The sequence below is a fragment of the Emydura macquarii genome, unplaced genomic scaffold, assembly GCF_026122565.2.
Source record: "Emydura macquarii macquarii isolate MOO-44397 ecotype Brisbane River unplaced genomic scaffold, CSIRO-AGI_Emac_v2 contig_3248, whole genome shotgun sequence".
In the NCBI taxonomy this organism is placed as follows: Eukaryota; Metazoa; Chordata; order Testudines; family Chelidae; genus Emydura; species Emydura macquarii.
The window spans coordinates 1-71,591 of record NW_027133385.1 but is presented as its reverse complement, the minus strand read 5'-3'; the positions used below and the strand labels follow the sequence as shown (position 1 = coordinate 71,591).

General features: G+C 48.3%; 1 protein-coding gene and 2 pseudogenes across 2 annotated transcripts; 2 read left to right on the top strand and 1 right to left on the bottom strand.

Moving 5' to 3' along the window:
* Nucleotides 1–12,494, bottom strand: part of LOC137142733 (squalene synthase-like) — a 13,678-nt pseudogene extending 1,184 nt beyond the window's left edge.
* Nucleotides 12,495–47,350: 34,856 nt separating this feature from the next.
* Nucleotides 47,351–48,668, top strand: LOC137142734 (endonuclease 8-like 2; annotated as a pseudogene).
* Nucleotides 48,669–49,753: 1,085 nt separating this feature from the next.
* On the top strand, nucleotides 49,754–63,552 carry LOC137142732 (squalene synthase-like). Of its 2 annotated transcripts, none has more exons than XM_067532183.1 (8): nucleotides 49,754–49,883; nucleotides 52,345–52,442; nucleotides 54,111–54,294; nucleotides 57,903–58,031; nucleotides 58,657–58,785; nucleotides 59,869–60,045; nucleotides 60,641–60,793; nucleotides 63,238–63,552. In XM_067532183.1, exons 1-8 carry the CDS (start codon nucleotides 49,782–49,784, stop codon nucleotides 63,457–63,459), a joined length of 1,194 nt encoding a protein of 397 aa, XP_067388284.1. In that variant the 5' UTR covers nucleotides 49,754–49,781; the 3' UTR covers nucleotides 63,460–63,552. The 2 variants fall into 2 exon arrangements, with proteins under 2 accessions (XP_067388284.1, XP_067388283.1); XM_067532182.1 differs by having other exon boundaries at nucleotides 58,594–58,785.
* The last annotated feature ends 8,039 nt before the right edge of the window (nucleotides 63,553–71,591 follow it).

Sequence of the window (71,591 nt, the reverse complement as noted above, 5' to 3'; positions counted from 1 at the left end):
TCCTTGATGTTCTGCAAAGATACGGAGTTATCAGACAGGCATAAAGAAATGGTGAAACTCCCCTTTAAGTTGACTCAGTAGGAAAAAAATCACAATATCTATACAGACAAATATATGGAATTTACACAAATTGTGGCATAATGCGACACCTGTATTATGCAGTTGTATAACATGGGTGTTGCATTAGGCTGCAGACTGTATACCATCTGAATGAAATCTGGGACAGTAACGAGCGAGGACGGAGAATTTAAAGCATCGGTGAAAACAGCCCGGCCCTAGACTTCACCACTTCAAGCTGTTTCATGCTGTGCTTGTTTCTAGATCTCCAGCAATTCTGGTCAAAACAAAATGAAAGTTACTGTGGGCACAGGGACAAAGGGTGCACTGGGCCATATTCCTGGGAGGCTGGGAGTTGGGCCCAGGCTTTGGACACAAATTGTCCTCCTCGGGACCCCCGACTTGGGCTAAAAAGGCCATGTACTACAGAAGCAATAATTATGTGCAAACCACAGCAATTTCCTAGCCTTGGTGTTAGAGAGGGGTACCATGGTAACGGGGTTATAATGCCCCCCCTTTGTATTCCCTCCCCTCACCATCTGAAGGAGGACGGTGATAAGAAGTGCTTTCTCACACAGCATGCCTGTTCGAGAAAGCTCAGGATATCTTCCCCCTTATTCTTCCCTTGCAGTTGGTTCGTTAAGGAGATTTATGGTCATTCCACTGTCAAGATACCCAAATTCACAGCAAAAATGCATATGCCACAGAGATTAAGTGGTAAATAACAAACAGGGGCAGGTATAATTCTATGCCTTCCTTAGCCATTAATATTCATTTTCTAACCATTGATATCACCAAACAGGGGTTTTATGGAGCGTTGTAGAAGGGTGTGTCTTTACATCTTATTTTAGATAAAAAGTTGTAAAACTGTGAACTCTGGGCTCACTTTGTTCGTTGTGAGACCAAGGGGGAATGAGTGGACTAGAAGCTGTAACCGAATAAATGCTCCTTATCACTCCACCCGGCTCAATCTCGGTCTCTTAAATCAACCCTGCAACAGTTACTAAACTGCTGAATCAGCTGGTTATAGTGGAAACCCAGCTTAGCCCTAACAGCAGAACACTGAGGATTAAAGAGGAAACCGTGACATCTGAATATTAGTCTTTGAAACCAAGCCACCAAACCTACCTCTCCCACATACTGGTACATTATTGCCTTGACAGCCTGCATGTTTGTGGCATCCATCATTAGAGTGACAACTTGTCCTTTCCGAATCTTCACCACACCCCTGAACACCTGTTTGTTATTGTAACAGGCAGCCAGTGTGGCAATGGCCATCACCTAGGGAGAAGGGACAGAAACAATGTTTACTCTGTGCTGTACGCAGTGCACGTGGCGTGAAAACCTGACCCCATTCCCAAATCGATGGCGAAGCACCCACTGGTTTCAGTAGGGCCAGGATTTCAGCCACAGTGTAAACAGCAGAATTCGACTTAAAGGAGAGGATATAGGAATGATTTCTAAAGAACCAGTGCTCACCATGGATGACTAAAGCAAAGACAAGGACGATACAGAGGACAGAAGGTTCCTCATATTTTCATCAACTATGTAGAATTGTTTTGGTTTGGAGAAAAAAGGGTCATTTTTATTTACATTCATCTGGCAGCAACTCCCTCCAACCCTTCAACCATGGACGTCAGTGGGAAGAGCATGTATATCCAGAACCATGGGCATTCCATTGGCGAAAGACATTTCTCAGGACAGGGCAAACATTCAAAATGCTTGCTAAGCTTCATGTTGAATTTCTGTACAGTTATTAAATCGTGCTAATACTAAACACTGTGCATACACCACAAAAGACATCCAGTTGCAATGGGGAGGATGAAGCAGTTAGAAGATCCTGTTTAAAACATCTGTAAAGGTTAACTTACCTGGGGAATCGCACAGAAGTGGAAGAGAGTTTTGTTTTTCATCTAGATAAGTATGTGAGGACATCAGGGATGTGGTATAAGGCATTTGTGATCAGTTCATTCAGACACTGGACAGCCGCGTCAATGCTCTCTGGCTTGGCGAGATCACAGAATTCCTTGGCGTACCTGCTCCAAACCTGGGAATGCCGACAATACATAGCAACACCACTCAGCATTTAGCACTTTTCTGACATTCATATTCAAAGGGGGCCTGTATCAAGCTATAAAAACAAAAATCTTATTACTGAACTTCACCTCTTTCTCATAATCACACCTTGTTGCAATCAGAAGGACCCTTGAAACACTCGAGTTTTCTCCGGGCCTCCAATTCCATTCAGCCCCATTACAGGTCCCCTCTCAATGAAGCACACTGGGATACAGAGATTAACTTCTAGAAGAGAGTCCTACCAAAGTAGTGAACTTCTAGACAGACACAAAATAAAGGCATGGGGATCTCAGTCTGCTGAGAAGAATTTGACCCAAGTGAGAGCTCTGAAGTTCAACATCCATGCCTCTGATTCAGTAATGTACTTATTGCAGTAGAGTTGTCATATACTGCCAATGGTGCTGGTGCATGGAGCCCAGCACTAGCATCCACGGTGTTCTTGGACAGTGGAGGTTTCTCTAAACCCTCTGCTGAACAGATGCATGACCAATGATAATAACCAGGGTCTCCTCGATCACAGCTTTGTTCTATGATCACAAGGAGACAACAACCACCACAGATGCTCAAGCATCTCATCTGAGTTTTGCTTTAATGACACATTAATGAGGTGTTTGGATGTTTGCCTGACATTGCTTTGTAGGACAGTTACTAGGATACAAGTTTATCATTGTTAGCAATGGAGTTTAGCCCTGGGATGGATGGACGGACGGACAGCCCCTCTCCCCCCTAATGTGACTACTCAGTCAGAGCATTGTCAGCGCTCTAGGAAAGAAGAGTTTGGCCTAACTCCAAACAAAGAGACTTGGGCATGTTTGTTTAAAAAAGCCCAGAGATCTTCAATATCTGAAGAACCGAAAATAAATTCAGTGAAATGAGTCTTGTAACAGGAAGTTCTGACTAAATTGCATCAAAGCAGTACTCGGATCTCCAGTCCTGTCCCTTTCAGACCAGCTGTCAGCATCACAGCACTAGCACTTCCTCATGAACCGTGCCTAGCTGAAGTTACGTAGCAAAGGGCTGGTTTCCTTTACCTCTCTAGGCCAGAATTGTCTTCCTTCCAGTTGGTCCACCAAATAATCACGGATGATGTGTGTTTTCTGAAGAAAGATGCCCATGGAATTTGCAAGCTCTGTGTCCTGTCCTATGATAGGGTCTTCAAGCTCCAGTACAGCAAACAGATGAGAAAGGCCAATGTACACCAGTCCAAAAACACAGTAACAATACTGCAAGGTTTGGGGAGAGGAGAGAAAAATTATTTCACACACACAGACACACACACACAAGTCAAAGGAACTACATCAAAGTTACACCTCTAGGTTATGGAATATGCCATTTGTTGTTCCTTTCCTCATTTTGATGACTATGTTAGTGGTATTTGGATTTGGTCTTTGAATGCACAGTGACAGGGACTGAGCATTCCCTGGCATGTCTCTTCATGCCCGTGCTTGACAGCCAACATCCCCACCCCAGGAATATGCTTCTGTCACATGGATTCTACCACTGCAGCACTGCTGCACTCAGGAGAAACAGTAAATGGGTAAGTCATAGCTGTTAACAGTTCAGGGATTCCATCTTCCAGATGAAAGACCCATCTAAGAGCAGCTGCCCCAGTGGCCTATTCTAGTTGAACAGCTCCAAGACTTGATTGTGAGCATTTACAGCCACTGTCATCCACGAGGGTCAATTACAACATACAGCAGCCAGTCAATGACTGGAAAAATTTACAAAGAGATCTCATCACTCAGATAACTTTACAGTCACGTGGAAGGATGCAGCCCAAGTAACAAGATTCAGAGTCGACACTATTCTTTTCTCACCTTGGGTTCCTGTGTGACTGAGTGAGCATCACCACGCCTGGAGGAGGAGAATTCTCATGGTAATGGCTGAAGGAAGTGCAGAATGCCGGGCATCTGGCAGGGACTGTGCATGTTGCTCTGAGCATGCTCTCTCCATGCTCACTCACAGATACACTCACCTTATCCCAGTCGTGCAGGGAATCAACCTTCTTTTGCAAGAACTCTGCCATTCCAGCTCCCATCGTGTGACACACGTCTGCAATCACATCCTGATACACCTTTGACAGGTTCCTGAACTCCAAGGAGATCTGTAGCAGAAATCACAAGGAAATATGCACAGTGCTGAAAGTGAAGCAAAATTTAGCATTTATTAATAACTAAGAGAATGATCAGTTACAGCTTAAAGGGGCCTTATCCTGCTCCCAGTGCAGGGTTTGGCAAAATTTCCCACTGGCTTCAATGGCAGCAGATTCAAGCCCCTCAGCAGTAAACACAGATTCAGCAAGTTCTTCAACAAAAATTCCTAGGATCTTCGGCCACAGCTCAGAGGCAGTTTGTATCTTCAGGAAGACACTAGGACCTCGGACAGCATCACTTGCAAGTTAGTGCATGACGGACTTACAAGAACACTCAGTGGGAAGAGTCCCACCATGTGAACAGCAGGTAAACTGACAGGAACAGTTACAAGAAGAGATTTCCAGCGTTCTTTTGAAGCTCAGCTCTCTGGCCGCCCGCAGCCCAGCTCCCCAGATGCAGCATGTGTGCGTTGCCACTGGATGCCTTTCTCCACGGCAAAGCAGCATGCTCACATCACTCCCATCCTCAAACTGCTCCCACACTGCTCCATTTAGTGCAAAACCTCGTTCACAGCTGCCCTCCTTGTTTTCAAATGAAGCCATGGACTTGGTCTCTATTTTCTAGACCCCCCCCTTCCTTTTCTCCATTCCCTGAATCCTCTATTCACCTAGCATCAGCCTCTATCACACAGTCCTCCTCATCTGACATCTGAAAGAACCCCCTTATACCGCTTTCCCCTTGGCCTATCTTTGGTACCATGTCTTTCTTTAGAATTGTAGTTTTGTTTTCATATGTCAGATTTAAAGCCAGAAAGGACCACTATGATCATCTGGTCTGACCTACCGCGTAACAAAGGCCAGAAAATTCCACCCACTGATTCCTGCATCCAGCCCCACAACTTCTAATAAGAGACACTGTAGTTCAACATCAACCTGTCTTGATTTAAAGGCTCCAAGGGATGGAGCATCCACCTCGTCCTGGGCAAACTGTTATTTACCCTATCAGCTAACAATTTGCATTTGACCTCCAGTTTGAACCTTGGGGACATCCACTTATGGCCATTGGATCTTGTTATGCCTTTGTCTGCTAGACTGAAGAGTCCTTAAGCATCTTCTTCATGGGAGGGTAATTCTAGACAGACCATGTTGCCTTTTAACCTTCCCTTTGAGAAACTGAATAGCTGGAGAGACTACAGTAGCTCAGTTGTGGATAGAACACAGGACTGGGACTCAGAAGACTTGTTGCTTTTTCTGCCTCTGCCACAGGCCCACATGAAATTATTACAAGCAAACTAGGAAAATATGGTTCACATGAAGTTACTATGAAATGGATGCACAAGTGATTGAAAGACCATACTCAAAGAATACTTATCAATGGTTCTGTCACACTGAGAGGACGTACCCTATCTTGGGTCTGGTGCCATTCAATATTTTCATTCATGACTTGGGTGATGGGGTGGAGAGTATGCATATAAAATTTGAGATGACACCAACCTGAGATGGGTTGCAAGCACTTTGGAGGACAGGATTAGAATTCAGAATGATCTTGATAAGTTGGAGAATGTGACTGAAATCAATCAGATAGAACGCAATAAAGACAAGTGTGAAGTACTACACTTTGGAAGCAGAAACATGCACAAATACAAAATGGGGGCGGGCAGCAGTGCTGGGCAAAAGGATTGAGGGTTACAATGGAGCACAGATAGAATATGAGTCAACAATGTGATGCAGCTCTGAAAAAGGCAAATGTCATTGTGGGGTATAGACAGGAGTGTTGTGTGTAAGACACAGGAAGTGATTGTTCTGCTGTATATAGAGTTGATGAGGGCTCAGGCAGAGCGTTGTTTCCAGTTGTGGGCACCACACTTTAGGCAAGATGTGAACAAATTGGAGAGAATCCACAGGAGAGCAACAAAAATGCTAAAAGGTTTGGAAAACATAACATAGGAGGGAAGGTTGAAAGAAGTGAACATGTGTAGACCTGGGAAGAAATGGACTAGAATGAGCTCCTCAAGACTATTGTTAAGTAAGGAAGATTCTCCAAAGCCTCCACCAAGGTAACAACCTCCATAAACTGGGCATCAGGAGGGCACAGAATAAGCTGCTATCATTCCCCATTCCTCCAGGGGGCACAGCATGCCAAACCTGAGATCTACTGACATGGAAAGCAAGGATTAACAAGTCTGTCATTTCACAGTATGAAGCAGATCTGCTTTTTCAAAACCCAAAGGAACATATAATGTTTAGAGCCAAGTTTTCAGAGGGTGACCCTCACTTGCACACATGCAAAGTTTATCAACATTTAATTCCCCCCAATTCGGAATGCAGTCACATGTGCAAAGGTGTAGACCCCTTAATCACCACAATTCTGCACAATTGCAGTGAAATGTACATACATGTAGGAGTGTGAATGGACATGATCTTGGGCCTCTGTTCTTTAAAAACACAGCACTCAAAGACACTTCCCAGCTTTGACAGAAATTCTGGGACAGCTGAGAGTTACCAATGAGTTGTTTTCTGCATCCCTCATTCATATATTGAGCAATGCAGACAAACAGCAAACAGAGGCCTGGTCTACACTTACCTTCCCATTCAGTGGCAGTTGACTTCGCAAATCCTCTTCTGTGTGGCGTCTTCACTGTGCTGTGCCACTTGAGGGGGTGGTTTTAACGTGTCGACTTCCGGATCGATTGAGTGGGTCTTCACTGGACCACTCAATCGATCTGGATAGATCGAGCTGACAGTGGCGAATTTGCTGCCATCAGTGAAGATGTACTCCCGTGATACTCCAGCAGGTGTTGCAGATGACCATGTCTTTGGTCATCTGGCAATTCCTATGTACCAAGTTGTGAAGAGGTTTGGAATGGATGTCTGTTAGTCAACATACGGGTTATATGAGAGTTTGAAACAAGGAAACTAACGGCTCACCGTTGGGAAGTCCTCAAGCACTTGTTTGTACTTATCCTTGCTCTCCAGGTACCTCCAGTCCGGCTGATACAAATAGGAATCGAAGTCATGCAACATTGGGAGTTTGGTTTCTAAACTGAGGGTCATATCATCTTCTACTGTGTCCACAGCTCGGAGAACCAGATATAAAATACATACAGCATGACTACAGAGGGAGAAAAGGATTCCATATTACACTGGATTATCTACTACTCAGACAGATAGTTAAAAATTATCACATGGCTTTTGTAAGAGACAGTCTCAAGTTAAACAGTCCAGCAGCACAGTGGGGGCTATCTAGTTTATTGCACTGAATGCAGCATGTGTGATTACCTGCCTTGTGGGCAGGTAGCATATGTGTGCATTTGTTGCAAAGAGCTCATGATCCGTAAAGACCGAGTACAGGCTCTTGGGACCAGAGAGGCTGATATGAAGTTGCTAAGGGAGACAGAGGGGTATGATCAATGAGACTTTCTGGGACACAGCAGAGCAGTCCCACACCATCTCTGACAGCATCTGTGCTGTTGGAGGGTGAAAGTCTTGGGAAAGGAGAACATCAAAGTGGAGTGCAGGAAAACAATCCCATAGTTGGGGCCCTCCTTCCAGATGATGTCATGGTATCTGCTCGCACTGAGGATGCCGATCGGGGAGGGAATCCCCCGTTGTTAAGGAGAGACAGGTAACAGTGATGGGGGATGCGATCATTAGACGTACCAATAGTTGTGTGACGGGGCATGCTTGCCCCGCACTGGTTCTCCAAGGTTTAACTCTAACTGGTGGCTGAGGAGGCCACATCCCCTCAACCCTGCTGGGCATGCTGCAGCTGGAGACTGGGTGTAAGAGGGAGCCGGGCACCTGAGCTGGGGCTGGCTGCTGAAGGGAGAGGACAGACTGCCAGCTCTCTCCAGGGGCTGCGACAGGCTCCGAACCCTGAGCTAATGCACATGGAGCCCCAGATGCAGTGGCAGGAGAAGCGATCCCTCTATATCCATTACTTCAGGAGGTGTCGCAAAGCTTCATAATTATTTGTATTATGGCAGCACACGGGAGTTCGAATCAGAATTGGGGCCCAACTATACTGGGCCTGTACAAACACAGACTGCCCAGAGAGCCTGTGACTGAGATAAGACCAGATGCAACAGGTGAGCAGAGAGACCAGAGAAGACGGGATGGGAGGCAATGGTAACAGCGAGGGTGACAAGGTCACAGACACCAGCTAGGGGCATAAATGGCAAATCCCAAAGTGTGTTTTTTTCAACCCACCCAGAAGAGATGAACCAATCTGTACAATAGTTAATGTTTATAGAGACACCGAAGGGGGAAAGATGAGTTTTTTGTTCAAGGCTCTGAACTAGAAAGCTGGATTCAGTTTTTGGCTTCACAACAGCCTTTTGGCATGACCTTGAACAAGTCACTTAAATCTCTGTCCCACCTCTGTAAAACAGGAGCAGTACATCCTTGCCTGACAGGAGCATTGTACAGTGCTTCGTTACTGATCACAGGGAGGAGAGACATAGAAGTACCACGGCAGAGCCTTCGATGCGAAGTACTGAACGTGGCAGGTACATTTTATTACTGTACAGTGGACGTTGTTTTGGGGATTCAATTAAATAAATGCTCTCTTAAAACACGTGGACTCCAGTATATACATAAGCCCCATCTGTCTGTATTCACCTGTTGTTTCTTGTCCTACACTTAGATTGTGAATTCTTTAGGGGAAGGACGGTCTTTTTATTCCATGTTTGTAAACCAACAATAATGGGGTCTTGGTCCATGACTGGGCTCGTAGGTGCAATGGTCATACAAATAATACTTAACCTGTACTGAAGATAACAGACTGTTGACATATAAACATACAGCACATCACAATAACAGTTGCAGTGTTTCTCACACAGGCTGTGATATGAATGTTTGTAAAGTGCTCCACAATTATTACCTGAAGGATGCTAGAGAACTGCAGGGAGTTTTTACACTAATTAGTAAGTTTTCAAGCAGCTCTGGTGAGCCATTTGCATGGAAGGTGCCGAATGCAAATGCATGACTGAGATCCAGACCCCAACACAATTGGGAACTCTGAAGAAATTTAGAGAAGACTCTAACTCCACAGCTAGGCCTCATCCCCAATGACCATATAAAAAGCCAGATCCTGAATCAGGACAGGTAACAGTCACTGATGTCAGGACAACCAACACCCAGCTACCAGCAGCCTGTGAGAACAAGCACCTACCTAGTGTGTGGCCAGTAATAGGTGGGCTGGCTGCGCTGATGTTTAACCCTCTCCTGGCCAAATCAGCTGGGGATGCTTCTGGACTCCGGCTGCTCAGAGATCCCTGCACCGGCCAGCTGGGTTAGGGACTCCTACCGTCATTGGTCCCGTCCGGCCTGGAAAGCTGCACCAGTGACCTAGTCGCCTTGGTGGGGCCGGCCCAGCTTCACCATGAGGCTGCCCAGTGACCCCATCTTCCATCCCAGCCTGTCAGTGACGGGCTCCCACTGCACGGACATGGCCTAATGAACCCCTGGTGCCCACAGCCCTGGCCAGTGGGCGGGCGCTCACCGCAGCTCCCCGTCCAGCACCTGGATGACGGCGGCGAAGCTCCGGCTGGTCTGGCTCAGGTACCTGTAGCAGGTCTGGAGGCTGTCGCTGAGCACATCCTGTGGGCAGAGCAGATGGCACACAGGCTGTTTCTAGCAGTTCTAGCATTAATCCCATGAACTAGCCCCCAACATGTCCCACCTGAACATCCTGCAGCCTCATGGATGTTAAATGCAATAGCACCTTCTCTCTGCTCTCCTGCTATTCAAGCCTTTATGAAATATAAGCCTACCAGCTAACACAGTATACCCTCAGATTGAAATCGAGCTAATTTTGTTTAAATTAATTTCAGGTACCAGACTTTCCTGGATTCTGCTCATTTATGATTTCACAATCACATTTTCATTCCTTTCCCCACATTTTTCAATGCCCTCATTTAATGTGGAAGGGCAGCACAAACAACCGGGATAAACTCATCCACTAAGGGGAAATGCTGAAACTGATTATACATACATTGTCATCTAGAAAGAGTAAAATTAAAAGGAGAGAGGGGACACTTTTTCCCTCTTTAATCTCTGTTATTGTAATCCTTATCATTTATAACAAAGGTAGGTAAAATTACTTTGATTGCAAGCAGGGACCAGTGTTTTGTTCTACGTCTGCACAGGGTCTAGCACAATGACATCCTGTCAATGACTGGGGGATCCTAGATGTTATGGCAATACAGATAATACAAGTAAAATATTTTCAGACAGGCATGATGTTTTAGGATAATGGTATCAGTTTAATATAGTTTACCAAATCAATGCAGAATTTTACAACACAAAAGCTTTCAGACCCAAAGTAGGCCTTTATATAAAGAAATCTGTCTCCTTGTATAATTTAGAAAGTCCACTCCCCATCTCATCCCAGCATGATAGGATAGGATAGTTACAACTAGGGGAGATAATCAGACCTCATTGGACAGAGACATGCAGTTTGTTTGTAAAGAGATAAACAACAAGGTAAATAACAGTTCAAATTAATTGCATAGAAGAACTAGTATAATGTGAAGATAATTAATTAAAATTGGCACTTATGATCCTACCCGCCTTCCAAAGAGTGACAGCTAACGGTCACAAGTGTGGGGACACAGAGGAAGGTCTAGATCCTGCCAGCTGATGAACAGGTGGAAGCAGATCATACCTACCCCAGTGAGTTTCCACAACTAACGCCCTAAGTCCATGCTTCGGCAAGTCACTCGGCCCAGGCAGACGCCTGCATCCCTACAGGGTGACTTGCAAGATCAGCTTCTTAAACAGTAAAACTAGTTTCAAGAGTAACTAATTATGGCATTAATACAGCAGTGAATTCTGTATTCTCCAGGACCAGTGTTCTATTCCGCCCAGGTCACTAGTGATCAAGGACCCAATCCTGTTCCCACTGAAGTCATTGGAGTTTTGCCACAAAATTTAATATTAACTATTAAAATCCAATCCTGCTATTACCTTCTGATAGTTATACATGGGCCTATGTGAAACTACTGACTGAAAGATGAGCGAATGAACCTCCTCTCCTTCCACCCATTTTATTTAATTGATCCAGGATCCTACACTCTGACCTATCCATTATTTGTGTGTGCAGAGACTCCAGTTCAGAGCCTTGCCTTGACCAACAGCCACATTTTAGCTGATAATATACTAGAGACTTTTCTGACCAAGAAACAAGAGTATATGTATCAAGCATCAGGGATCTTACTCAGTAAGGCTAGACAGATGCACCGAACATTTATAGGCTTCAACAAGTTAAAGGGACCTTCTCAAAAATTGGGAGATCTAACATGCTACCCTCAAATGCCAAGTTGTTACAATTATTAGCAAAGTCATTGTAAATTCTATGTCCCCTCCTTCCCCTAAAGCAAATACTTCTCTACAGTAACCCAGGATTTATTATAAATCCCACAATAAGCCAATGCATGTTCAAATGTGAGGAAAACAAGAGGTCTCAAAATATGAGCCCAATTGGTAATTTATTCATGACTGTTGTATAGGTCAACAAGATTGAACTGATCTTCCACAAGCACATTGGCAGGGGCCTTGCTGTTTGGTTTTCCCCCCCAAGAGCACTCAACACAGATTATCCTGTGTGAGATCCAGGATCTGTTACTTGCAGCTCTGGGGATAGTGAAGAACTGTTGAGCGCTGGGAGATGGCATCCTATACAAACCAACAGGAGCGTGGCAGAAAACACTAACCTGTACCGGACTCTCTGTGTTTGAGGGAGGCTCCCCTCCTGCCGAAGGACTAGACGCTATTGACATCCATGAGGCTCTGGGCACGGGCACATCTCTTGGTGCCACACGCAGCACAGCGCTGATTTTCCAGATCACTCTGGAGAAGATCCCGGCTTGGGATAAAAGCAGGGAACAGGCTGCCCGGGGAAGGCAGCTGGGAAGTGCGATTATAGCCTGGTGGCCAGGGAGGTAATTCGGTGCAGGCGGAGAGCTGGGCGGTGCGATGGTCACGGCCCAGGGACCGTCTGAGCGAGAGACACCGCGCGGCCGGGGAGATGCGCGGGGCTGAACGAGGCCGCCCAGAACCGATCGCTGGGTCCGTTTCACCGGGAGGGGGGAGGGCAGAGGAGACGCCCTGCAGCCAGCACCCCCGCCCCGCCTCTGCTCACCTGCTCCAGCGGGGGCATCACCGCCGCGCCGCCGCCCAGCTTCACCCACAGCAGGTTGTAGCTCTCCCGCAGGCGGCCCAGCCACTGCCCCGCCCGCTCCATGGCGCCGCGCGCACCGGCTCCGGGGACCCGCGCACAGGGCGACTCGCTCTGCCCAGCAGCCGGGCCCGCAGCATCTTAAATGCCCTCGCGCGGCGCCGAGGTGGGAAGGGCCCCGCCCACACCTGCTCGCACCCGCCTATCAGCGTGCGGCGCTCGTGGCTCCGTGGGCTGACGGGGCGCTCATTGGTCAGCAGCCTTGGCTCACTCCGGCCTCCTGGCCGGCTCCGGGGCTGGTCTAGACGGGTCTTGGATTGCTCTGATTGGCTGAGTGGCGGAGGGGGCAGATGTAAAAGGCAAGGAAGCCCCTTTTGTCAAAGTGCAGAACCAACCTACAATAAACAGGATGGAAATTAGAGTGAGAATATCCTGGCTTTGCAGTGTCAATCCAGAAACATGACAAGGACAATCATGTTCCACTCCAGCCGAATGGGCATGTAAAGCTGGGAGAAAGGGGGTCAAAAAAAGTTGGTGACCAAGGGAAATAATGGGAACAGAGCGGAGAAATTGTGGAAGGAGGGGGAAAAGCCCAGTATATTTGCTAGCTTTGGCAGTTGCCCAGCCTTTGGACCTGAACCTCTGAAATCAATGGGAGTTGAGGGCACTCAGTACTTGGCAGGATTAACACACAAAAGGAGCCTTGTCTTTCCTGACTTTTACATTTGGCAAACAAATGTCGGTGACCCTCATCACCTAAAGAAGTTCACAGTGAAGGGCATGCAGTGAATGTGAGGGAACTGGAAGACTCTCTGAGAGATAAGAGCTAGCTAAATTGGAGCAGTTTCCCACGTCCCATGAAGTCTTGTTCTCTTTGCCAGTCTGACTAAAGAGTCGATCCTGCAATGATGGGCACTCTCAGGGCGTGTAATGCAGTGCCCCTCAACCTTTCCAGATCTGGCCTGCGCAGCCTCTTGGCTGGTGGTGTCTCCCTGTGCTGGGCCCTGTCCAGGGTCCCCCTCTATCTCCTCAGCTGCTCACCTCACCTGGCTCCAGATGACTCCAGGCCCAGCTCTGGTCCCAGCTCAACTGCCTCAGCGTGGCTGCTGCTCTCTGCTCCCAGCACAGCTCTGCTCCCTGGGCAGCTTCTCTGCCGCTGCCTGGCTGCATCTCTTAATGCTGCTCAGCTCAGCTCCCGGACCTGGACTTCTCCTTTGGCCGCCCAGCCACTGGCTGCGTTATCCTTAGCTCGGCCCCACTCTCTGCCCAGGCAGCTCCATCTCACACGGAGGATGGGACCTTCCCCCTCCCTCCTGGCTTGCTCATTGATCTGTCCACCCTGTCAATCAAGCTCTGGGGTCTGTCCGTTTCATGGCCCTGCTTCCTCATCGATCCTTCCCCGTTGGTGCTGAGAGATGCCAACCAAAACGTCCCACTAAGTTTCAGTGAGGGGCTAACAGTCCCCTTAACTAGAAAGCCTAGTGCCATCACACGGCAGCAGTGACATTGCCTGGGTGTGCTGACGTAGCACGGGGTGCCATTGGGTCTCAGACTCTGATGTCCTCATGCATTTGTCCCCAAACCGTGGGGAACGCCTTTCTAAGGGGGATGAAGAAACACCCAGGGGCCCACAGTATGGCACCCGCTCTCAGCCACAGACCCTGGCCTGGCCGTGATTGGACTACCAACCAGGGTTCAACGGGGACGCACACGTTCTCTTACTGGAAAGTGGGGCCGTGAGAGGAAAAGTTTGGGGACCACTGATCTAATGGGTCTTCAGCAATCTCCCTCTTCCAGTCAGCTGTGGGGCGAGGTCTGGAAGCAATGGTGCGTATTCATTGTGGGCTGGGGTCTACGTTCACGGCTGCATGGCTTTGAACATGTGACAAGTGTGTTATGTCAAGAACTGAACTGAGAGTAGTTTATACCTGCCAGCAGGGGAATCTCTGAAGGTTTGTGTGCGCCTTCACAGTTTGTAATGTAATGTACAAAGGGAATGGGGGGGACGGGGCTGCTCAGGAGAGGGTGGCCAGGTGCCCAGTTTTCTTCCAGAAAGTCCAGACAAAATGGGGACCTGACAGTGATCTGAGCAGACACCGCAAATATAGTTATTGCCAGCGGGCGAGGCGCCGGGTGGTCACCTGTGCCAACCCAATTCAGCCAGGTCCCCTCTGACCTGTGTCGGGCAGCTGCAGCTCCCAGCCCTGGCGCCACAGGTGAGTCTCTCCTGACCCGGGCAGAGCTGGGGGGAGAGGGGAAGAGGAGCGAACAGGGGCAGAGCCTTGCGGGGAAGAGGCAGGGTGGAGGGGGGGTAGGAGGCGGGTGGGGTAGGTTCCAGCACTCCTGCTGGAGTGTCCGGTTTCTACATGTAATATTACAAAGCTGCACCCCCGGCTCAGGGGTTTCTTTAACACCACACTGGCTGCAGCCATTGCAGGACAGGGTCGGTTCTGCTAGTCTGAGCTGAGGAGAGGAGGCATCCGCAGCTGATGGAAGGAATGTCCGGCCAAGCCAACGCAGGCTGATGTACTTTACACCAGGGGTTCTCAACCGGTGGTACGCGTACCACCGGTGGTACTTACGAGAAGGTACAGGTCAGCGAGAACTGAGGGTTGGTGGGGAGAGTGAAGTCGGTGGATGGGCAATGTTGGGAACTGGTTCCTGTCTCTTTTCTATTGGGTCTGCTGCCCTGTGGGATTCCATCCTGGCATGGGCCCTGGTAGCTGTGAGTGGAATGGCAAGTCTGGAGGTGCTGGTTGGACGGCAGCTATTGGGTGCATTTCAGCTGCTGGGTAGTGGGTGGAAGCTGGACTCGGATGCTTTCATTGTTCAGATGAACAGGTAACAAATGCAACAGTTTGAGTCCCAAATTCCATTTTTGCAGGAAAGTGTGTGTTACAGGTTACCCTTACTGCTGGCTGTCACCTGCTGGTAAACTTTGCTGGGCAAGAAACAGGAGCGGCAGGTTTCTGTTCCACTGGTTGTGTTGCATTGCTCTGTGGCTTTTCCACCGTAGCCAAATTCAAATTAAATGACCCATTAACCTGGTACAGCTAGTGGTTTTCTCACTGATAGCCTGAAAAAAGGGCCCCCCCATGAGACCCCAGAGGGGGTCGAATGAACATGTTAAAAAGGAGAGACATTTTGCTGTTATGGCTCGGTCTTCCACCTCTATCTGCAAACAGCACCAAGCAACTGAAACACTGATCATGGTGGGGGGGAGGGGGTGCTGGCTAGAGACAGACCAGTCAGTCTGTGTCGAGAATCATCTAAGACTGTAAGACAGTGAGAGTCCTGTGACACCTTAAAGACTAACAAATTTATTTGGACATAAGCTTTCGTGGGCAGAAACCCACTTCCTCGGATGCAAGACTGGAAGATGCTGAAAGTGTTAAGAATGTGATTTGCCTTTTATTTCCTTTTGTTCAAATCTGACCTGCTTTCCTCTGACTTATAATCACTTAATCTTTCTGTACATAATACATGTGTTTTATCTAAAGCAGTGCATGTGGTTCTAGGTGTATAGAGACTCCATTTGAGGTGACAAGGCTGGTACGTATCAATGTCCTTGATAAATTGATGAACCAATATATTCTACTACATTCTATTATATACTACAATATATTCTACTACATTATACTCCAATTATACTACAATGGCAACTGGGGCAAATTGGTCTGCCCGATTGGCCCAGGTGTGAGATTGGGGGGAGGGGGATGGTATGCAGCGCTGCAAAAAAAAAAAAAAAAGGAAACCAGGTGTTGTATTGACTGAGTAATGAGGGGGAGGTCTGCCTAAGCATCACCTCTTTTCCCTCTGTTCTGGTGACTACAGTGTTTGGCTCTTACTGGGATAGACGGGGGTGTCACATTCTGAGGTCAGTTCAGACCACTGAGAGGTTGGGTGACCACTTCTCCAGTAACCCTGAATGCCTTAAAGGGCTCTGCTGCTGTAGCTCCCTGTCTGGTTGCTCCCCACTAGCCTACGAGCTGGCATTGAGTGTCTGTGTTGATCAGTCCTGGATCAGCAACTCTGAATCAAGCAGCCTGCTTGTCACACCACAGCCACACACTGTCTCCACCAGCCTTTGTCACCTCCAGCCAAGTGACCCCAGCACACACCAAAGTCCCAAATTTCCCCCAGACTGTCTGCCCTGAAATGTCCAGCCCTTTCCTGGAACAATCAGAGGCGTAATAAGGTCCCTTGCTCCTTTCAAAGAGACAAAAGCACAGCAGCTTGTTGCTTTAGCTGGAGTTAATAATCACTTCAAGACAAACACAGGACTTGGACGATAGAATAATGGGAGTGGGAGGGACCTCGCGAGGTCATCTAGTGCAGTCTTCTGCACTTGTGGCAGGCCCAAGCATTAGCTTTAGAATTACAATAAAACAAGTTTATTGAATGAAAAGGAGAGTTTTTAAGTGAGTTCTAGTCTCAGGGATAAAGTCAGAAATGGTTAGAAGGAAAGAAGAGCAAAAAAAAAAAACCCCCAAAAACACTTTCTAGTGACTAGGGCTTAACAAACTTGTCTTGGTTCAAGACAAGATTCTTACCACACCTTCTTTCCAGCAAGATGGCTGACCACCTCCTTGGTCAGGACCTCCCACAAAATACAAAGTGCTCAGTTCCTTTGTCATCTCAGGTGAAAGATCCCTTGGGTTCTTTGTCCTTTTCTTTAATACTCCACCAATCTTTTGATATGTATCTTCTCAATGTCTTCCTCGTCTCTGAGAAAAGGTGCCATGGAGTCAGAGGGAGAAGGTTCCATGCTGGTTTCTTCATTGCTGGTGCTTTCTACAAGGCAAATGGATCTGCCCCTATAGCTTCAGATATGCCAGATAATGGCCACTTGACTGTGATTGCACCCAGATAGAGACATTGGCCTTTCCGTTGTGGGGAAAACACATTCTTTTCCCTCTTCCCAGAGTTGGCTGGTTCAAAAACATTTTAGTAATATCAGACAGAGGAATTCATACCTTCACGTACAACATTAACACGTGCAGTTTACAAGGGCATTAATAACCAGCATGTGAAGAGGTATTTCAAGTCCCTGCCACTCTACAGCTAGAGCAGTTACAATGCAAGATTAATTCCCTAGCAAAAATGACACCACCATTTTACCCACCCTCCCCACACCAAGATAGATTTGTCCTCATTATCATCATCATCATGGCAAATCCCAAAGGGACATGGCCTCTTTACACATTGAGCACCACCAGGCTTGATCTCTGGCCTGGTGCTTAAAGTGGCCTGATTGTACCTTCAGTTTATGTCCATCACTGGCAGTCTTGTTGCATCATGGAATATTTGATGCCCATGTGATCGACAGCCGGGTAGCAGCATTCTTTGGGGGACACATTTCAGAATTCATTGGTTTTCCATTCTAACACTATGGCCGTTCCAAGAAAATTGCTGAAACTGAATCAGTGCTGATGGGAGGTGGTCGCTGGGTTTGCCTTTGAACATCCTTCACTCTGATCTTGTCTTGCCACTTGATAGGGAGCAGCTGAGAGAGATCACTAGAAAAGAAAATATCAGTCTGGTGTTCTTCAGCATTCCTCAGTGCCCATATTTCACTTTGGTACAACAGCATTGGTAAAATTGGGGTTCTATAGATCAGTGGCTCTCCAACTTTCCAGATTACTATATCTGTTTCAGGAGTTTGATTTCTCTTGCATACCCCAAGTTTCACCTCACTTAACACTACCTACTTACAGAATCAGACATAAAAATACAAAAGTGTCACCGCACACTGTTACTGAAAAATTGCTGACTTTCTCATTTTTACCATACACTTATAAAATACATCAATTGGAATATAAATATTGCACTTATATTTCAGTGTATAGTATATGAAGCAGTATAAACAAGTCACTCTATGAACTTTTAGTTTGTACTGACTTTGCGAGTGTTTTTAGACAAATATCTAAATGAGGTCATGTACTCACTGGAAGACCTTTGCCTGCCCCCAGGCTACGCATGCACCTGTTTGAGAACCACTGCTATCGATCTTCGGTGTTCAGGGAAGAAGAACAGCAAGTTGGAGCAGAGAGAAATGATCCCTTAGATGGGAGTCTTCTGTAATGGTATCCTCTTGCAGTGAGGCTACCCCTCTGGAGGAGGGGAACCCCAGATACTAGTATTGGGGGATTTGATTACTAGAAATATAGATTGTTGGTTTTATGATGACCGGGAGAACCACATAATGAATTGCCTGAGGGGTGCATAGTTTGTGGACCTCTGGAGACCTCTGGACAGACTCACATGCAGTGATGGGGAGGAGTTAGTGCTCATAGTACTTGTAGGTACCAGTGACATAGGGAAACGTAAGAGAGAGATCCTGGATCCCGAATTTAGGCATCTAGATAAGAGATTGAAGTCTGGGAGCTCCATGGTAGCATTCTCTGAAATGCTAATTTTCCTGTTAACACTCAAGAAAGAGAGCTTGGAGTCCTTGTGCATAGCTGTCTGATATCATCCACTCAATGTGCAGCGACAGTCAAAAAAGCTAACTATGTTGGGAATCATTAGGAAAGGGATAGATCATAATAAAGACAATATCATATCGTCTCATTATAAATCCATGGTATGCTCGCCTCCTGAATATTGCGTGCAGATCTGGTCACCCCGTCTCAAAAATGATATATTGGAACTGGAAAAGGTACAGAAAAGGGGCGGGGGGAAATGATGAGGGGTATAGAAAAGCTTCCATGTGAGGAAAGATTAATCACACTCGGATTTTTCAGCTTGGAAAAGGGACAACTAAGGGTGGATAAGATAGAGGTCTAGAACATCATGACTGGCATTGGGAAAATAAATAAGTGTTATTTACTCCTTCTCATAACACAAGAATTAGGGGTCACCCAATGAAATTAATAGGCATCAGATTTAAATGGAAATATTTCTTTACACAATGCACAGTCAACCTGTGGCACTCCTTGCCAGAGGATGTTTTGTAAAGACCAAGACTATATGGGGGTTCAAAAAAGAACTAGACATGTTCATGGAGGATAGGTCCATCAACAGCTATTAGCCAGGATAGGCAGGAATTGCTGTTTGTCAGAAGCTGGGAATGGGTGATGGGATGGATCACTTGATGATTACTTGTTATGTTCATTCCCTCTGAAACACCTTGCACTGGTCACTGTTGGAAGACAGGACACTGGACTAAATGGACCATTGGTCTGACGCAGTATGGCCGGTCTTATTTATGTTCTTATGCCTCCAGTTCCATGGGCAGCACCAGTTACATAGGCAGAACTGCAGGTGCCTGCATGGATGAGACAACAGTATTTGTAGGAGGGATTTAGGTTTTGCAAAAGGAGGAGCCTGTACAGAAAGGAGGGGCTCCACCTAAACCAAAATGGAACCAGATCGCTGACATTAAAATTAAAAAGATCATAGAGGAATTATGAAACTAAGGCCTGGGGGAAGCTGACAGGTGCAGTCAGACAAAGACATTCCTAAGGGGAGGATTTCTTAAGGGGATACTCTACATTCTAATAAAGAGGAGAGGATAGAGGTGTAGCCCATAGGACGAGCCTGCTTGCTTGTATCATAGATATATATCTTTTCTTATAAATTTAAGTATGATTGTTTAATTAATAAAGTTATAAATTTATTTATTTTGCTGTAATGCAAGACATCTTACAGGTCACATCCTGTATGAAACACAGCTAGCATACATATATTTAGAACTTTTACCCTAGATAAGTCAGGAGACATTAAACAGGGGAGGGAGATGTCACAGGTTACGCCCCAAGAAACTGTACAAGCACACCACAGAACCCACAAAGGGCCAGAAATAATAAAGGTGAGATAAAAAGACCACCTGGAAAGGATGTGGATACGTCAATAATACACACGAACCTGCCAGCCTATGAGAACGTGTGTACCCCAATAGTTTGGAGGGGGAAAATCCAAGTATGGACTTAGAAGGAGGACCCATATTCTTGGGGTATAAGAAGGGGCAGATCGTGGTATTTGGGTGCGATCGTCATCTACTCTAAATATTGACAGATTTTGAAAGTGCTTGGATTCAAATGCAAGAAGCCTAAATACTAAGATGGCTGAACTTGAGTGCTTGGCGTTAAATGAGGATATTGATATAAGAAACATCATAAAAATGACACCACCATTTTCCCCACCCTCCTCCCACCAAGGGAAACTTGTCCTCATTCACAAAAATTTAGTGAAACAATGATAATCAATGGAACAAAATGCATAGGAATAACAGAGTGAGTCGTGTGAATAGGGATATGGCACTATTTGTGAAAGAAAGCAAAGAATAAAATGTAGGAACAATCTTAAAACATTCAAAGTGAAACACAGAATCTCTATGGATAGAAATGCTATTCTTAAATAATAAGAGGATAGCAGTAGGAATATTCTGCAGACCACTAGACTGGTGATGGTGACTGTGAAATGCTCAGAGAGATTAGAGAGGCTACAAAAGAAGACAACCCAGCAATAATGGGGGATTTCAAGTATCCACTAAGGACTAGGTACGTCACCTCAGGATGGGATGCAGAGATAAAATTTCCAGGCACCATAAATGCTATTGCTCCGTGGCTGGGTACAGTCCTTGGCCTTAAAGCTGCACGTATAATAATCTGTATGTTCCCTGCTCCAGATGAATGGGATCTTAGGGCAGGTCTACACTTAAAGCCCTGTAGTGCTTCGGTGGAGATGCTCCTAGGGCGATGGGAGAGCTTCTCCCGTCAGCGTATTTAATCCACCTGCCTGAGCGGCAGTAGCTATGGTGATGAGAAGCCCCATCTACACCGGGGATTAGGTTGGTATCACTGCATCGCTCAGAGGTTTAGATTGTTCACACCCCTGAGCAATGTAGTTATACCAATGTATGTTTATAGCATAGACCTGGCCTGAGACACGGCCTCACTACACTGGGATTCCCTCCGACACCTCTTTCCATTCGACGTCCCAAGAAATCAGCTCGACTCCAGATTTTCTCACCCACATATTTTTATTTGGCAAACAGCAAAGCTACACGGGGTGGATCAGACTCAAGCGTAGGGGGTGGATACAGGGCAATACGCACACCCAGAGTTACACAGAAAACCTCTCCTCTTACACAGGACGCTGCCTTTACTATACTCTGCATCAGGATTTTGGTATCAGTTTGGACTGGCTTGGTTACTTTAGGAGAACCAACCCATGTATCGAGGGCTCTGTCCATGCACTGCCCACATCCGGCTTACTCGTTACCTCATCTTACATTCCAGGATTAGCTTGTCCATTTTCAATGGTTTCCTGCGTGTTCCCCCCGTCTTCGCTGGTACAGACATTCTGTCTTTTAGCTCACTGACCCATGTACCTGTGTTAATTAGCACAGACTTTCTGTTTCCAGCTTGCAGATTCATTTCCCCTCTAATCCTCTCTTACAAAAATTAAGGCTTCACCCATGTTCATTTACTTGTATGAGCCCAACCACGGAGCTGAAAAGTCATTTCTGGATCTCCTGAGGAGGAGGGGAGGAGTTGGGGGGAAGGGAAGGGTTAACCCATTGTAAAGCTATTACTGATGTTAGATTATGGAAGCACCCAGAGGCTCCAACCAAGACTAGGCCCCATTTTGTCACACAGGCGGCAAGAGGCGTTCCTCACCTTGAGGAGCTAAATTAACAATGGGCCTCAAGGCCTCCAAGACCAAAACTCTTGGCTCCAGCAGGCCTGCGTCACACCGTGAGGTTGGTATTACCAGTGGGCCACCACTTGTAATGCCAACCACCCCAGTCTTCGTCGTCCAGCAAGTCCAACTGAGAGAGACGCCTGGTCAGAGATTTTTCCACTCCTCAGGGACCAGCGGCCCTCAGCAAGTCTTTGCAGTGACACCAGCCGGCCATTCCAGAACAGAGCAGCACTGACCAGTCAGCTAGAACACAGCACCGGGGAAGTCCTGAGGTTAGCCCAGAGAAGATAAATTTGAGCCATCGTCCATTCTGGCCAAGCCAGCGCTGTCCAGCCAAGCTGGCATGGCATCCAAGTCTGGCCTTCTCCCTTTGTCTGTCTGGCTACGTCTACACAACACACCAGTGGTGGGGGCATGTAGTGTGCGTGTAGCTGCACACTGCAGTGAAGAGCACACCCCATCCAGGCTGCAGGGGTAGCTGCATGTGTCAGTGGAAGGCTCTGGCAGCGGGACCCTACACTGCTAAAAATGGCATTGTAGGCAGGGAGGCACAGCCTGGGTGAGTAGAGCGCTGTGTAGGGTACGTACTCACATACATACCCACACCCGGCAGCTGTGCCTTTACTCTACTCCCCTAAGCCAGGCCTCAGCAGCTCACTGCTATTTTAACCCAGGTGTAACGCCGACCCCCGACCTCCAGTTGTCGGCAGCGGAGATCAAACCTGGACCTCTGGAGCTTAATGCATGAACCTCATCGACCTCTAGCTGGCCTAGCCACCACTGGAGGGGGACAGAGTGCCACACTTAGCAGGCATGGCTTCCATACTCCCCGTGGGTGGGGAAGCTCATCTGGAGCTTCAGCGACCTAGTTCAGTCCACTGTATGGGCCACGCTTTGTAACACTGAGAACTCCAATCTTCGTCAGCAGGGATCAAACCCGGGAACTCTCGAGCTACATGCAGGAGCCTCTACTGCCTGAGCTAAAAAACACACTTGTCTGAGCCAAGGCTGTAGCAGGTTCATCAGTCGCGAGCTGTCCTAGTCCCCCAGAGAGGACAGCATGCCCCTCCAGGCAGGGAGGGGTTACACACGCTGGGGGACCACATGTGTGTGTATACCTGCACCGCTGAAAGAAGGGTGCAGTGTTGTCACCCCCTTTGTCAGTCCAAGGTGAGAGCTCTGTGTCTCTCACAAGCTGAGTCATACCCAGCCGCCTGACACCCTTCACTCCATCGCCCAGCTGCTGCAGAGCCAGCTGCTTTCACAGGCTCTGCCTCCGGAGACGCCTGCGGATAAGTGTCAATTGTTCAGTCCCTGGGGCTTCCATTGTCTTTTTGAACCCTCCATTGATAGAGTCAGTTTCAATCTGTCCTGTAACAACCCTTTGATCACCTGCCAAACAGCTACGTGACACAGCATGTCATGTCTCCTTTTCTGTCTCAAGGAGGGTGACCAGATAGTAAGTTTGAACAACTGGGATGGGGGGTGGGGCGTAATGGACACCTATAGAAGAAAAAGCCACAAATGTCAGGACTGTCCCTGTAAAATAAGGACATCTGGTCACCCTCGCCTGAAGAGCAGATTTCACCCTTCTGCAACCACTGGCTAGCCATGCAAAGTACAGAGGGAAACTGAGGCAGGCGTAGGCCTCATCTAATTACAGAAGATTCTTACTTTGTCACACCATTGGTGACATTAGTTCATTGAACCATTTAATAGAGGACTTACTGTTATGGTTAAGTAAAATTAATTAATGTTGATGGATGGGTTAAGTAAGGACGGGCTACAGGAAAATAAGAGGGACAAGTATTTATGAGTGATGAATGTGGATGAGGCATATAAGCAAAGTAAGGCTGTAATGCAAGACCTACAGGCTGAGTCTTGTAAGATTCCAGGGTAGACATATTAGGCCTCAGGTGTACAGAGGTTTGACATAAGTAGGTGATCCTGGAATAACCCTGTGGCAGTAAAGTTACAGGATTACTGGGAAGAATGTGCCAATGGGTGATGTTCAGGAGCGTATGCCAAAATGTACCCGCCTAGGCCTCAAGACACCAATTTTAATATCATGGGAAAACCACAGTTTCCCTGAAGGAGCCTGATCCTGAGAGGCAAGCTGTGTTTTTCTCCCATTGACTTCAATGTCGATGGCACCAGGGATCCAACAGAAAACCTCTCCCTTTACACAGGGCGCTGCCTTTACTATACTCTGCATCAGGATTTTGGTATCAGTTTGGACTGGCTTGGTTACTTTAGGGGAACCAACCCATGTGTATAGCGGGCTCTGTCCATGCACTGCCCACATCCAGCTTACTCGTTACCTCATCTTACATTCCAGGATTAGCTTGTCCATTTTCAATGGTTTCCTGGGTGTTCCCCCCTGTCTTCGCTGGTACAGACATTCTGTCTCTTAGCTCACTGACCCATTTACCTGTGTTAATTAGCACAGACTTTCTGTTTCCAGCTTGCAGATTCATTTCACCTCTAATCCTGGCTTACAAAAACTAAGGCCTCACCCATGTTCATTTACTTGTATGAGCCCAACCACGGGGTTGAAAAGTCGTTTCTGGCTCTCCTGAGGAGGAGGGGAGGAGTTGGGGGGAAGGGAGGGTTAACCCATTGTAAAGCTATTACTGATGTTAGATTATGGAAGCACCCAGAGGCTCCAACCAAGACTAGGCCTCATTTTGTCACACAGGCGGCAAGAGGCTTTCCTCACCTTGAGGAGCTAAATTAACAATGGGCCTCAAGGCCTCCAAGACCGAAACTCTTGGCTCCAGCAGGCCTGCGTCACACCGTGAGGTCGGTGTTACCGGTCGGCCACCACTTGTAATGCCAACCACCCCAGTCTTCGTCGTCCAGCAAGTCCAACTGAGAGAGACGCCTGGTCAGAGATTTTTCCACACCTCAGGAACCAGCGCCCCTCAGCAAGTCTTTGCAGTGACACCAGCCGGCCATTCCAGAACAGAGCAGCACTGACCAGTCAGCTAGAACACGGCACCGGGGAAGTCCTGAGGTTAGCCCAGAGAAGATAAATTTGAGCCATCGTCCATTCTGGCCAAGCCAGCGCTGCCCAGCCAAGCTGGCATGGCATCCAAGTCTGGCCTTCTCCCTTTGTCTGTCTGGCTACGTCTACACAACACACCAGTGGTGGGGGCGTGTAGTGTGCGTGTAGCTGCACACTGCAGTGAAGAGCACACCCCATCCAGGCTGCAGGGGTAGCTGCATGTGTCAGTGGAAAGCTCTGGCAGCGGGACCCTACCCTGCTAAAAATGGCATTAAGGCACAGCCTGGGTGAGTAGAGCGCTGTGTAGGGTACGTACTCACATACATACCCACACCCGGCAGCTGTGCCTTTACTCTACTCCCCCAAGCCAGGCCTCAGCAACTCACTGCTATTTTAACCCAGGTGTAACGCCGACCCCCACCCCTGACCTCCACTTGTCGGCAGCGGAGATCAAACCTGGACCTCTGGCGTTTAATGCATGAACCTCATCGACCTCTAGCTGGCCTAGGTGCCACTAGAGGGGGACAGAGTGCCACACTTAGCAGGCATGGCTTCCATACTCCCCTGTATGGGCCACCTCTTGTAACACTGAGCACCCCAGGCTTTGTCGGTGGGGATCAAACCCGGGAACTGTCGAGCTACATGCAGGAGCCTCTACTGCCTGAGCTAAAAACCGCACTTGTCTGAGCCAAGGCTGTTGCAGGTTCATCAATCACAAGCTATCCTAGTCCCCCAGAGAGGACAGCGTGCCCCTCCAGGCAGGGAGGGGTTACACTCGCTGGGGGACTACATGTGTATGTATACCTGCACCGCTGAAAGAAGGGTGCAGTGTTGTCACCCCCTTTGTCAGTCCAAGGTGAGAGTTCTGTGTCTCTCACAAGCTGAGTCTTACCCAGCCGCCTGACATCCTTCAATCCATTGCCCAGCTGCTGCAGAGCCAGCTGCCTTCACAGACTCTGCGTCCGGAGATGCCTGCGGATAAGTGTCAATTGTTCAGTCACTGGGGCTTCCGTTGTCTTCTCGAACCCTCCATTGATAGAGTCAGCTTTAACCTGTCCTGTAACAACCCTTTGATCACCTGCCAAACAGCTACGTGACACAGCACGTCATGTCTCCTTCTGCTCAAGGAGGGTGACCAGATAGTAAGTTTGAACAACTGGGACGGGGGTGGGGTGTCATAGACACCTATAGAAGAAAAAGCCTCAAATGGTCTATGGGAAAATCATAGAATCATAGAGTTGGAAGGGACCTCAGGAGCCCCATGCTCATGCTCATGCACCAGGACATGAGATGCTGCCGGCCCTGCGCTCCCTCAGTTCCTTCTTCCCGCCCGTGACAGTTACTGGGACATTCGTCTGGGAGTGGGCCATGCTCCATTCCCCGGGCTTCAAACCCTGTTCTACCTGCCACAAGCCCTTCCTGTTTAATGACCCCCACCCCCACGATAGCTGTTTAAAGTGCCTGGGGCAAACGCACAGGAAAGTGAAGTGTAGAATTGGCAAGAGCTTCAGGACCAGAACTAAAAAGGACGGAGAACGTAGGGAGCTGTGGGGTGAGATGAGTGTTGTCCTTGGAAAGAAGGTCTGCACGTGAGGGATGAACGGAACACATGGCTTAGAACGACCTGTTTAAGCAAACAAACCTGTTTCATGCTCTCTCAGGCATTGTTATCTGGCTTTGGCTATATCAGTTTGCTGAGAATCAAGGGCACTAATTTTATTTTATGATTTAATCATGAGGGAAGCAGCATGTCTTAGTGCACAGAGCAGGGGACTGTGAGTCAAGCCTCCTGCGTCCTATTCCTCATTCTGCCGACTCTCATTGATGTCAAAGGATCAAGGCCTCACTGGTTCCTTTTAAGTTACAGGAGCAGGGAGAATTCCATGCAGGCCGGGTAAGTAAAGCCAGGGAAGGCTTAGCCCGCCCATGCTCCGCCCAAGCCCCACCCCTTCCTGCTGCATCCCATTCACGGGAGCCTGGCAGCTGATTGTCTCATCTGGTTGCCTCTCACCTGAAGCGGGCAGAGGCTGGGGTGCAAGCAGCCACCCAGCCAGAGGGATTTGAGGTGTTTGGAGCTGGCATGCTGGGGCTGGGGCATGGCCTGGTGCTCGGGCAGTCCGGTGCTCTGGTGCTGGGGCAGGTCGGCCAGCCCAGAACCAGGGTGGGTCGACGCTCACCCAGCGAGGAACCAGGGCTGAATATCACAGACCACAGAACAGTGCCACAGATCCTCATAGAATCATAGAGTTGGAAGGGACCTCAGGAGGTCATCTAGTCCAACCCCCTGCTCAAAGCAGGACTAACATCAGCTAAATCATCCCAGCGAGGGTTTTGTCAAGCCTCAGCTTAAAAACCTCTAAAGATGGAGATTCCACCACCTCTCCAGGTAACCCAGTCCAGTGCTTCACCACCCTCCTAGTGAAAAACTTTTTCCTAATGTCCAACCAAGACCTCCCGCCCTCCAACTTGAGACCATTGATCCTTTTCTGTCATCTGCCACCACCGAGAACAGCCTAGCCCCATCCTCCCTGGAACCTCCTTTCAAGTAATTAAAGGCTGCTATCAAATCCCCCCTCACTCTTCTCTTCTGCAGACTAAACAAGCCTTGTTCCCTCAGCCTCTCCTCATAAGTCTTGTGCTTCAGCCCCCTAATCATGTTTGTTGCCCTCCGCTGGACTCTCTCCAACTCGTCCACATTCTTTTTGTAGTGGGGGGCCCAAAACTGGACACAATACTCCAAATGCGGCCTCACCAATGCCGAATAGAGGGGAATAATCACTTCCCGCGATCTGCTGGCAATGCTCCTACTAATGCAGCCCAATATGCCATTAGCCTTCTGGAACCAAGGCACGCTGCTGACCGATATCCAGCTTCTTATCCACTGTTATCCCCCAGGTCCTTTTCTCCATAACTGCTGCCTAGCTCATCGGTCCCCAGTCTGTAGCTGTGCATGGGATTCTTCCGTCCTAAGTGGAGGACTCTGCACTTGTCTTGTTGAACCTCATCAGATTTCTTTTGGCCCAATCCTCCAGTTTGTTTAGGTCCTTCTGTATCCTATCCCTACCTTCCAGGGTATCTACCACTCCCCCCAGCTTAGTGTCATCTGCAAACATGTAAACTGCAAACTCATTCCTCCACCTACTCCTGTTACACAGCTCTACCCACTGGACTTGATTTAAAGACTTCAGTTTATGGAGAATCCACCTTCTACACTAGCTGAAACCTGCAAGTGACCCATGCTGCAAAGGAAGCAGGATCTCTCCCCTCAAGGTCGGTGCCATTCTGACCGGTGGGAAAATTCCTTCCCAACCCCTAACATGACAATCAGTTGGACCTGGAACATTTTGGCAAGACCCACCAGCCAGACACTGTCTCCATTCTCCCTCCCTCTGTCCTGCCTCCAATTGCTGAGATGGAAAGCATCGCTCTTTCCTTCCTCTTCCCTCCTTGCTGGTGATTATACAGAGAGGGGACTAGGGGGAATTCCAGTGATGCACAGATTTTCTTTTCCTCCCTTGTTCCTTTTCCAAGCACCACATAGGAGAAGAAATGAAACTCCTGACCCCACCCTACCCCCCAGTGAGCGTGCTCAGCGCTCCCTGGTAAGTGTCAGGCAGCAGGAGACTGCTCCTGTGAGCTGCACTCCACCTGACCTCAGGCCACACGAGCCGACATGGACCCGGACTGAAAGATCTCCATGCAGGGAACGTCTACATAGCATCTGTCGCAGCGAGCTTCAGAGCCCGGGTCGACTGACATGGGTTTGCGCTACCAGACTAAAAATAGCAGCGTAGATGATCCTGCTCGGACTGCAGCCCTGATACCCAGGGCTCGATCAACGCAAAGCTCTTGGTAACTTTACTCTGTGCGAGGCGGTGTCAGGACAGAAAGCACATGGAGACACGGCTGTCCAGCCCCTAGATGGACTGGTAGAAACAGTATGACACAAGAGTGCTCTCACTGAATAGCGATACTTTACTTAGTCTCAAGCACTTTTACACGTCCGCAACAGGTTAGGAAAAAACCCCAACCCTCAATAATTACCAAAGTTTGGTGTGGCTCTTGACTAGTACAGCAGCAGCTTTCTGATTGGCCGGTCTTCCAGCTGCTGTTGGGGGACCCCAAAACCGTGTCCACGAAGAGATCCCAAAGATTCCAAACCTCTCCCCCCATTTATCCTTGTAAGTAAACAATAACACGCCAAGAAAAGAATTTGTTGGGCAAGCAGTTTCAAAAGCTAATCAAGAGGTTTCCCCAGATGACTTATTAGTCAGCTGTGTTCGTGCAGAATCGGCATGTCTTGAGGCCCTGACAAGCATCTCCCAGAGGAGATGCCCGATAAGCTTCTTGCTTTTCTCCTAAAACACAGATCCCAGCACACCCAGCAGAGATTTCATCGGGGCGGGGTGCAGAGTGAGAGAAGGTTGAGGCAAAGGCTCCCCTCCCCTCCTGGCTTTGCTTGCTAACACTGCACAGGTTTACACAAAGACCTACCGATTTTGGCTGCTGATAGCAACAGGTACGATGATCAATATTACACTGTCGAGTGGTCCCTGGCCCCTTTACTGGTCTATCAAAATCTCCTCATACAGTCCCCTCCTTAAAGGTCACCTTTGTACAGAAGGGGGCTTTTACGGAACTGCCGTCCCATTTATTTTGGATGCACCAGTGCTGTGATCCAAAAAAACTTCAAGGCTCTCAGCTGAGACTGAGCAAATTAGCTTCTTGTGGGCACCCAAACTCAGCACCCCAGACTAGCGACGGACTAGCAGCCATTTCCGCCTCACTCCCATTCGAGGGAGGTGACAAGTTCAATGTGTGCCCTTCCAGGCGGGAGTGAGTGTGAGACCAGCCACTAGCTCGTCTCTTGAGGGACGTGTAGTTCTGAATTTTGCACCAGGCCCAGCATGCCATTAGCTGGTAAAGAGAACCACCCTCCTTTGGAACCCCGACGTCACTAGAATGGGGCCAAATTCAAGATTCCCGTGCCAGTGGGGGAACCATCCCAACAATGCTTCCCACCACTCGTGTTCTAGATCCTGACCAGTTCTTGCAAACACCCACTTCATGTCATTGACATTTGCACAGAGCCCATGACTCTGTCCTCTTCCTGTTTGGCTTTGCAGCTGGTTCTGCAAAGCAGGGTGTACAATCCACATCTCTCAAACAGTTACCTTCATTCCAAGGAGTACAGCGTTTCCAGCAGACTACAGGGCATGTGTCTCTGTTAACTGATTATAGTTAAGATCAGGCACTTGAAATTCAAAAATCACATCCTCTGATCTCTGTAACATGACCCACACAGTTATCCTTACAAGGACTATAATCTACTGTACACACACCATTAACGAGAAGAATAGGACACCAACTTTTAAGACAAACACAGTGATCACATGTCTACACAAGCATAGAGTTATTATTTACAAATGGGCTAACAGCATACTGGCATTTTTCTTCGCTGGGTTTTAAACCCACATCCTGTACTTGGAAGGCATTTTTGTGGCATTCATATCCACGTCCACCTTTCTTTAAACAGGCTACCAATGTTACTGTTTTCAGCCTCAATTTTTCCCCCACCACCCACAGTCTATATGTATCAGCTCATTGCTTTTATCTTCTTTGCTAGCATTTTTTTCTTGATGCTGTTAAGAACCCCTGCCATCTTTCCAGTTGTTCCCCATAGGTCTCCTCTCACCCATCTCTTGCAGATTCGGGGACCTCCCCTAGATTTGGCCAGTTTTTCCAGACTTCAAATAACGGCTGGACAAACTGCTCACAGTGGGGCTCTAGTGCCAAAATGTTTGCTGGGCTCAGGTCTAAGATGAGGGAGTTTGTGTGGGGGGATTAATTACCAACTACTTCTTTACATCCATTTGAATCACATATGCCCTGACCAAATCGGCCACAGATGGTTTCAAATTTCACACTTTTATTCTATTTTACTCCCTGGGGTTCCTGGAGGAGCCATTTTCCCATCATATTTGGCTGCATGTTAATAACTATTTTGCCAAGGCAGCATTTTAACCACATTACTATCCAAACATTCTTTATCCCTATTATACATTTCCTGAGACTCCAGGTGTCCAAAATGCAGGGCGAAGGGACCACCCATTCTCCTCCTGTTGTCACTTTCTGTAGCCTTCCCTCCCCCAGACTTTCTTGTCCAGGGTTTGGGGGAGAAAAGGATTGTTTTCTCCTCAAATGAACTGGCTTTTCCCTTGTGCTGTCCACTTGGGCATGTCAATCCACAAATAACCACATCTGGGCTTACGACAATTAAATAACAGCCTGTCAGTTCCCACCAGTGACTGCCATATGCACCGAGGTAGTTTTAATTCTCCCCTCTAACAAATTCACTTCTCCATCATCCCCCTGTCTACACATGAGGATGGTGTGGTTGAGTCCAAAGTGATAGGGATTCCGTAGTTGCCAGCATAAAACACTTGCAACCCAAGCCGTGATACATTGCCAGGTTTTGATCATTTCCATGCTAATATTTACTTTGTGCAAATCCCACTCTTTCAGGTTTACTGAAGTGTGGTCAGCTCCATCTAAGAGGCCTAAAAGAGTGATTTGTTCTCCTGGGATGCTGGGATCAGTACTGGTGTCAATAGTGTTGTTCACTGTCATTCATGGACAGTATCCCCATGCTGCAGATAAAATTAGTTCCGATTCACATTACCAAAGAAGCAGGTCTGCAAACCAAATGTCAGCAACAACAGCACACAGGGGTGCATTGTCTTCAAAATCTTTCAGCATTCACAAAGTTAATAATCTAAAACACAAAGCAGAACAAACTTTCGGCTCCCTGTATCATGGGGGGTATCACTAAAACATTAAAGATACCTTATTGACTTTTACTCAGACCCATTCAGGCCTGAGTCCCTCTTCCTGCTCCCCTTTTCAAGGAGAATGGGCGGCTCTTGAACTTTTAACTGTGCTCTGCGCACCTATGTTGGGCTCAGCACATGTCAGTTGATTATTTTGCCAGTGAATACATGTTTTGTTGGAGACTGGGCAGTTTTCAGTACCACTTGGAACAATCCCACCAGATATTCCCAGTGCTGCATTGCCCAAACTAGGGCCAAACCTTTTCCCAGGCAGAAAATTCCCTCTCCATTTCACTTAAAGTTTTAGAGGCATAAGACACAGGGCGGAGCCCTGCTCCAGGGCTCTGACTCAGCACAGTTTTCATCCCCCACCTTTCTGCCAGCTGCGACACAAACACTCTTCCGCCCTGTTCCCTCCTTCAACAATTCATGCAGCTCGACTGCCTGCTTTGAATATTCCCATATGAAATCTCAGCTCCACTCTCTGTTGGTCAGAAGAACACCCCTTGTGTCCCCAAATCACTCCAAAATAATTGACTTGTTGGAAGCCCAGCTGGGTTTTCTTTGGGCTCACCTTAAAGCCAGTTTCCTGAATCTTTTGTAACACTGTGTCCAATACCTCCAGATTCTTTCCCCTGGTCTGAGTGCAAACCGGGATGTCATCCACATAAGAACTCACACGTCTCTTTCGGGCATCCCCTCCCTCACCTTGGCTACATGGGCATGGCAAATAATAGGGGCATTGTTCCAGCCCATGGGGACCCTGGCAAAGCACAACAGCTTCCCTTGGAAGGCAAAGCCAAATTTGTAATAGCTGTACCGATGTAAAGAGATAGCAAAGAAAGCACTCGCCAAATTCAAAACTGAATCCACTGGGACCCCCCTACAGTGGAGACATCACCTCCCAATACTTCACCACCACTGGGCCATCAGTAGGTCACCCAATTAAGGGGGCAAAAACCCACCACAAGCCTCCTTGGCTTAAAAACCCATCAACTGTTTACTTGATGCTAGTTCTTGCCTCCTTTGGGTATCGATGCTGTTTCTGGGGCGGCAGATCGGGGCCTGTGACTAGGATTTCCGCATCCATTTGACCACATTCTATTTTATTTTTAGCCCACACCTTCCAATGGCTCTCTGTAATTGCTAGGACTTCTGGGATCCAAGGAGGCCATTCCAGTTCTTCGGATGCCTTAAGGGCTGCTATTCGATAGCTTGCTGAAATCTCCACAGGCTCCCAGGGCGTGTCAGAAGGCATTTCCCATAGGACCCAGTTAGCAAAATCCACCAGCACTCTTAATTCTCTCAAGACATCAATTTCCAAGACCCCTTCCCCTCGCAAATCCATTGAACCAAATTGTCTTTTATTTCTCCATTTTTCTGCCCGATTTGGATGTTTCTGAAATACAGTTATAGTGCTCATTGATTCTTTTCTGCCTCCACCTGTGCACCTCCCCACGCATTGTGAAGAGCCGGCCTGGCTCCCCCCAGGCCGGGGGTTAAGGCCGCCCCCCATCCAAGCCAGTGCCGGACTGCAGGACTGCTGGAGTGGCGGGTAAGTGAGGGAGGTTCGGGGGCGGGGAAATGCATCAGGCCTACCCTTTGCAACAGGTGCGGGGGCGGGGGGTGCAGGAAGCTCCGAGGGGCACCCCTCAGCATCTCTCCCCTTACGTGTCATGAGGAGCTGGCCCAGCCGCCCTCTCCAGGTGCTGGGCTGTGGGGCTCCAGTGGGAAGACGGGCACTGGGGAAGTGTGGGGAGTGGGGGGGGCAAAGGCAAGCCTACATTTCTGCCCCCCAGTACCTCATGCCCCCCCCCAGGTACAGACCACCCCCTCCCCGGGGCAGCTGAGGGGCGGTGCCAGGACCCCTCCTGCCCTACACGGAGGGGGGCATGAGGCAGAGGTGCGCATATGTAGGCTTGGTCCCGGGTGCCAGAGACCCTCCATACGCCCCTGTCTGGCGCCAGCTTTTCCTAACGTTCTGAAAGACAAAAGGAACTTTTTTCTACCCCCTTTGGGGGGAGGGAAACAGATTATTGCTTAAAATACCCCTTCCTTTTACAAATCGCCTTGCTTATTATTGGCAAAACAGAGGAATTACCCCCATATTCTTTTGTGTTTTTGTTCTGTAGACAGTCCAGGCCTCTAATGTTTTCCAACTTTTAAGGGCAAGCCCGTCCTCTCAGTGTCAAGACTAATTTGTTTCCCACCTTCCTTTCCTGGAGGGTTGAACTCTGAGCCTTTTGTTTTCAAGAAGTTTGTTTGCTGACCAGATACAGCCATTCTCTGGAGCTCCGTGTGCTACTTTGTCACTACAAAAGGGACCCAGAATCTCGCTCCATTCTCGTAGTTCTGACTGTCTCTGCCACAGTCATGACTTTGGTCTTTAAAAAATATTGACCTTTATAAAGTATGGAAGAACCTAGAGGGTTAAATGCTAACAAAATCAATTAATCTTAAACCTGCAAAACAGGGTTCTACAAACCAAGAGTGTTTCTTTACGTCCTTTAAATCTTACACAATATATTTACACAATATATTTACACAAAATCTTACACAATATATTTACACACACACACAAATTCTATTTTTCTTAACATCCCTTGCACTACTCTAATTATTGTCACGCAGCTGTACACAACTGATACTCCCTTTTCTACATTTGGAGGCAGGTAAGTTCCAATGGAAACCTCTTTGTTCCTTTCATGTTTTTTTCTAAATCATCCATATTCAAATGATGTCAGTCAGATTTTTCTCTTTGCCTGCAGCAGTTATTTACAATTGATTATTTACAGACCATTCCTTTGGGAAAAGGGCCCATTTTCCTTCAGAATAGCTGCAAAGAAACCAAGAATATAACACTTTCCACAACTTTTAACAGTTTAATTCTCTCCAACCTCTGTAGTGTTAAGGCCAGAAGGGACAATCATGTTCATCTGGTCTGACCTCCTGCATATCACAGGCCACAGAACCTCACCCACCCACTCCTGTAATAGACCCCTAATCTCTGGACTTGATTTAAAGATTTCAGATTATGGAGAATCCACCGTTTATACTTAATTAAACCTGCAAAGAAAGGCAACTCCCCTCGGAAAGTCTCTGCCAGTCTGACCCAGGGAAAAATTCCTTCCCGGCCCCAAATACGGCAATCAGTTGGACCCTGAACATTTTGGCATGACCCCCTAGCCAGACACCTGAGAAAGAATTTGCTGTAATAACTCGGAGCCCTCCTCTTCTAGTGCCCCATCACCAGCCCTTGTGGATATTTGCTACTAGCTGTTGCAGGTCGACTACATCCCAAGGTAGGTAACCTCATCAACTGATGTGTGTTACGACAACCTGGCCCATGATGCCACTTTCAGGCCTTTGCAGGAATTTAGCATAACTAGGCAAACCAGGAGAAGAGAGGTGTTAGACAGTGAATTCGTGACTTGAGCCTGGCTCTGTGCATTCGCTCTCTCTGAATATGCTGGGGCAGATGTCTGTGAAAGACAGGAGGTCTGGATGTAGTTTAGAATTGTCGGTGTGGGGAAATGTAGCTACCAGACTAGCAGCTTAAAACTGCTTACTTCACAATTTGTTTTTAGTGACATGTCCCTGTAACTCCAACTTCTGCCCAGTGGTTAATTTGTTAGGTCAAGTATGTAACATTCTTTTGATTGACATGTCTCTGTAACGTTTGTGGTGTAAGAGGCAGGTAGCAAGTCTGAGTCAGGTGGTTTGATTCAGGGACACGTTTGGAAGGATCTCCAGGCACAGACGGAGGGACTGACCATGTGGAAATCTGTGACTGATTCACCTGAAGACTGACTCAGACTTGTGGGGTAACTATTACGTTTTGGGGAACTCCAATATGTGCTGTATTTATAAATCCTTAAGCCTAATAAATGGTTAAATACCCCAGTAAACGTGATTCCGATGGGAATTGCTGGAAACCCTAAAGTAAAGCTTTAAGTTAAAAGCACTTGGTTTTGATTGCTCTGTGTCAGCCATACAGCAGGCAGAGGTGCTGGGTTTCTTTTGGTTTATTTCCTGATACTGACTTGCAGAGATTAAAAGTAACTGGGTCAAGGAACCCTGGGTAACAGATTTGGAGCCCCAGTGAGGATCGGTGGAGAGGCAGGCGAGGCTTGGCATAGACAGTTTGTTGTTGCAATAGAAATTAGAGGACGGCAGGGCGGGGTCACTCCCTATGTTTCCCGTGTCATAGCTGGCGAGTCTGTTGGGGCTCAAAGCTCAGGTCATGCCCTATTTGGGTGAGAAGTTATGTACAAAGAGAAGGGAACATCTGGTAGGATGGAGAAGTTAGACATGGTGCTGGGAAACGGCTTGATGAGTTTTGCTCAGGAGTACAGTGGTAACAGACCCTGGTGCCCCAATGTCTTCATTCACCCCAGAGCATTCCTACATCTCCATAATCATTGGGACTTCTGGATCAGTGCAGGGAAATGGGGAGGTCCAAATATTAGGGCTCAGCTGGGACAGCAGGAGGGGTTGTGGATGGTTGGTGTGGTTTTGGATAAAGAAATAGACCAGTGAAAGGACAGGGGCCAGAGGTACGAATTCCCAGATGCTTTGGCTCCCAGAACCCCACTTCTCTTTTACTTTGTCAGATTTCTTGTTGCTGCCTATGGACTTTAAGTTTTTGTCTTAGGTTTTCCTTCCTAAATCATTCAGCACAAACCCTCTTCTCTCTCCTCCACCCCTGCTTCTTTTCCTTTCTACACCCTCCCTCCTCCTCCATTTCTGCTTTTCACACATACCCCTCGCTATTGCTTCTCTTTTGTGTCTGTGCTTTTTGTTTTAAGGGTTGTGAAAAGTAGTAAAAGAAAGAATATTACTGTGTAAGGCTCTTTCACTGAGGAAAGACTCACAGTGCCCGGAGCCCATGAAGGGGCAAAGCTGGGTCCCCGTATGCCCTGAGAACCCACGAGGATGGGTAGGAATGGGAGTCTAAGGTCATTTGGATGAAATTGATGGAGCCTAACACAGTAAATAGGGCAAACTACCTGTGCCTTCTGTCAGACAGAATCACCACCTATTTGGCAGAATGGTCACCCCAGAGCAACCAGAAAGAAAAGGAACCAAGAGGGGTGGGGGCTAGTTGAGGAGCCCACCATCCTTGCTAAATGGCCTGTGCCCTTAGGAAGGGACAGTTCTGTGAGAAAAAGTGTGATTGGGCCTGAGAAGCAGCAGCTGTGCAGACTCCAGGCAACAGATAGGAAGACTGGGAAAACTTGCTGGAAGCCCAGACAGGCATAGTGGCGAGAGTGAGTGCAGGCCCTGTAGATTCAGATCCATGGACTAACACTTGGAATGGTAATATCTGAACTGATGGAGATGTCAGTTTGAAAAATAAAGCCATGATTTAAAAGAGAGTGGGCAGTTAACACACAAAGTTGGAGGGAAAGTGTTATGGGAAGAAAATTCTTGGTTTCTTTGCAGCCATTTTGAAGGAAAATGGGCTCTTTTCCTAAAGGGCTGGTCTGTGAATAATCTGTTGTAAATAACTGTTGCAGGCAGAAAGACAATCTGATTTAATTCCTTTGAGTATAGACAATTTAGTTAAAATCACTAAAAGAAACTATTTAAAAATGTGCATTTCCCCCATGGAATAGGCAGTGTATGTTGTGTGGGGGTAATTCATCTGTTTTGCTTGCAGTCAGTGAGGAGATTTGTAAAAGGAAGGGTTATTTTAAGCAATAATCTGCCGACCCCTAAAGGGGGTAGAAAAATGCTCTTTTTGTCTTTTAGAAAGTTAGAGAAAGCTGGCACCAGCTGAAGAGCAACCCAAAATACCATGCATCTACTGTCATAACAAAGGTTGTATTTTGTATGTTTTGTGTTGTTTGTCGTGTTGTTAACGTTGCTGTGTATAATTGTGTTAAAAAAGAAAATACTGCACTAGGCAAAAAAGACTGAATAAGAACTTGAACCGTATTTACAGAAACATCCTCTATCAGGAAGAGTAAAGAAAAAATAAAGGGCAATTTGGATTAATGGATTTAAAAGGAGAAGGAATTCTGGAAATTAATGTCAGAGTGCTGATTGATTTTGCTAACAGGGTCCTATGGGAAATGCCTCCTGTCACATGCTGGGAGCCTGCGGAAATTTCAGCAAGCTACAGGATTGCAGTCCTTAAGGCATCTGAAAAAACTGGAGTGGCCCTCAAAAATCCTAGCAATTGCAGAACGTTAACTTTAATAAAGCCTGTTTAGAGTCTCTGGGTTAAGTTTAGAAGTTAGAGCAAGAAGGGAGACGTCCTGGCGTGCTTCTGTTATAGACCACCAGACCAGGAGGATGAGGTAGACGAGACTTTCTTCAAACAACTAGTGAAAGTTTCCAGATCACAGGACCTGGTTCTCACTGGGGACTTCAATCACCCTGCCATCTGCTGGAAGAGCAACACAGCAGAGCACAGAAAATCCAGGAAGTTTTGGAGAGTGTTGCGGACAACTTCCTGGTGCAAGTGCTGGAGCAACCAACGAGGAGCCATTCACCTCTTGACCTGCTGCTCACAAACAGGGAAGAATTGGTAGGGGAAGTAGAAGTAGGTGGTAACCTGGGCAGCAGTGATCATGAGATGGCAGAGTTCAGGAGCCTGACAAAAGGAAAAAAGAACAGCAGAATATGGACCCTGGATTTCAGAAAAGCAGGGTTTGACTCCCTCAGGGAGCTGATGGGCAGGATCCCCTGAGAGGCTAATATGAGGGGGAAAGGAATCCAAGAGAGCTGGCTATATTTTAAAGAAACCTTATTGAGGATGCAGGAACAAATGATCGCGCTGTACAGAAAGAATAGCATATATGGTAGGCACCCAGCTTGGCTTAACAAAGAAGACTTTGGTGAGCTTAAACACAAAAAAGAAGCTTACAAGAAGTGGAAGGTTGGTCAGATGACGAAGGAGGAGTATAAAAATACTGCTCGATCATACAGGAGTGAAATCAGGAAGGCCAAAGCACAACTGGAGTTGCAGCTAGCAAGGGACATGAAGGGTAACAAGAAGGGTTTCTACAGGTATGTTAGAAACAAGAAGAAGGTCAGGGAAAGTGTGTGCCCCTTACAGAATAGGTGAGACAACCTAGTGACACATGATGTGGAAAAAAATGAAGTACTCAATGCTTTTTTTTACCTCTGTCTTCACAGACAAGTTCAGCTCCCAAACTACTGCACTGGGCAGCACAGAATGGGGAGGAGGTGAGCATCCCTCAGTGCTGAAAGAAGTTTCAGGACTAATTAGAAAGGCTGGACATGCACAAGTCCATGGGGCCGGATGTAATGCATATGAGGGTGCTGAGGGAGTTGGCTGATGTGATTGCAGAGCCATTCGCCATTACCTTTGAAAATGTGTGGTGATTGGGGGAGGCACCTGATGATTGGAAAAAGTCAAATATAGTGCCCATCTTCAAAAACGGGAAGAAGGAAGATCCAGGGAATTACAGACTGGTCAGCCCCATCTCGTTCCCATAAAATCATGGAACAGTTCCTCAAGGAATCCATTCTGAGGCACTTGAAAGAGAGGAAGGTGACCAGGAACAGTCAGCATGGATTCACAAAGGGCAAGTCACGTCTCACCAACCTGACTGCCTTCTATGATGAGATGACTGGCTTTCTGGATGTGGGGAAAGCGGTGAATGTGATATACCTTGACATTAGCAAAGATTTTGATATGGTCCCCCACCATATTATCAGCAAGTTAAAAAATTATGGGTTTGATGAATGAACTATAAGATGGATGGAAAGCTGGCTAGATCATCCGACTCAATGGGTAGTGATCAATGGCTCGATGGGGTTGATCCTGGGGCCAGTTTTGTTCAACATTTTCATTAATGATCTGGAGGATGGGTTAGATTGCATCCTCAGCAAGTTTGCAGATGACACTAAGCTTGGGGGAGTGGTAGATACCCAGGAGGATAAGGATAGGCTACAGAGTTAGCTAGAGAAATTGGAGGATTGGGCCAAAAAAATTCTCATGAGTTTCAACAAGTAAAAGCGCAAAGTCCTGCACTCAGGATGAAAGAATCCCATGCACTGCTACAGACTGGGGACCGACAAGCTAGACAGCAGTTCTGCAGAAAAGGACTTGGGGGTTACAGTGGATAAGAAGCTGGATTTGAGTCAGCAGTGTGCCCTCATTGCCAAGAAGGCTAATGGCATATTGGGCTGCATTAGTAGGAGCATTGACAGCAGATTACAGGAAGTGATTATTCCCCTCTATTTAGCACTGGTGAGGCCATATTTGAAGTTTTGTGTCCAGTTTTGGGCCCCCCACTACAGGAAGGATGTAGATAAATTGGAGAGAGTGCAGTGGAGGGCAACAAAAATGATTTGGGAGCTGGAGCACATGACTTATGAAGAAAGGCTGAGGGAACTAGGCTTGTATAGTTTGCAGAAGAGAAGAATGAGTGGAGATTTGTTAGCAGCCTTCAATTACCTGAAAGGGGGTTCCAGAAAGGATGGAGCTTGGCTGTTCTCAGTTTTAGTGGATGACAGAACTAGGAGCAATGGTCTCAAGTTGCAGCGGGGGAGGTCCTGGTTTTTTCACTAGGAGCGTGAGTTAAGCACTGGAATGGGTTACTTAGGGAGGTGGTGTAATCTCCATTCTTAGAGGTTTTTAAGGTGCGGCTCGAAAAAGCCCTGCCCGAGATGATTTAGTTGGTGTTGGTCCTGCTTTAAGCAGGGGGTTGGACTAGATGACCTCCCAAGGTCCCTTCCAACCCTTATTTTCTATGATTCTCTGATCAACCAGGTACATCAGATCAAGCACGACCCAAAAGAAAATAAATGCTTTTGTCATGTGTTACTATTCAAGATTGTGATTCTAATTTTCAAGTGCCTGAACTTAAATATACTATTTTAAAAGTGAAATATACTTGTATTCTGCTGCAAGTCCTGTACCCCTTAGAATAAAATTAGCTATTGTGGAAGTGTTGCTTGTACACCCTGATTTACAGAAACATTTGCAAGTTGCTAGAAAAGAGAGGCACAGAATCATGATCACTGTACATCATGCAGCCGGCAAAGTTACTCATGTACTAACCAGGGTAGGTAAAACCTAGAGCACTGGTGGTGGGAAGTATTATTAGAATGGTTCCCCCACTGCAGCAGGAATCCTGACTTTGGCCCTGCGTCCCATTGTAATGATTTTGATAGTCCAAGTGGTAATCGTTTTCTTCTTTAGTACCATGATATGCTGGACCCAACGTAGGATTCGAAGGTTTCAGCTCTCTCAAGTCCCCTAGCCAATAAGCCCGTGGCTTGTACCTCCATCACTCTTGCTTGGGGAGGAGAATATGCCATGCTTCCCCTCTCTTTGAAGGGGAATATGTGGAACTTGCCGCCCCATAATCATCACCCAACTAATCTGGTGTGCTGAGTTCACGGTGCTAATAAGAAGATCATTGCTTGGTCTCGGCTGAGGGCTTTGAGCGTTTGTTGGATCACAGCTCTGGTCGATCCAGGATCTTAAATGCGGATGAAAGTGGTCGTACGAATGCCCCCTTCAATGAAAAGGAGGCGGCCTTGGAGGAGGGGACTATACAGGGGCATTGTAGCCATCAGCCAAGTTTCCAAGCCCTTATTGGGATAGACTACCGATTATTCTGCTTGCTGCTTTTAGTAATTTTAAGGCCTTTGCAGAAATTTAGCATAACTAGGCAACCCGGGTCGGGGAGAGGTCCTAGACAGTGAACACATCAAGTGAACTTGGCTGTATGCATTCTCTCTCTCTGAATATCCAGTGGCAAGGGTCTGTGAAAGACTGGAGGGCTGGATGTATTTGAGATTTGTTGTTATGGGGAAATTTAGCTTATCAGACTAACATCTTAAAATGCGTGCTTCACAATATTTTTTGGAGTGACAGTCTCTGTAACACCTGCTTCTGCCCAGTGATTGATTTGTTAGGTAAGTCATGTAACATTCCTTTGATTGACATGTCTCTGTAACTTTTGGGGTATTAGAAGTAACAAGTCTGAGTCAGGTGGATCATTTCGTGGACACATTTGGAAGAATCTCCAGGCACAGATGGAAGGACTGGATCTGTGACTTATTCACCTGAAGATTGCCTCAGACTTGTGGGGTAACTGTTCAGTTTTGGGGTACTCCAATTCCTGTTCTATTTGCATATGCTTAAGACTAAAAAATGGAGATTTCGGTAACAGAGATTCAGATGGAGACCATAACGTATAGCTTTAAATTGAGAGCACTTGGTTTTGACTTGTCTGTGTCAGCATTATAGGAAGCTGAGATACTGCGTTTCCTTTCCTTTATTTCCTTTTACCGACTCACAGATTAAAAGTTACTAGGTCAAGGAACCCTGGGTAACATCTACACTGCCAAAACAAAAATCCGATGTAAGGAGCCTCGGAGCCCGGGTCGACTGACATGGGCTTGCGCTACCAGACGAAATATAGCAGTGAAGATGATCCCAGTCAGACTGCAGCCCTGTTACCCGGGGTTCTATCAACCCAAAGCTCTTGCGATGTGGCATCAGGACATACGTCAGATGGAGACACGGCTGTCCAGCAGATAGAGGGACTGGTGGAAACTCTATAACACAGGAGTGCTCTCACTTAAAAGCTATACTTTACTTAGTCTAAAGCACTTTCACACGTCCACAACAGGTTAGTAAAATACCCCATCCCGCAATAACTACCGAAGTTTGGTGTCACTCTTAGCAGCAGCTTTCTTACTGGCCAGTCGTCCAGCTGCTGTTGGGGGACCCCATAACTGTGTCCAAGATGAGATCTCAAAGAGTCCAAATCTCTTCTCCCCTCCCTATTTATCCTTGTTTGTACACAGTAACACATCAAGAAAAAAACTTGCCGGGCAAGCAGTTTCAAAAGCTAATCAAGAGGTTTCCTCAGCTGACTTATTAGTCAGATGTGTTTGTGCAGAATCCACGTCTTGAGGCCCTGACAAGCATCTCCTGGAGGGCCTCCAGAGATAAGCTTCTTGCTTTTCTCCTAAAACACAGATCCCAGCCCGTCCACCAGAGATTTCATCAGGGACGGGGTGCAGAGTTAGATAACGCTGAGGAAAGGCTCCCCTCCACCCCTGGCTTAGACTTGCTAAGCCTGCACAGGCCTGCAGACAGGCCTACCGATTTTGGCTGCTCTTAATGACAAGTATAATAATCAGTATTACACTATCAAGTGGTCCCTGTCCATTTTACTGGTCTATCACCGTGCCCCCATACAGCCCGGACTCCGATACCTGGCGGGGGGTGGGTGTAGAGCCCGAGTTCCAGCCAGAGCAGGAATGGCTACACTGCTGTTGTAGCACGAGCCCTGCCAGGCCGAGTCAGGTGTCGTGGGCTCTGACACCCAGTGCCGCAGGTTTCTTTTCCTTTCTGTTTCTTTGCAGTGCAGACGTACCATCGGTTCCTGTAGGTGACAGGCAGCTTAAAAGCTGCAAGCTGAGCACAGGTGCGGCAAACAGGAATGAGGCTTTGGTGCGATATTGAACTCCACTCGCTATGTCCCTGACAGGGCTGGGCCATGGGCCCAGCCTGTGGCACTGCGGTAACATCACAGCCCAGAGCCCCCCAGAGTCTCAGGTTCTGTCCCTACAGGGTTTTACAGCCCAGAGCGTCCATGGAAGTCCCTGAAGCAGGATTAGAATCATAGAATCATAGAGTTGGAAGGGACCTCAGGAGGTCATCTAGTCCAACCCCCTGCTCAAAGCAGGACTAACCTCAGCTATATCATCCCAACCAGGGCTTTGTCAAACCGCAGCTTAAAAACCTCTAAGGATGGAGATTCCACCACCTCCCTAGGTAACCCATTCCAGTGCTTCACCACCCTCCTAGTAAAAAACTTTTTCCTAATGTCCAACCTAGACCTCCCGCCCTGCAACTTGAGACCGTTGCTCCTTGTTCTGTCATCTGCCACCACCGAGAACAGCCTAGCCCCATCCTCCCTGGAACCCCCTTTCAGGTAGTTAAAGGCCGCTATCAAATCCCCCCTCATTCTTCTCTTTTGCAGACTAAACAAGCCCAGTTCCCTCAGCCTCTCCTCATAAGTCCTGTGCTCCAGCCCCCTAATCATTTTTGTTGCCCTCCGCTGGACTCTCTCCAACTTGTCCACATCCTTTTTGTATTGGGGGGACCAAAACTGGACACAATATTCTAAATGCGGCCTCACCAATGATTAGAAACCAGCCAGGCTGGGCGAAGTCACTGATGTCCGCTGCCCATTCTGACAATCTCCCTGGAACTGTAACACGTGTGTAAAGTACATCAGCCTGCGTTGGCTTGGCCGGACATTCCTTCCATCAGCTGCGGATGCCTCCTCTCCTCAGCTCAGACTAGCAGAACCGACCCTGTCCTGCAATGGCTGCAGCCAGTGTGGTGTTAAAGAAACCCCTGAGCCAGGGGTGCAGCTTTGTAATATTACATGTAGAAACCGGACACTCCAGCAGGAGTGCTGGAACCTACCCCACCCGCCTCCTACCCGCCGAGGCCCTGCCTCTACCCCTGCCCTGCCTCTTCCCCCCAAGGCCCTGCCCCTGTTCGCTCCTCTTCCCCTCTCCCGCCACCTCTGCCCGGGTCAGGAGAGACTCACCTGTGGAGTCAGGGCTGGGAGCTGCAGCTGCCCGACACAGGTCAGAGGGGACCTGGCTGAATTGGGTTGGCACAGGTGACCACCCGGCGCCTCGCCCGCTGGCAATAACTATATTTGCGGTGTCTGCTCAGATCACTGTCAGGTCCCCATTTTGACTGGACTTTCTGGAAGAAAACTGGGCACCTGGCCACCCTCTCCTGAGCAGCCCCCTCCCCCCCATTCCCTTTGTACATTACATTACACACTGTGAAGGCGCACACAAACCATCAGAGATTCCCCTGCTGGCAGGTATAAACTACTCTCAGTTCAGGACTTGACCTAACACACTTGTCACATGTTCAAAGTCATGCAGCCGTGAACGTAGACCCCAGCCCACAATCAATACGCACCATTGCTTCCAGACCTCGCCCCACAGCCGACTGGAAGAGGGAGATTGCTGCAGACCCATTAAATCAGTGGTCCCCAAACTTTTCCTCTCACGGCCCCACTTACCAGTAATAGAATGTGTCCATCCCCATTGAACCCTTGCTGGGAGTGGAATCCCGGCCGTGCCGGGGTCTGTGGCTGAGAGCGGGAGCCAGCAGCTTAGCCGAAGCCAGGAGAACGGCCATGGCCAGGAAAGGGGGCCAGGAGCAGAGGCAGGGTCACAGCTGCAGCCAGGAGTGGGTCCGGAGCAGAGTTGGGGGCAGAACGGGGCTGGGTGATGCACCCTCCCCGCACCCTTGTGAGGGCTGGCCTGGGCCCCACTGTGGGCCCCTGGGTGTTTCTCCATCCCCCTTAGAAAGGCGTTCCCCACGGTTTGGGGACAAATGCATGAGGACATCAGAGTCTGAGACCCAATGGCACCCCGTGCTACGTCAGCACACCCAGGCAATGTCACTGCTGCCGTGTGATGGCACTAGGCTTCCTAGTGAAGGGGACTGGTAGCCCCTCACTGAAACTTAGTGGGGCATTTTGGTTGGCATCTCTCAGCACCAACGGGGAAGGATCGATGAGGAAGCAGGGCCATGAAACGGACAGACCCCAGGGCCAATGGGAAAGGCCAATGCTTCAGGTCAGCCTGATTGACAGGGTGGACAGACCAATGAGCAAGCCAGGAGGGAGGGGGTAGGTCCCGTCCTCCCTGTGAGATGGAGCTGCCTGGGCAGAGAGTGGGGCCGAGCTAAGGATAACGCAGCCAGTGGCTGGGCGGCCAAAGGGGAAGCCCAGGCCGGGGAACTGAGCTGAGCTGAGCTGAGCAGCATCAAGAGATGCAGCCAGGCAGCGGCAGAGAAGCTGCCCAGGGAGCAGAGCTGTGCTGGGAGCAGAGAGCAGCAGCCACGCTGAGGCAGAGTCGAGCTGGGGCTGGAGCAGGGGCTGGAGCCCTCCTGAGCCAGGTGAGGTGAGCAGCTGAGGAGATCGAGGGGGACCCTGGGCCGGGCCCAGCACAGGGAGACGCCACCAGCCAAGAGGCTGCGCAGGCCAGATTTGGAGGGGGATCGTGACCCCAATGGGGGGCAACACTGGGAGAAGGGCCCTGCCACCTAGCGCCTGGGGGCGTGTGGCCCCCACTGGAGCAAGTGTCTGACGCTCTGCACCCCTGCAGCACAGCCACGGCCTGGGCAGGAGGCCTGTGCTGTGTGAGATACAGACTGTGAACGTCCTTTGCACCCCAGAAACTGTGTGTGTGATGCCCCCGCACCAGGGGGCGGCGTTAGGTGTTTTCCTTTAACCTTTCTCTTTTTATCCTTATTTTTATTGTTTACCGATTAATAAATTGTATTGCTTTGAACTATATGCATCGCTCAGTGGGTCAGAGAAGTGTCCAGTGCAGAGAGGGTACCCTGGAGTGGGAACACCCTAGCCCCTGCCGTGAGTGACCATGACATAGTTGGGGGTCGAGCCCCCAGGAATCCTGGGCCCAGCCTTGTCAGAGTTACGAGGACCCTGTCACACAGGAGATTGGGAGGGGGGCCCTTGAGGTCAGGCAGGCCTCTGGGTAAAGTGAGTGGGAGTAAGGACTCAGATCCTTTTACTCACCAATTCCACCGGGGCAGTGTATGAGCCAGAGAAGTTCCGAACAATAGCGGGACCATTCCCCCACTTACACTGGGAAAGCTGTTCTGTGGTGAAGAGCGTCTTCAGCCTGATCTCTGTACTGATCACTGGTTGTGGGGCTGCTATGAACAGATCAGGCTTCTGTATCAGATATAGAATGACGACAGAGCTTACTTCTCAGAGAGCTACACACCAGGGATGTTCCTTTTAATGCTCTGCCGGGTATGGCTCGGTTCGCTTAAATAACGTATGTTACACGCAGAATCACCTAGTGGCTGAACCGTATAATACAGTTTGGTGTCTCAATCAGGGGTACACATACCCCTAGGGGATTTCCAGAGGGTACGTCAACTCATCTAGATATTTGCCTAGGTTTACAACAGGCTACATAAAAACCACTAGCAAAGTCAGTAAAAACTAAAATTTCATACAGACAATGACTCCTTTATACTCTCTATGTACTCTACACTGAAATGTAAGTAACAATATTTATAGTGCGATTGATTTATTTTATAACTATATGGTAAACATGAGAGAAAGCAAGCAATTTTTCAGTAATAGTGTGTCGTAACACTTGTATTTTTATGTCAGATTTTGTAAGCAAGGAGTTTTTAAGTGAGGTGAAACTTGAGGGTACGCAAGACAAATCAGACTCCTGAAAGGGGTACGGTCATCTGGAAAGGTTGAGGGGCACTGCATTACACACCCTGAGGGGTTTGCACTGGTGCCCATCGTTGCACTATCGACTCTTTAGTCAGACTGGCAAAGAGAACAAGACTTCATGGGACGTGGGAAACTGCTCCAATTTAGCTAGCTCTTATCTCTCGGAGAGTCCTCCCGTTCCCTCACATTCACTGCATGCCCTTCACTGTGAACTTCTTTAGGTGGTGAGGGTGACCGACATTTGTTTGCCAAATGTAAAAGTCAGGAAAGACAAGGCTCCTTTTGTGTGTTAATCCTGCCAAGTACTGAGTGCCCTCAACTCCCATTGATTTCAGAGGCTCAGGTCCAAAGACGGGGCAATTGCCAAAGCTAGCAAATATACTGGGCTTTTCCCCGTTCTTCCACCATTTCTCCGCTATGTTCCCATTATTTTCCTTGGTCACCAACTTTTTTTTGACCCCCTTTCTCCCAGCTCTACCTGCCCATTCGGCTGGAGTGGAACATGATTGTCCTTGTCATGTTTCTGGATTGACACTGCAAAGCCAGCATATTCTCACTCTAATTTCCATCCTGTTTATTGTAGGTTGGTTCTGCACTTTGACAAAAGGGGCTTCCTTGCCTTTTACAACTGTCAGATACATTGGTGCACCCACCTCTGCCACTGTCAAACCTGCTTCTGACATCCTGTCTCCCCAGTTCCACAGGGGGCAGGCCTTGGTACCCTTTTGCCAGCCAATGCCCACCTGCTGCACCCTTCTGGACCAGCGATATTTCTCCAGGCTTGGTATGTTCCACCAGGGAGGGGTATGGCCTCCAGGAATAGTGACATTTTAGCCCCGTTTGAGATGGTTCTCAGATTTATTACCTGCAAACGCATGTGTTAAATGTTAGCTTTGAGACATGAGGTTTATGATAGTATTTCTCATTTCTATAGCACCCTCTGTCTCCTCAGATCCCAGGTCTTCACAAAAACGAATGTGTTAGGACCTAGTATTCCTGAGTGTCAACTTCAATGGGAGCTGTAATCAGGCTAGAAATCAGGCTCTTGAGTTTCATTATGCCCCTGTGAGGTAGATGAGTATTATCATCTGTGTACAGGCAGAGAACCAGAGAACCAGAGGCAGAGGGATGTTACTGTCTCACTGTTGCATCTGTGTTTATGAACTTCTCTTCACTCCATGTTCCAGGGAACATCATTAAGAAGGAGATCTTATATCTGGCAAGGAGCCACCCATTATCTCAGGGCTCACTCTTGGCTTTCTGAGATCTTGACTCCTTGCTTAATCATGCTGTTCAGTTCAGCACAGACTGGCTGCATAGGAAGCTGGATGGGAAAGGATTACACTATCAGATCTACCGGAAAGAAAAGTGTCCTCTTGCGCATGAGGTGATGAAGAGAACTTTTGATTCCCCAGATGGGTTTAAGAAGCTGCCCGCATGGTGTTCTCAGTGCCAGCGCAGCGTGCCACCTGAAGGGAATGGGTCCACCCACCCCAAATCACCTAAACCCTGAATGAACCAATATGCCTGCCTTAATGTGGATTATGAACACGTTCTGCTTTCTTGCAGAGAATTGCCTTCAGGTCTCTTTGTGACATGCTGTCAGTTGTACTGAGCAGAAATCACTTCTCCTCGAAGTGAAAATATAGAGAAAAAATAGAGCTTTGTTACAAAGGGAGGGAATGTTTCCATGAGGGGGGATTTGAAAGCAGCCTTTAACTGCCTGAAGGGGGGTCCAGGGAGGATGGAGCTAGGCTGTTCTCAGTGGTGGCAGATGACAGAACAAGGAGAAATGGTCTCGAGTTGTAGTTGGGGAGGTCTAGGTTGGATATTAGGAAAAAGATTTTCACTAGAAGGGTGGGGAAGCACTGAGCTGGGTTACCTAGGGAGGTGGTGGAATCTCCATCTTTAGAGATTTTTAAGTTGTGGCTTGACAAGACCCTGGCTGGGATGATTTAGCTGAGGTTAGTCCTGCTTTGAGCAGGGGGTTGGACTAGATGACCTCCTGAGGTCCCTTCCAACTCTAATATTCTATGACACTTCCAAGTCCATGTATCGCCATCAAGAGAAATAAAGCTAATAGCAGGAGAGGTAAATCTCCCCCAGAAGTTGAATTGCAGCTACTGAAATACTGGGTACCTTCAGATTTGCTGATGTAAAAATCTTAATTGGTTACATTTTTCGTCTGCCAGTGCAGCTGTACAAATTACTTCCGTGTGACTGTATTAGTGAAACAATGATTTGTAAGACGCTGTTTCCATTGCCTGAGCCCTCGCCTCGTTCACAAGCAGTGATCACCATTTCCTCGCAGTCAGGCGGGTCCCCGAACTTGCAAACGCGTCACTTGCTCGCCTGCCTCGGGCTACGGGCTGAGTAAAGAGATGAAGCTACATTCAGCCCCGCTGTAACTTGGTGGCCGGAGTGAGTCGAGGCTGCTGACCAATGAGCGCCCCGTCAGCCCACGGAGCCACGAGCGCCGCACGCTGATAGGCGGGTGCGAGCAGGTGTGGGCGGGGCCCTTCCCACCTGGGCGCCGCGCGGGGGCATTTAAGATGCTGCGGGCCAGGCTGCTGGGCAGAGCGAGCCGCCCTGTGCGCGGGTCCCCGGAGCCGGTGCGCGCGGCGCCATGGAGCGGGCGGGGCAGTGGCTGGGCCGCCTGCGGGAGAGCTACAACCTGCTGCGGGTGAAGCTGGGCGGCGGCGCGGCGGTGATGCCCCCGCTGGAGCAGGTGAGCAGAGGCGGGGCGGGGGGTGCTGGCTGCAGGGCGTCTCCTCTGCCCTCCCCTCCCGGTGAAACGGACCCAGCGATCGGTTCTGGGCGGCCTCGTTCAGCCCCGCGCATCTCCCCGGCCGCGCGGTGTCTCTCACTCAGACGGTCCCTGGGCCGTGACCATCGCACCGCCCAGCTCTCCACCTGCACCGAATTACCTCCCTGGCCACCAGGCTATAATCGCACTTCCCAGCTGCCTTCCCCGGGCAGCCTGTTCCCTGCTTTTATCCCAAGCCGGGATCTTCTCCAGAGTTCTGGAAAATCAGCGCTGTGCTGCGTGTGACACAAAGAGATGTGCCCGTGCCCAGAGCCTCACGGATGTCAATAGCGTCTAGTCCTTCGGCAGGAGGGGAGCCTCCGTCAAACACAGAGAGTCAGGTACAGGTTAGTGTTTTCTGCCACGCTCCTGTTGGTTTGTATAGGATGCCATCTCCCATATTATGAACGCTTGATCTGGTTTCCTTTTTGGTTTCTGTAGAAGTACAAAAGATGGGGAAGGCCAGCGCTCAACAGTTCTTCACTGTCCCCAGAGCTGCAAGTAACAGATCCTGGATCTCACACAGGATAATCTCTGTTCAGTGCTCTTGGGGGGGAAACCAAACAGCAAGGCCCCTGCCAATGTGCTTGTAGGAAGATCAGTTCATATTTTGAGACCTCTTGTTTTCCTCACATTTGATCATGCATTGGCATATTGTGGGGCTAGTCATACATTCCGGGTTACTGTAGTGAAGAATGCTTTGGGGAAGGAGGAGACACATAGAATGTATGACTTCACTAATAATTGTAACAACTTGGCATATGAGGGTGGCATGGTAGATCTCCCAACTTTAGAGAGTGTCCCTTCAATCTGTTCCAGAGGGGTAGCCGTGTTAGTCTGTATACAGCAAAAACGAGAGTCCTGTAGCATCTTAAAGACTAACAATTTTCTGTGGGCATAAGCTTTCGTGGGCTGCAAACCACTTGCCTCTGCAGCCCACAAAAACTTATGCCTGCAGAAATTTGTTATTCTTTAAGGTGCTACAGGACTCTTGTTGTTGTTCCTTTAACCTGTTGATGCCTATAAATGTTTGGCGCATCCATTTAGCCTTACTGGGTAAGACCCTTGATGCTTGATACATATACTGCTGTTTCTTGACCAGAAACGTCTAGAGAATATTATCAGCTAAAACTTGGGGTCTTGACACTTGGCTGTTGGTCAAGGCAAGGCTCTGAACTGGATTCTCTGCACACACATTCATGGATAGGTCAGAGTGTAGGATCCTGGATCAATTAAAGAAAATGGGTGGAAGGAGAGGAGGTTCATCCCCTCATCTTTCAGTCAGTAGTTTCACAAAGGACCATGCAGCTCTATCAGAAGGTAATAGCAGGATTGGATTTTAGTAGCTAGTATTACATTTTGTGGCAAAACTCCAATGACTTCAGTGGGAACAGGACTGGGTCCTTGATCATTAGTGACCTGGGCCAGACTAGAACACTGGTCCTGGAGGATACAGAATTCACTGCTGTATTAATGCCATAATTAGTAACTCTTGAAATTAGTTTTACTGTTTAAGAAGCTGATCTTGCAAGTCACCCTGTAGGGATGCAGGTGTCTGCCTGGCCAAGTGACTTTCAGAAGCATGGACTGAAGAGGTCAGTTGTGGAAACTCACTGGTGTAGGTATGATCTGCTTCCACCTGCTCATCACCTAGCAGGATCTACACCTTCCTCGGTGTCCCCACACTGCTGACCGTTTGCTGTCCCTCTTTGGAAGGAGGGTAGGATCATAAGTGCCAATTTTAATTAATTATCTTCACATTATACTAGTTCTTCTATGAAATTAATTTGAGCTGAGTTCTTTGCCCGGTTATTCACCTATTTACAAACAAACTTCATGTCTCTGTCCAATGAGGTCTGATTATCTCCCCTAGCTGTAACTATCCTATCCTATCATGCTGGGATGAGACGGGGAGTGGACTATCTAAATTATGCAAGGAGACAGATTTCTTTATATAAAGACCTACTTTGGGTCTGAAAGCTTTTGTATGCTTACATTTCATGCGGTGGAGCACGGAGCAGGGGCTATTGCACTGACCGTCTGCACTGAGGCTGCAGGATGTTGGGGTGACACGCGGGGCTGGTTCACAGGATTAAGGCAGGAGCTGCTGGAACCTGCTACTTTGTTTTCATGCGGAGAGTTGCGGGTGTCTCGGCCAGTATCTGCAGCAGTTCGGGTTATTAGTGCCTGAGCTCCTGGCTCTTGGGTTTCGGGGAGGGGGGTCTCTCCCCAGCCCGTACAAGCGCTGTTCGGCCCTGCCGCTGCCCCTGCCGGGGGCCCGGCTCCGCGGGGGCAGCCGGCTCGTGCACCGGGGTTCCCCGCCGGGGGCTGCCCGGCCTCGCCCCGCTTCCAGCAGCCCGTGTCCTCTCTGCTCTGCCCGCAGGACGCGCTCAGCGACAGCCTCCAGACCTGCTACCGGCACCTGAGCCAGACCAGCCGGAGCTTCGCCGCCGTCCTCCCGGCGCTGGACGGGGAGCTGCGGTGAGCGCCCGCCCGCCGGCCGGGGCCGAGGCACCAGGGCTTCCCTGGGCCGGGGCCGCGCCGCGGGAGCCCGGCACTGCCAGGCCGGGATGCGGGAGGGGTCCCTGGGCAGCCTCGGGCAGCAGCCGGGCCGGCCGGGAGCAGCGAGTGCAGGAGCCCCGAGCCCGGCGGGGCGGGGCAGGGTTCTCCGGGCAGCCGGAGCCCAGCAGCATCCCCGGCTGAGTGGGCCAGGAGAGGGTTAAACGTCAGCGCAGCCACCACGTGTTCCTGGCCACACCCAGGGTCTGGCCTTTCACATGGTCAGCTCATAGACTATAAGGTCAGAAGGGACCATTATGATGATCTAATCTGACCTCCTGCACAACGCAGGCCAAGGAACATCACCCACCCACTTCTGTAACAGACCCTTAACCGAAGACTGAGTTATTGAACTCCTCAAATACTGGTTTAAAGACTTTAAGGGACAGAGAATTCACCAGTAAGTGACCCATGCTGCAGAGGAAGACAAAACCCACCCAGGGCCTATGCCAATCTGCTCTGGGGAGAAGTTCCTTTCAGATCCCAAATATGGCAATCAGCTAAACCCTGAGCATGTGGGCAAGACTCACCATCCAGACACCCAGAAAGAATTCTCTGTAGTAACTCAGAGCCCTCCCCATCTAACATCCCCTCACAGGCCATTGGGCATTTTTACTGCTAGGAGTCAAAGATAAGTCAATTGCCAAGTTATGCTGTCCCAGCATACCATCCCCTCCATACATTTATCAAGCTCTGTCTTGAAGCCAGCTAGGATTCTTTGCCCCCACTGCTTGGCTCTCTCTTATACCCAGTCTCCAGCTGGAGCATGCCCAGCAGATTTGAGGGGGCCTGGCTTCCTAAGTCCACAGGGTAGAGTTAACTCTTGGAGAACCAGTGCCTAGCAAAAATGCCCTGTCACATGGCTATTCTAATAACTGAATTCCCCGTTATGGTCACCTGTCTCTTCTTAACTGGGATTAGCTCTCGCGAGCAGATACCATGACCTCCTCTAGAAGGAGGGTCTGAGCTATGGGATTGTTTCCCTGTGCTCCACTTTGATGTTCTCCTTTCCTGAGACTTTGATCCTCTTTAACAGCACAGATGCTGTCACACTGGGTGTGGGACTGCTCTGCTGTGTCCCAGAAAGTCTCATCCCCGGGTTATGAATAAACTAGAACCACGTGGAAATGTGTGGTTCTTTGGAATCCTGAGCCTTCTCCTCCTCCGCCCCCGGCCTTACGTCTCACTGGTTTTTTGTGTGTGTATTTTTTGGGCTCACCAATGCCAAATGGAATCGGAAGTTCGAAATCTGCCATGTTTGTGAAGGGAACTGGAAGTTCAAAATCTGTCCATATGCTTCAGGGTGTGGGTTAGGCTTGTGTTTTGCTTCCTTTTTGGCAGAAGCGCCCTCGCATTTGCCTCCATCTCTGAGGGGCATGGGCTCCTTGCACCAAATGCACACACATGCCACCTGCCCCCAAGGCAGGTATCACACATGCTGCACTCAGTGCAATAACTACATAGCTCCCACTGTGCTGCTGGACTGTTTAACTTGGGAATGTCTCTTACAAAAGCCATGTGATAGTTAAAAATGATCTGTCTGAGCAATAGGTAATCCTGAGTAATATGGAATCCTTTCTCTTGCTGTAGTCATGCCGTATGCATCTTCTACTTGGTTCTCCGAGCTCTGGACACGGTAGAAGACGATATGACCATCGCTTTACAAACTAAGATCCCATTGTTGCGTGACTTCCACTCCTATCTGTATCAGCCAGAATGGAGATATATGGAAAGCACGGATAAGTACAAACAAGTGCTTGAAGACTTCCCAACGGTGAGCCATTATTTTCCTTGTTTCAAACTATAATACAACCCGTACGTTGACTAGTACAGATATCCATTTCAAACCTCTTCACAACTTGGTCCATAGGAATTGCCAGATGACTGAAGACATGGTCATCGACAACGCATGCTGGAGTGTCACTGGCTTTGCTGTTTGTCTGCATTGCTCAATATATGAATGAGATGCAGAAAACAACTGATTGGGAAGTGGGACAGCTGAGTGTTACCAGCTTTGACGTTGAGTGCTGTGTATTAAAGAACAGAGGCCCAGGATCATGTCCAGTCACACACCTCACTCATGTACATTCCACTGCAATTTTGCGTAACTATAGTGATTTAGGGGTCTACTCAGTTGCACATGTGACTGCATTCAGAATTGGGGGGAAAATAAATTCTGATTAACGTTGCATGTGTGCAAGTCAGGGCCACCCTCTGAAAACTTGGCTTAAAACATGATATGTTCCTTTGGGTTTTGAAAAAGATCGGCTTCATGCTAGGAAATGACAAACTTGTTAATCCTTGCTCTCCATGTCAGTCGACCTCAGGTGTTGCGTACTGTGCCCCATGGAGCAATGGGGAATGATAGCAGCTTGCTCTGTCACTTCCTGATGTCTAGTTTATGGGGGGTGTTAGCTTGGTGGAGGCTTTGGAGAATCTGTTACTTACTTACAAGTGTCTTGAGCAGTTCATTCTATTTAGTTCTTCAAAGAGAAGGTTAAGAGGTGACTTGATCACAGTCGATAGGTACCTATATAGAGAGGAGATTGTCTGATACGGGAGAGCTCTTTAATCTAGCCAACAAAGGCATGACAAGTTCCAGTGACCGAAAGGTAAAGTTAGACATATTCAGACTGGAAATAAGTTGCCCCTTTCAAACCATGAGGGGAATTAACCATTGGGAGACGTTAACCAGGATGTGGTAGAATCTCTGTCACTGGAAGTCTTTAAACTGAGACTCAATGTTTCATAAATGTATGATCTAGTTCAACCAAGACTTCATGAGTTCGATGCAGGAATTGCTGAGTGACGGTTTCTGGCCTGTGTTACGCAGGAGGTCGCACAAGATGATCATAATGGTTCCTTCTGGCCTGTAAATCTCTGAATTTGCAATAGTACAAGTTTATGCTCACATTGCATTGTACACAGAAGCAATTCTATTGAAGCATTCAGATACTAAATGTTTGGCTGTGGGAGCAGAGACCTATAAATAGCTAGACAGAGCTATAGCACAAGTTTCCTGAATTACACTTAATGGTATTTTAACAATATGCCTTGGGTGTAACTAAAGTGTAATTTAATACATTGATTTTTATGATATTTCATTTATAAGCCACTAAACTTTGGGGCCCTAGTTTACTCCATCCTTCCTTTTCTTAGGAATTTTAAACAAACAAAACCTCTTCTCCCCACTCCAGTAATTGCAACCCAAACATTAACAGGGATGTGCATGGGAACAAGACACATGAGTCTACTACTCTGGTGTGATGCTAGATGCAGATTTCTGTGTTATTTCAGTGTTCCAGTTGAGTCCATGCTTTGGTTCATCAAGCAGGCAGTGCTGGTGACCAAGTTGAGATTCACTGACCACATCTGTTCTGCAGTAGATTTCAGTCTAGCTTCTAAGGATTGTATTTAACACTTGATGTCGTCATTATCAGAAGAACAGGAGCTCTGAAATTTTGAGAGAAGTTCAGTTAATTTACAGGGTTTTGTCAAATATTTTAATCTCCATTAAAGGTTTTCATTCTATCAGAGAAATGTGTGGAATGGAAGGGACCTCAATAGGTCGTCTGTTCCCACCCCCTGTGCTTAGGCAGGACCAACTCTATCTAGACCATCCCTGCAAAATGCTTGTCTACTTGGTTCTTAAAAACCACTAATAACAAAGATTCCACAATCTCCGTAGGTAACCGATTCCAGTGCTTCAGTAGCCTTGGAGTTAGAAAACGTTCCTAATATCTAACCTGAATCTCTCTTGCTGCAAACTGAGCCCGTTACTACTTGTCCTACCCTTGGTGGACATGGACAACAATTGATCACCTTCACCACCCTCTTTGTTACAATCTTTTATGTTTTTGAAAACTGTTGTCAGGTCCCCCTTCACCCATCTCTTCTCTAGACTATACATGCCCACTTCTTTCAACCTGCCCTCGTATGTTATTTTTTCCAAACCTTTTAGCATTTTTGTTGATCTCCTGTGGATGCTTTCCAATTTGTTCACATCTTGCCTTATGTGTGGTGCCTAAATATGGGCACAGTGCTCCAGCCGAGGCCTCACCAACTCTGAATAGAGCAAAACAATCCCCTCCTGTGTCTTACACAGGACACTTCTGTTAATACACCCCAGGATGACATTTGCCTTTTTTACAAGCACGTGACGTTGTTGACTCGTATTCAGTCTGTGATCCACTGTAATCCCTCAAGTCCTTTCCCACAGTACTGCTGCCTCGCCAGTAATTCCCCATTTTGTATTTGGGCATTTTTTCCACTTCCCAAGTGTACTGCTTTCACATGTCTTCACTGAATTTCATCTTATTGATTTCAGTCAAATTCTCCAATTGATCAAGATCATTCTGGACTCTAATCCTGTCCTCCTAAGTGCTTGCAACCCCTGCCAGCTTGGCATCGTCCAAAATTTTACAAACATCATCTCCTCCCCATCACCAAGTCATGAATGAAAATATTGAATAGTACCTGACCCCGGGGGGCACCCACCTTGTATGTGCTCCCAGTGTGAGAGAGAATGATTGAGAACTACTCTTTGAATATGGTCTTTCAACCAATTGTGTGTCCATTTTATAGTAATTTCATGTGGACGACACTTCCCTCGTTTGTGTGTGAGAATGTCCTGTGGGCCTGGGACAGATGCATAAATAGCAACAAGTCTTCTGAGACCCAGTGCAGTTTTCTAGCCACAACTGAGCTGCTGTAGTCTCTCCATCTATTTAGTTTATTGAAGGGAAGATTAAAAGGCAACTGGATCAGGCTAGAATTACCCGCCCATGATGAAGATGCTAAAGGACTTTTTAATCTACCAGACAAAGGCGTAACAAGATCCAGTGGCCATGAGTGGATGTCACCAAGATTCAAACTGGAGGTTAAATGCAAATTGTTAAGAGCGAGGGTAATTAACCATTGCACACATGCTGCCATCTGGGGAGCCTGGCTTTGCGTCGGCCATAGAGAGCTGAGCTTCAAAAGAACACTGGAAATCTTTTCTTGGAACTGTTCCCATCAGTTTACCTGCCGTTGACTTGGTGGGACTCTTCCCACAGAGTATTTTTGTAAGTCCATCATGAACTAACTCCCAAGTGATGCTGTCCAAGGTCCTAGAGTCTTACTGAAGATACAAACTGCCTCTGAGCTGTGGCCAAAGATCCTAGGAATTCTTGTTGAAGAACTTGCGGAATTTGTGTTTACTGCTGAGGGGCTTAAATCTACTGCCATTGAAGCCAGTGGGGAATTTTGCCAAACCCTGCAGTGGGAGCAGGATAAGGCCCCATTTAAGCTTCAACTGATCTTTCTCTTAGTCTGTTAGTGAAGCTGAATTTGGCATTCATTTTCAGCACTGTGTATATTTTCTTGTGGTTTCTTCTGTAGATCTCCTTGGAGTTCAGGAACCTGTCAAAGGTGTATCAGGATGTGATTGCAGATGTGTGTCGCAAGATGGGAGCTGGAATGGCAGAGTTTTTGCAAAGGAAGGTTGATTCCCTGCACGAGTGGGATAAGGTGAGTATATCTGTGAGTGAGCATTGAGAGAGCATGCTCAGGGCAACACCCATAGTCCCTGCCCCAGGCCTGTCAATTTCACCAGCTATTGACTAGCTGCTGTATGTTGTAATTGACCCTTGTGGATGACAGTGGCTGTAAATGTCCACGATGAAGTCTGGAAGCTGTTCAACTAGAATAGGCCACTGGGGAAGCTGCTCTTACATGGGTCTTTCATCTGGAAGATGGAAGCCCTGAGCCATTAACAGCTGTGACTGACCCATTTACTGTTTTTTCCTAAGTAAAGCATTGAATCGGTGGTAGCACACATGTGGCAGAGGCATGTTCCTGGTGTGGGGATGTTGGCTGTCAAGCATGGGCATGAAGAGACATGCCAAGGAATGCTCAGTCCTTGTCACACTGAATTCAAAGACTAAATGACCTAGTCATCGAAACGAGGAAAGGCACAACACATGGCACACTGTGTAACCTAGACGTGTATATATATATGTGTGTGTGTGTGTGTGTGTGTGTGTGTGTGTGTGTATATATATGTATTTTTTTCCTTCTCCAAACCTTACAGTATTGTCACTGTGTTGTTGGGCTGGTGTACATTGGCCTTTCCCATCTCTTCTCGATACTGGAGCTAGAAGACCCTATCGTAGGACAGGATACGGAGGTTGCAAATTCCATGGGCGTCTTCATAGAGAAAACTGTCCTCATCCGTGATTATTTGGAGGATCAGCTGGCGGGAAGAGAATTCTGGCCTAGAGAGGTAAAGGAAACCAGCCCTTTTCTGGATAAGAACTTGAGCTAGTCATGGCTCATTAGGAAGTGCTAGTGCTGTGATGCTGACAGCGCATGTGAAAGGGACAGGAGTGGAGATACTAGTACTGCTTTGATGCAGTTTAGTCAGAACTTCCTGTTACAAGACTCATTTCACTGAATTTATCATTGGTCCCTCTTCAGATTTAGAAGATCTCTGGGCTTTTCAAATAAACCTGCCCAAGTCTGTTTGTACAGAGTTAGGCCAAACTCTTCTGTCCTTGAGCTCTGACAGTGACATAGCTGAGCAGTCACAATTAGGGGTGTGTGTGTGTGTGTGTGTGTGTGTGTCTCTCTCTCTCTCTCTCTCTCTCTCTCCAGGGACTAAACTCTATTGCTAACCATGGTAAACTTGTATCCTAGTAAACGTTGTGCAATGAAATGGCAGGCAAACATCTCATCAACGTGTCATAAAAGCAAAACTCAGATGCTGGAGCACCTGTGGTGTGTTTGTCTCCCCGTGATCACAGAAGAAAGCTGTGATCTAGGAGACCCTGATTATTATCACTGGTCATGCATCTGTTCAGCAGAGTGTCTAGAGAAACCTCTGCTGTCCGAGAACACTTTGGGTGCATGGAGCAGAGCAAAAGCATCAGCATCGTTGGCTGTATGACAACTCTACTGCAATAAGTACGTAAGTGCGTTGCTGAATCAGAGGCATGGATGTTGAACGTTAGAGCTCCCATCTGGGTCAAATTCTTCTCAGCGGAGTGGGATCCACATGCCTTTGTTTAGTGTCTGTCTACAAGTTCACCACTTTGGTAGGATTCTCTTCTCGAAGTTAGTCTCTGTATCCCACTATGTCTCATTGAGAGAGGCCCTGTAATGGGGCTGAACGGAATTGAGATCTGGAGTAAACTCGAGTGTTTCAAGGGTCCTTCTTCTGACTGCAACAAGGTTTGATTATGAGGAAGAGGTGAAGTTCAGTAATAAAACTTTATTTTAATAGCTTGATACAGGCACCCTTTAAATATGAATTTCTGAAAAATGCTAAATGCTGAGTGGTGTTGCTATGTACTGTCGGCATTCCCAGGTTTGGAGCAGGTACGCCAAGGAGCTCTCTGATCTCGCCAAGCCAGAGAACATTGACGCAGCTGTCCAGTGTCTGAATGAACTGATCACAAATGCCTTACAGCACATCCCTGATGTCCTCACATATTTATCTAGACTGAAAAACCAACGTCTCTTCAACTTCTGTGCTATTCCCCAGGTATGTTAACCTTTACAGATGTTTTAAACAGGATCTTCTAACTGCTTCATCCTCCCCATTGCAACTGGATGTTTTTTGTCATTTATGCATAGTCTTTAATATTAGGACCATTTAATAACAGTATATAAATAAATTCAACATGGAGTTCACCAAGCATTTAGTGTGTTTGTCCTGTCCTGAGAAATTCTTTCCCTAAAGGAATGTCCCTGCTTTTTCATGTACATGCTCCTCCCACTGACATTAATAGTGTGAGGAGTTCGAGGGGGCTGCTGTCAGATAAATGTAAAGAAACATGACCTCTTTTCCTCCTAAACCAAGACTATCCTATATAGTTGATGAAAATATTACGAACTTGTCTGTCCTCTGTATCTTCCTTGTCTTTGCTTTAGTCATCAATTATGAGCACTGGTTCTTTAGAAATCATTCCTCTATCCTCTCCTTTCAGCTGAATTCTGCTTTTTACCAGGTGGCTGAAATCGCGGCCCCACTAAAATCAATGGGTGCTTTGCCATCGATTGGGAATGGGGTCAGGTTTTCACGCCATGTGCACTGCTTACAGCCCAGAGTAAAGTCTGGTTTTGTCACTTCTCCCTAGGTGATGGCCATTGCCACGCTGGCTGCCTGTTACAATAACAAACAGGTGTTCAGGGGTGTGGTGAAGATTCGGAAAGGACAAGTTGTCACTTTAATGATGGATGCCACAAACATGCAGGCTGTCAAGGCAATAATGTACCAGTATGTGGGAGAGGTAGGTTTGGTGTCTTGGTTTCAAAGACTAATCATCAGATGTCGCGGTTTCCTCTTTAATGCTCAGTGTTCTGCTGTTAGGGCTAAGCTGGGTTTCCACTATAACCAGCTGATTAAGCAGTTTAGTATCTTTCAATTTGCTTTGAGCAAAATTGCTGAAGATCAAGCTGTTTCCTACTGTACTTGTTTCTTGAAGTAGTAAAATCTGGGACGTGACTGTTTTCCCTGATGCTTTAAATTCTCTGTCCTCACTCATTACTCAGATTTTATAGTCTATTGGATAATGCTACACTGAATGTTATACAGTTGTATGCAGTTGTACAATGTGGGTTTTGCATTATGCTACAATTTACAGATAAATACATGGTGATTACACATAGATACTATAGATTTTTTCCTACTGAGTCAACTTAATGGGGAGTTTCACCATTTCTTTATGCCTGTTTGATAACTCCGTATCTTTGCAGAACATCAAGGAAAACAAAAGACCCCTAAATGGATATGGGTGTGCAAGTTGACCTCTATATAGGGCATAACTTTGGTAGCTTAATTCACCTGTTTCTAAAACTGTCATCTCACGGTGGCACAATCCCATGATGTAGGTAGCCCTGCAGTCACTGGCAGCTCTCAGAAGTGTGCTAGATGCTGTACAGAAATGAAGACACGGTCCTGATCTCTAAGGAGCAGTTGAGCATCTGGCGCTCCCACTAGCGTCAATTTACCATTGAAAACCAGGCCAATCAAATTCTGATTAAACAAACAGTTCTTGCTAGAAGGTTGCTCAGGTGATGTCACACACCGTGGGCAGGGTCCCTGCAGAGCAGTGCTAGCCGGGCTAGTGTCTGTGGTCCTGCCTTGCAGCATTCTGTCTTGTTTCCCCCGGACCATGTGGACGGGGATTGTGTCTTAAAAATGTATATGAACAGTATTGAGCCCACGCAGGGGAGGACCTTGCCCTGTCGGTATCAGAGCTAACTGCTTCCCAGACCGCTTTTGCTGGCAAGATGCAAACGCTGCCCCAAATCCCTGAGTGAGATGCCGTTTTGTAGTGGTTGTATGAATTGAGTAGCTCTGGGCTGACCTGACCTAACCATATTAATAACAGGGCTTATGATGGGCCCTAAACATTTTGTAGCCCATGGCCTGGTTTTTTAAAGGCACTTATGTTCCTAAATCCCCCTGAAATCATTGGGAATTAAACACCTAAATATTTTCTTAAAATGTGTCCCTGTTTCAAATATGATTGTTCTCTATAATTGCATCAGAGGGATAAATACCAGGGAGGGAGATAAATTATTTAAATTCCGCATCAATGTGGACACAGGAACTAATGGATATAAACTGGCCATCAGGAAGTTTAGACTTGAAATTAGATGCAGGTTTCTAGCCATCAGAGGAGTGAAGTTCTGGAACAGCCTTCCAAGGGGAGCAGTGGGGGCAAAAAACCTAGCTGGCATCAAGGTTAAGTTGATCAGATTATGGAGGGGATGGCATGATGGGACAGCCTGATTTGGCAATTAACTGATCTTTGACTACTAGCAGGAAACATGCCCAATAGCCTGTGATGGGATTTTAGGTGTGGTTGATTCTGAGTTAATATAGAGAATTCTTTCCGGGTGTCCGGCTGGTAAGTCTTGTCCACATGCTCAGGGTTTAACTGATCTCCATATTTGGGGTCAGGAAGGAATTTTCCCCCAGGGCAGATTGGCATAAAGCCTGGGTTTCTTTGCCTTCGTCTGCAGCATGGGGCACAGGTCACTTGCTAGAGGATTCTCTGTACCTTGAAGTCTTTAAACCATTATTTGAGGATGTCAGTAAGTCAGTCGTAGGTTAGGGGTCTATTACAGGAGTGGGGGCGTAAGGTTCTATAGCCTGCATTGTGCAGGAGATCAGACTAGAATTCCTAGATGATCATAATGGTCCCTTCTGACCTTAGTCCATGAGTAAATCCCAGTGCGGACACAGTAAGCAAAGACATCCCTGCAGGAACCGTTACTTAGGTTTAAACAACAGACTCCTGTACACGGCTGAAAGTGCCCGAATGCAGAAACTGCAATGCAACAAAATCCCAGCACCATTCAGAACTGATACACCTAGTTCTGGCTAATGGCTCCAACTCCACTGCAGACTGACTGCTGAGGAGTGCGCTCTAAAGCAGAGTTCAGCTGTGAGCACAGTTTCCAGGAAGATATTCCCTGCCTACTCTAGTCAGGGAAATGGGGCCAGAATCCTGCTAAGCTGGTGCAGTTCTGATCCCAGTGCAGCTTTCAAACTGGGCAGCTCACCACTGATGGGGAGCACTGTCCTGGTTGAAGACACATGGCGTTTCTGTGATGATAGGGCCCCTGTGGTGGAGGTCCTGTTTGACGTTTGAGGGGCTACTAGATGGTGTGTTGTTCTCATGGTTATTTTCTAAGCTTGTGGGGGCTTTTTTCCTCTCTTCAGATCTATCGGAAGATCCCAAGCACAGACCCATCTTCTAACAAGACCCAACAAATCGCTGTCTCTATCCAGACAATATGCTCGCCCAGTGGCACTGTGGTATTGCGTAACCGTTACTCCCCCATCTACCTCTCGTGTGCCATGCTTCTGGCCGTGCTGAGCTGGCAGTATCTGAGCACGATGTCAGAGGTGTTGGAGGAGGACGTACAGGTCAGCGAGAACTGAGGGTTGGTGGGGAGAGTGAAGTCGGTGGATGGGCAATGTTGGGATCTCGTTCCTGTCTCTTTCCTATTGGGTCTGCTGCCCTGTGGATTCCATCCTGGCATGGGCCCTGGTAGCTGAGAGTGGAATGGCAAGTCTGGAGGTGCTGGTTGGCCGGCAGCTATTGGGTGAATGGCAGCTGCTGGCTAGTGGCTGGCAGCCAGACTCGGACGCTTTCATTGTTCTGATGAACAGGTAACAAATGCATCAGTTTGAGTCTCACATTTTGTCTTTGTGGGAAACAGTGTTTTACCTGAGTTCTGGCTGGGATATTTTAAAATGGAAATATAAACGGCCTGCCTTGATTTTGGTTGCCTCAATGGATTTTGACAGCCTTTTCCAATACAAGGCTATGTGACATTAGCGTTTGTGGATTTCATCTTCTCCTTTGCCCTTTGCTTTTCATTCTGACCCCACTGTCTTCATTGCTCAGCAATTGAACAATTCCAGCCTGTGTCATTGGGTTTGGAAGCTAGCCTGTCCTAAGACTGATGAACCCTTCAGTATGCGGGTAATCTGTCTGACCCCTTATCTAAGTAGGTGGTGGCCTTACACTGCAGTGACAAGTGGGTGTGTGCTGTACATCCCATCCTTGTACTAAAGACTGCAGAGAGAGACTAGGTTGTGCTGCAGAGCTGTCTGGATGCAGAAAGGCAGAGCTGCTTAGGCTGTGCCCATCTGCCACTTTTAACTCCTCCCCTGCCAAAAGAGAGGCTCCCCCCCACCAGAAAAGGTAACACCTGGTGAGAGTTATTCCCCACCTGACTTACTCAGAACTGCGCACCAGGGTCATGGAAGCCCCTTCTCTGGATGTAAGAGCAGGATCGCTGCATGTGAGCATTACACGTCTAGCACAGGAACAAACAGCACCTTCAATTCCACACTGCACCTGTAACAGAGGATTTATGGGCACAGTTATCTCAGCTGCATTTACAGTGGGCCATAATGACCTGAAGGAGGCAATATTAGTTGGTATCAAATTACCAGAGATCTCTTGTGTTTTTAAAGATTAAGCATAGGGGCAAGTGCCTATTGATCAGAAGACCCTGGCTTCCTAAAAATAATTAGCAAGTTGCGGGTGGGGATTTCTCCCCCTGCCTGGCTCCTTTCTCCTGACATGTGATTACCCTGTTTGCACTGTGTTGGGATGGTGCTGAATTGCTATATAGAGATTTCACCTGGTGTGTACTCGTGGGGGTGAGTAATGGTGAAGGTGGGACTAGCCGATCCTATAGAGCAGCATGACATCAGGAGCCCGGGTCAGTAGTTAACGAGAGAGTGAATGTCAGCCGATCCCTGTAGCCCCTCCCAAATGATGAATGTATTATGACATGCGAGCAAAGCATATTTTGGGGATGTGACTGTAGACCATGAAATTTCAGCTAGGCTGGGCCTACTTGTAAAATTTAGCTACCAAATATTAATAAGATGCATATTGCAGAGTATGTGAAATGGTGGCTGGCGTTCCTTTTGGAAAGGGGTGATTGTTTCTCATTGCAGCACACTCATGCTGTCTTTCCATTCTCAAAGTATGTCTGGTATTTCATTAAGTAACTGTTTATTAATTGCCTCTCTTGTCTGGACCATCTTCCCTAATGAACTTATCCTCTGGGAGTAACTCATCTATGCAGTAAACAGCAATGTGTTAAATGCAGGGTGTGCTAGAGCTCCATGGCTCCAGACTTCTGAAAATACCTTATGATCAAAGCCCATGGCTGGATGCCTCCCCAGGTATTGCTCAATTTAATCACAACAACCCCAATGCCCCTTGGTTTGAAGGGTGGAACATTGACCCTAAACAACAAATCTAGGTGGCTAGCACCTTTTAACTAAGTAAAGCACATGGGTCTCTCCCTCTTGTATTCTTTTCTGGAATTCCTGTGTTTACTCATGTAAATTACCAAAATGCTTTGAAAAACATTGAATTTAAAAATATAAAAGAGCAGCAATGGAAGGGGTAAAAAGGCAAGCAAGCGTCAAGAGTGCAGAATCACTCTGGACAAGAAACTGACAAGACCTGCCATCTTGCCCAGCTGTCTTCTGAGACCACGGATGCAGGCTCTTGGGGGAAGCTGCTAAGAAACCATCACCGCCTCTTGCCTGCATTGGTGAGGATAATTGCTTTTGCAGCTAAAATATCCTGGACTTCTGGTTTGGGGGCTCATTGTATGTGTTGATAGGTATAGTAATTAAAGCCTTGCTGTCATTATCGGACGAGACGCATGCCAATTCCTTAGCGCACACATAGCAGATCCCAGCCTGTGAGTTAACAGTGACCCCTTTGGCAAAAGGGTACAAGTACTGGGGAATATCACATGTTGTATCTGCACGCTCCCATCGATCTAAAAAGATTGGTGATACTGTTGGATAGAAGCAGGACTTTGGAATCAGAGGGCCTTGGGATAGCCAACACCCTGCTCGAGGACTAAGAAAACAGACGTGGTATCTGGAGGGACAAGAAGAAAAGTAGTCTCCATCTACAATTGGTAGCTATGCCTGCTTTGTTTACTAATCAGGACACTGTGTGTAGCCAGCACAATTACTGAGGGTTTATGATTGGGAAATTGAGGCTGACTAAGCAGAGGCATTGTATAGCCTTTGCTGTCTGTGATGCCTCGTTTCAAATAAATCGCTTTGCACTGAAGAAATTGAATCTGAGTTTTCACTGGTGCAGTTATTGAATAACCAGCTGTGGGCGTATGAACTGATACCCACGCAACACCCTCCCTCTCTGTGCTTTCCTCCTTGCTTCCCAGCCCGTATCACTTTGACCTCTTCCCCGTCTCTCACCCCTTGTATCTCAGGATTTGTAGGAATGGGGCAGCACTGTCATGTTACAGAATATAATGGCAACTTGGCCTGCCCGACTGGCCTAGGTGTGAGATTGGGGTGGCGGTGGTATACAGCGCTGCAGAGACAGAACTGTAAATGCAAACCGGGTGTTGTATTGGCTCACTAAGGAGGGGAAGCCTGCCACAGCATCACCTCTTTTTGCCTGTTTTGGGGACTATAGAATTTGGCTCTTACTGGGATAGACGGGGTGTCACATTGTGGGGTCAGTTCAGACCAGTGACAGGTTAGGTGACCACTTGTCCTGTAACCCTGAGTGCCTTAAACAGGCTCTGCTGCTGGAGCTCCCTGTCTGGATGCTCCCAGCCAGCCTACAAGGGGAGAAAAAACCATGGGCAAGAGTTCATTCTACAACCCCTAGGTGAGCTCTGCTGTCCATGGAGAGGGTGGGGAAGTGGCTGGGCCACCCCCAGGAGATCTACAACCTGCTGCGGTTTAAGATGGGCAGCTAAACAGCAGTAATGCCTTGACAGGACCAGGTGAGCCAAGCGTTCCCTGGTGCGGTGGGGGGCATTGGCTGAGCAGAGGGTGTGCTGGCTCCAGGCTGTCTGGTCTGTTTGTACCCATGAAATCAACAAAGATCAGTTCTTAGTGTCAATTCATCCAAGGGCATCGCTCTGGCTGCATATTTTTCTCTCGCTCAGTAACTTGGGATCCGTGGTAGCTGATCATCTCAGTTCTCAGATCTCTGCCTAGCTACAGAATTACTTACATAGGCCTCGATCCTACACTCAGCACTGTGCAGACAGGAACTTGCCCCTGCCAGTGTCTCCCTGAAGTTTGAGTGGGTGCAGAGCTCTGCCCATGTGGGGCGCCTGGAAGGCTTAGGGTCATAATCACAACTGCCGTGTAATATTTTACTGATCGTTCTTGTAAGTAGATCAGATCCGGTCCTCCACGTGACTCTGGTCTCTGGCTAACCACACTTGTGGATTAAGTGGAGGGCAGTCCTGTACCCCGAAAGTCGTGTGTCCCGTGCACTTGTGCCTTTGATTACCCCACACACCAGTTGAATCAGGGTTGTTCTGCATCTGGCTCGTGTCTCATAATAATTCAAGGCCCAAATCTTGCAAGCAGACATGTGCTTCTGCAGAGTCCTATTGACTTCAACAGGCACAACAGACTATTGCCTGCAGATAGCCTTTGGAAACCTGGGTCCTGAGTGTGTTGGTCAAAGAGAGCGAATCGGGTATTTATTCATACTTTAAAAAAAAACTGCACCAAAACTCTGTTCTCTGTATAGCCCCCCACCAGCACCATCTGGCATGTGCTGAAGGCTTGGTCTTGTTTCCTTTCTGAAGTCTATCCAAAGACAGGAAAGACCGAGATTTGCCAATTCTTCAGCATCCCCAACATGGCAGGAAATAGACAATGGGGCTCCGGAGAGATGCTTCCTGTTCAGTGCTGTAGAGCAGTGGGGCTCAACATTTCTGTACTGGCGACCCCCTTCACACAGCAAAGCTCTGAGTGCAACCCCCTAACCCCTGTGAGCTCCCCACTGCCCCTTCACCCCTCACCCCTGCACTCCCATCCTGTGCCCACCTGGGGAAACTGACCTGGAGGCATGGAGCGGCTGGTATTTCTGCTCACTCCCCCTTCCAACACTGCTCCTCTGCACCCCACTAGGGGGCTGTGTGTGGGTGGGGGGAGTGAGGAGCAATGTCAGGGCTCCCTGCATCTAGGTCACTTTCCACACCTGCGCTACGTAAGGGGAGGGCAGAGACCAGCAGCTCCTGATGCTCGCCTCACAGCACAGCCCAGGTGGGGAAAGTGACTGACTGGGATGCAGGGAGTGCTGGCGTTGCTCCTCACTCCCCCCTCACAATCCACTAGGAGGGCGAGGAGGAACGTTGTGGGGTGGGTGAGCAGAATTTGTGTGTAACCGCTCGCCCCCCCTTCCCGCCCACTGCCACGTTCCTGTGCCGGGAGGAAGCAGGGGAGCTCACAACTCCTGATTCCCCCCACCCCCCCGCCCCCACATAACCATGTCACAACCCCCAGGTTGAGAACCAATGCTCTAGAGGAAAATAGCCGGGGGGGGGGAAGGTGGGAACCAAACACTGAGGTCCCTGAACATACGTCTGTGGGCAGATCCGTTCAATCTTGGGTACAGAAACAACACTCCCCATCGCTAATTCCTTGTTTCTGTTTATTCCTTGAGACGGTTTTTTGTTTCTCTCACTTGTCCGGACATCGGTTTATTATGGGGTGGCTATAAATTCGGGATGACTGCACTGCGCTGGGCAGAAGCAAGTGGAGCAAGTAGAACTTACAAGGCCTCAATGAACGGTTCTCAGTTTTGTTTGGTTGGAGTTTTGCTGGCGTGGGGTGTCAAGGTAGGTCTGCTAACCTCAACAGGGGCCCTTCACTGGTCAACCAGCAGATGCCTGCAGGGGTTTGGCTCTCTGGCCCTATGGCCGTGTGCCAAATGCTGTCTCCCAGCTGCTGTGGAGGCCTCAGGGGGCCAGGGCCGTGCTTGATGCTACACTGCTGTGTCTAGGCCAGTCACAGTCTTACTGAACATTCTCAGCTGAGTGGAACGGCTCTTGGCGGGTGGCAGCTGCAGAAGGCCAGACCTGGCCCACGGCCCTTGGCAGACGGCTTGCACTGATGGCACTTGCTGCACTTACTCCTCACCAGGAGTTAAGGTGGGAATCCGGGGGGAGCCTGAGCAGCTCCTAGCAGGGAAATGATGCCAGGTCTGGTCTGCAGACTGCCGTGCTGGGGGTGAGGAAAAAGCTAGCAAACCATTGCCTCAGGATTGAAAAGGTTGCTCCTGACCCCCCCACCCGGGATGGTTTCCCCCAAGAGCCATGCAGGGAGGGTCCCCTCTGCCTTCCCGCAGGATCTGCCGGGTCAGGTGCAGGAGATGCATTGTCCTCCAGCAGAAAGAGCCTGCAGCCATGGCAGCCTGGAGTGGGGCACAGAAAACTTCCAGAGGCTCTGCAGCGGAGCCAGGGAGGCAGGTTTTGAGTGGCAGTCCCGGGTGGCGGGCAAAACTTCCCAGCCCAGAGAGAACAAGGGGAAGGTTGGGGCATCTTCCTTCCTCTGGTGACTGGTCCCTCCCCTGTATTTGCCCCCCCACCCCCCCGCACCTCACCCCATGCTAACAAAGGGGCCAGGAGGCACACGTATTCTCCTCGTACCGGCTCTGAGGAAAACACCCATCAGCTGAACTGTGCCCACAGAGGGGTCAGGGGTGAGGGTGCTGTCCATGCTCTCCGCACAGCTCTTCCCCACGCACTGAAAACTCTCTTTAAAGCAGGACTTTTTTAATCGTTTGCGTTTTCTGTGACTGCCGGGATGTTCCTCCCATCCACAACCTGTTCATTGTCTGTGCAGTGGTGAGGTGCATGTAAGGTGAGTCATCTGGGTTTTATGCACAGAACCCAGTGACTGGCGCCTGGGGTTGAACTCTTGTTCTACGGGTACACAGCCAGCTACTCCACTCTGCTGGCCTGGTTCCCTCAGCTCAGATACTCACTGCACCGCTGCTCTTGTCCTCTTCAGACTGTGGCCGTCAGCACTCCGGCTGTTCGAAGCTGAACTAGCCTGCAGTGAATAGCGTTACCTGGGCTAGTTGTGGATTTCTTTCAGCTCCTATAAACCGTCTCTCGTAAGTGCCCCCACGGGAGGTAACGACGGAAGTTCTTCACCGTGAAGATTGCGGGCCTGGTTTCAAATGTGCTGGAATCGTTCCCAGTTACACCAGATCTGAATGTGGCCCTTCGTATTAGCCCGGGGCAGTCGTCATGAGTCCAGCAATGAGCGGGTGGAGCCTTCACAAAAACAAAACCGGATGTCTGCCTCCGCACTGGAGAAGAGCATCCATGGCTGTGTTCGTAAACAGGACTTCAATGCTGTTCCTACGTGCCTAATGGGACCCAGCCCTAATGTGTGAAAAACCAGTAGGTCTTATAAATAATTATTAATGATATTACCCTAGTGCCAACGAGCCGTAGTCATGGACCAGGGCCCCTTTGTGCTCAATGCTGTATAAACATGGAACGAAAAGATAGCCCCTGCCCCAAGGGGCTTACAATCTTAGTAGATAGGACAACAGCTGGATACAGACAGACTGACGGGGGAGCACAAGGAAACTGTGAGACCATATTGGGTGGCCTGACAGGCAGTGGTCTCCGCAACCTGCCACCTGACTATTTTTTGTAGGCGTCATGGCGCAGGGAGGAGAAAGCGGATAAGGAGGCAGCTTTGTGGCTGTGTACAGGGAGCGCGTCCCCAGCGTGGGGGGACGTGTGGGAGAAGCACAAAGGTGCTTGTTTGAAAATCTAACCAACGGGCAATAGAGGTTGAAGTCACGGGCCAGTCGGAGGCAAATGTCGACAGCTCGTCTAACTGGGCCCAGCCCTAATGCTCGCAGAGCTAGTGCTTCTGGCACCGGGAAAAGTCGAAGGTGAGGCCCACCAACTTTGCTGTCTGCAGTGGGGGGGCCCTTTGTTCACAACACCCCCACCCCCCACCTTCTGCCTCTCTAAGCTACTGGCTTTAAAGGTCGTGCAGCTACTGGAAGTGGGTGGCTCAAGGGCGACAGCTGCATCTTTTTAATAGCGCTGGAGGTGGTTAGAGCAGCCCGGCCTTTGCTACTGCTGCAGTGACACCTGGTGTCTGTCACGAACACGCACAGCTGCTCTGCACTTGCCTTGGCCGAGCCATCCAGCGCTTCACTAGCACGCACCCAAACCCCCGAGTCTCAGGTTCTGTCCCTACAGGGTTTTACAGCCCAGAGCGTCCATGGAAGTCCCTGAAGCAGGGTTAGAAACCAGCCAGGCTGGGCGAAGTCACTGATCTCCGCTGCCCATTCTGACAATCTCCCTGGAACTGTAACACGTGTGTAAAGTACATCAGCCTGCGTTGGCTTGGCCGGACATTCCTTCCATCAGCTGCGGATGCCTCCTCTCCTCAGCTCAGACTAGCAGAACCGACCCTGTCCTGCAATGGCTGCAGCCAGTGTGGTGTTAAAGAAACCCCTGAGCCAGGGGTGCAGCTTTGTAATATTACATGTAGAGACCGGACACTCCAGCAGGAGTGCTGGAACCTACCCCACCCGCCTCCTACCCGCCGAGGCCCTGCCTCTACCCCGGCCCCACCTCCTTCTCCCCTGAGGCCCTGCCCCTTTTCGCATCTCTTCCCCTCTCCCCCTTTGTCACTCGATGCTCTTCCCCTCTTCCCCCACGTCTGCTGGGATCGGGAGAGACTCACCTGTGGGGCCGGGGCTGGGAGCTGCA

Coding starts and splice junctions, on each gene's coding strand:
- LOC137142732 (XM_067532182.1), top strand. CDS start 49,782: ATGGAGCGGGCGGGGCAGTGGCTGGGCCGCCTGCGGGAGAGCTACAAC. Junction 52,443..54,110: donor GCGCTGGACGGGGAGCTGCG/GTGAGCGCCCGC, acceptor CTCTTGCTGTAG/TCATGCCGTATGCATCTTCT. Junction 54,295..57,902: donor TGCTTGAAGACTTCCCAACG/GTGAGCCATTAT, acceptor TTTCTTCTGTAG/ATCTCCTTGGAGTTCAGGAA.